The sequence below is a fragment of the Spermophilus citellus genome (genome assembly GCF_964194105.1).
Source record: "Spermophilus citellus genome assembly, chromosome: 2".
Classification (NCBI taxonomy): domain Eukaryota; kingdom Metazoa; phylum Chordata; class Mammalia; order Rodentia; family Sciuridae; genus Spermophilus; species Spermophilus citellus.
This window is the reverse complement of record NC_138183.1, coordinates 167,710,178-167,782,266: the sequence shown is the minus strand read 5'-3', so window position 1 is coordinate 167,782,266 and position 72,089 is coordinate 167,710,178. Positions and strand designations below refer to the sequence as shown.

General features: G+C 35.9%; 1 protein-coding gene across 2 annotated transcripts; it reads left to right on the top strand.

Moving 5' to 3' along the window:
• The first annotated feature begins 36,508 nt into the window (after positions 1-36,508).
• On the top strand, positions 36,509-69,046 carry CFAP300 (cilia and flagella associated protein 300). 2 transcript variants are annotated; one of them, XM_081281111.1, is made up of 7 exons: positions 36,509-36,619; positions 36,862-36,943; positions 46,583-46,658; positions 55,084-55,250; positions 59,893-60,065; positions 66,344-66,410; positions 67,230-69,046. In XM_081281111.1, the coding sequence occupies exons 1-7, from the start codon at positions 36,510-36,512 to the stop codon at positions 67,356-67,358; spliced, it is 804 nt and encodes a 267-aa protein (XP_081137237.1). In that variant the 5' UTR covers position 36,509; the 3' UTR covers positions 67,359-69,046. The 2 variants fall into 2 exon arrangements, with proteins under 2 accessions (XP_081137237.1, XP_081137238.1); XM_081281112.1 differs by lacking the exon at positions 66,344-66,410.
• The last annotated feature ends 3,043 nt before the right edge of the window (positions 69,047-72,089 follow it).

The window sequence follows — 72,089 nt, the reverse complement described above, 5'->3', positions numbered from 1 at the left end:
AAAAGGAACCAAGGATTTTAGAGCAATGATTGATTTCAGGGCTGAAAGAGGAAAAATACAATATATGTCTAAAATAAGGGGAGGAGAGGGGAGGGGGGATAGTAGAGGATAGAAAGGGCAGCAGAATACAACAGACACTAGTATGGCAGTATGTAAAAAAGTGGATGTGTAACCGATGTGAATCTGCAGTAAGTATATGGGGTAAAAATGGGAGTTCATAATCTGCTTGAATCAAATGTATGAAATATGATATGTCAAGAGCTTTGTAATGTTTTGAACAACTAATAATAAAATAAAATAAAATAAAAAGTAATGACATCCTAAATAAAAATAGAAACATTCCAAAAGAACACAAGAGCCAATGAGAACAATTTGGAACAATCTGATCAACAAAATAAATAATGATAATATTAGATTATAACCCAAAGAATAAAACAAACATGAGTTTATACTGACACAAATAGTGATTGAACAAATAGAGAAGAAACAACTAGAAGAATTTCTAGAAGAATTCCAATTAATGAATGTGAAAGAAGGGAAATATGTTAAAATTACCATTAGAAAACCACAGAACTGTTGCAAGCAAGATCCATGATTATAAAGGAGAAAGTAATTTTATAGTACAGAAACCAGGCAGCTATCACCTAAACCAAGTGACAAAGTTTAAAATGATCAAAAAGAAGATACATCATATCATTTTGTACACCCTAATACAATGCACTGAGATGACATCATTTCTGCGATATTCTCAAAACTCTATAACCTCAACTTAATGAAGAGAAAAGCATCACACATGAATTGAAAGATATTCTAAAAGCATCAAGGTTATGAAAATAAAGACCAACACAGATTAGAAGACACTAAAGTACATGAAAACAAAACATAGCCTTTTGAATTGAACCTCAAAACAGAATAAGAATAGCATGGATGGTGAAAGGAGACCCTCATCATTATACAAAATACATGTATGAAGATGTGAATTTGGTGTCAACATACCTTACATATAATCAGAGATATGATAAATTATGGTTATAATGGTGTATTAAGAATTGACAACAGAATAAAATAGACACTATTATTGCTGTATGTATATACGTGACTGCATGACCAAGGTGATTCTGCAACCTGTACATTCAGAAAAATGAGAAATTATACCCTATCTGATTCAAATGTATGATATGTCAAGATCATTGTACTGTCATGTGTAACTAATTAAAACAAATAAAAATTTTAAAAAATCGTAATGCAAAAATAAATAAATAAGTTTAAAATAAATAAATAAACAGAATAAGAATATTGGTAGGGGAGGGGTGAGCCATGTGCGGTGGCACATACCTGTAGGCTCAAAAACTTGAAAGACTAATGCAAGGGGATCACTTGATCCCAGCAGTTTTGGATCAGTCTGGGCAATATGGCAAGACCCTGTCTCTTTAAAAAGAAAACTGGTGAAATCCTAATAAAGTCCATAATTTTTAATATTATACAAATGTTTCTTAGTTTTGTTAAGTGTACCATGGTTTATAAGATATTAACATTAGGGAAAGATGGGTAATGGATATACAGAACTCTGTATCATATGGCAACACCTCTGTGGGTCTGTGTTAGCTTTTTATTACTGTGACCAAAATACCTGATAGAAACAACTTGGAGGAGAAGGTTTATTTGGGCTCATGGGTCCAGAGGTTTCAGTCCATAGTCAGCCTATTTTATTGCTCTGGGTTTGAGGTGAAGCAGAACATCATAGCAGAAAAGAAAAGAGGAGAATTGCTCCACTAATGGCAACCAGGAAGCAGAAAGAGGGAGAGAGAGAGAGGAAACAGGAACAAGATAAAGTCCCTAAGGACAAGCCCTCAGTGACTTAATTTCCTCCAACCATGCCCCACCTACCTAGAGTTTCCACCTCCTCCCAGTAGTCCATTCAAATTATTAAATCATCAAATGGATTTGAATCCACTGATGAGGGAGATCAAAGCTCTCATGACCCAATTCCTTTCCCAAAGCCCTACCTTTAGACATTGCTGCACTGGGGACCAAGTCTTCAACATATAACTTTTGGGGGACATTCCAGATTCAAACCATAACAGGGTCTAAAATTATTTTCAAGTAAAAAGTTACAAATTTTTAAAATTATCAAAATGTTTGAAATATTTCCTTATATCATATGTCCCAATTTTGGGTTCAAAACAAATGTCCCTACAATCATATAAAATATAAAATCATAACATTTAATAGTTTGTTAAAAAATGTATTAAGCACTTATGCATATCTTCCATTTGATATAGATTGAACAAAGTAATGTTCTTGCCCACAGAAGTTATCATTTAAAACCTCATTCCAAGCTAAATATCACAGACACCAAAGTCTCTCACCAAAATAGTGAAAGAGTGTAAAGGTGCTTCATAACACAGCAGCGTTTCCTACTGCATGAGCAGCAGCATCAAAAGTAAGAACATGCAGACAGGAAAACACTTTGAGAGTCTTCTGGGGGTGCCCAGAGTCCTCCCTGGACTACAGCATCCCACAAGAAAGGCCTTACTGCCAAGGTTTTCATGGTTGCAAGCCTTTATTTCCTTAGGATTTGTGTGTTATGAAATGATTAAAAAAAAAGACTCTACTGTCAGGGAGAATAAAATACTTTAAGTTCTGGATATTTGAAAGAAAAAAAATAGCCTACATGCTAAGAAAAATGAAATGCTTTTATCTTTCAATAAAGACCTTTATCTTACAATAACAGCTAACATTTTTTGAAAGCTTATAATATACCACATCTTGTGCAAAGCTCCTTATATGTAGAATGTGGTCTAATCCCCCATAGCAACCCAATGAGCTACATATTATTGCTGTTTCCATATTTAAAAAGAAGGAACTAGATTAAGTAATTTCTCCAAGGTCACTAAAGTAGGAAAAGACATATCCAAGAATCAAACCTGTATAGAGCTGAATCAACCCCTATATGTAAAACCAAATTCTCTCTACAGAGCAGAATTTTGTAGATGATTGTGAGTATTGGTATATGTATAAGTTTAGAATAAGAATAACATATTTTTTTAACTTTTTACAAATATGACTAAGGTGAACATATAACAAAAAATATAAACAAATGCACATGCCACTTGGCTGGAGAATTGTTTAATTTGCCTTATGAGTACTTAGAACATGTTGAAACTTGACTCTAAATCCTTTAAGCTTTTATGACCACAGGTGGAATGTACTAGACATCCTGTCTTCTTAATATCAAAGGTATCAGAGTCATTACCTGCTGGTCAAATGGCAAACAAAATCTCTTCACCTAAGTAAATATTGTTAGTGTGAGGAAGGGATACAACAAATGTCATTTAGTCTGAGCTGCTATATTTCAAAAATGAATGGCATCCTCCAAGGTATCATGGGAGAAATACTAGGGAAACCTAAATTATCATCCCAGATTCCCTCTCCCTTTCACATTTAGTAAAGCCTAACTCTTCCTTACCATCATCAAACCAGTCCGTCTTGGTTTGCTTTGAAGATTGAATGGTACTTTTAAGTGATATACACATAAAAATAAACAAAATAAACACATTCTGTCAACTTACAACTAAAAAAAATTTTTTTTAAAGAATTTTTTTCTTAAAAGTGGGGTCTGGGGTTGTGGCTCAGTGGTAAAGTACTTGCCTAGCATGCGTGAGGCACTGAGTTCGATCCCAGCACCACATAAAAATAAACAAACGCATTCTGTCCACTTACAACAACAAAAAATAATTTTTTTAAGAATTTAAGTGATATATACAAAATGAGAGGACAGAAAGATCAATGAAGAGACCACATAGGAAATGCCCTCATTACAGCATCTCTGTAACATTTTCATTTGTTCGTCTACTAAATACATATTTTAAGCTGTGTGCCAGGCACCAATCCACAGCTAGAGAAATAGAAGAGAAGAACATATGCCTGCCCTCCTGTAGTTCAGTTTCCTAGGGAAAAAAAGACATAAGTAACTAACTATAGTAGGATTGAATTTTACCCCAAAGGAGTGCAGCAGAGAAAGCCAATACTTGCACTTTACTCTGTCAGGATATAGGGGTTTGAGGTTTAAGTTGGGGGTCACCAGGCAGAGGGAGACAATATTCCAGAAGAGAGAACATTGAATGCAAATTAACTAAAAGTAGCTCAGCAGAACTTCAGTTCAGGTTGCAAGCTGGGGAGGGGCAAGAAGCCAGGTTGGAAAGGCAAACAAGCTGAAGGGAAAAAAGTGGCTGCCCTTTCCCTTCTAAACTATAGAACACATCTCATTCACTAATGAATCCCTAACTCCATGTGCATTATGTAGCAAGTACTCAAGTAACAATAAGTTATGGAAACCATAACAACAAGTTGTGATATTATGTCTATCATAAACAGCTATAAAACTAAGTCAACTTGCATTGAGATTTTTTTTTAAACTCATAATTTACTGCCCTCTAGTGGTTCTAACACAATAAACTCTTCTATGGACCAATTGGTAGCTTCCAAACTTTTTAATAACAAAATTTATCCAAGGAAAAGGGAGACTATTAGAAAAGAGAAAAGGAATCAGGGGAAAGAAGAGAAATCCCCTTCTTCTTCTCTAATAATAAGGTGTATATGAAAATATGGGAAGATGGCGGCGAAGGGAGTGCATCACCCCCGTGTGCCGCGTCACTGTGTGGGAGAAAGACGAGTTAAAACAGCTGAAGGCTGTCTTGTTGGGAATTTCCAGCGAAATTGAGGTGCTCCAGAATCTAGTGGAGGGATTTTCATCGTGTGAGGATCGGCTGTGGGGACTCGGTCGCGGGCGATTTCTCCGCACGGAGGGTCGCACTGCTTGTTCGGCGGATCGCCCCGCAGCTGGAGTCTGCGGCGCGCGCTGGGAAGCGGCGAGGAGGTGCAGCGCTGCGGATTCTGTGGGCTCCTGCCAGTGGTGCAATGGCTGTGCTCAGTACTTAGTTCTGGGTTTGAGACGGAGGAGGGAAGCGGTCCAGTTCGGTTCTCCACACCAGTCGGACCACGGAGGAGACCAGCGGCCGCCATCTTGGAGAGCTGATGTAATCATCCCTGTTTTCTACTGATCTCAGCTCATTCAGCTACGGAACAGGTGATTTCAGGCTGTTATTTGCCTGCGTCTCGCAGACAGATAGCTCAGGCTCAGGGCTAGAGAACCCGCGGAGACTGCTTCTTGGAGCTTGCTCCTAGCAGAGCATGCACCGAGCTCTGAGCCACCGGGTGCTGACTCCCGGAACTGTTTTGGCCCAGGGCTGGGGAACCCGCAGAGACTGCTTCTTGGAGCCTGCTCCCAGCAGAGCATGCACCAAGCTCGGAGCGGCCGGGTTCTGGATCCCGGAGCTGCTTTGGCCCAGGGCTGGGGAACCCGCGGAGACTACTTCTTGGAGCCTGCTCCTAGCGGAGCGTGTACGGAGCTCAGGGCGGCCAGGTTCTGGCTCCCGGAGCTGCTTTGGCCCAGGGCTAGGGAACCCGTGGAGACTGATTCTTGGAGCCTGCTCCTAGCAGAGCATGCACCGAGCTCGGGGCGGCCGGGTTCTGGCTCCCGGAGCTGCTTTGGCCCATGGCTGGGGAACCCACAGAGACTGATTCTTGGAGCCTGCTCCTAGCAGAGCGTGCACCGAGCTCGGAGCGGCCAGGTTCTGGCTCCTGGTGCTGCTTTGGCCCAGGGCTGGGGAACCCGCAGAGACTGCTTCTTGGAGCCTGCTCCTAGCAGAGCGTGCAATGAGCTCAGAGTGGCCGAGTTCAGGCTCCCGGACCTGCTTTGGCCCAGGGCTGGGGAACCCGCGGAAACTGCTTCTCGGTCCGGGTCCTGCTGGGTGCTGTGGGGGCCAGAGGGGCAGAGAGGAGCTGCTGCCTGCGCCCAGAACAGGCCAAGCGACCCGCCGGCGTGGTATCACGTCACCCCAACTGCAGCTGGGGCCGAAGAGAGCAGCCGCCCATGCCTGGATCAGGTCCACCGACCCGATGGCGTGGTAGTCAAGTCACCCCATTTGGAGTAGGGGCCGAGCAGAGCCGCCGCCCGAGCCTTCAAGGTAGACAGACCTGCGACCCACCGGCGGGACACATCGCACCAATTGGAGTGGGGGCTGAGCGGGGCCGCTGCCTGTGCCCGGAAAAGGCCCAGTGACCCACCGGCATGGCAGTCAAGTCGTCACCACAATTGGAGTGGGGGCAGAGCAGAGCGGCCACCCGCGCCTGCAGGGCGGGCAGACCTGCGACTGACCGGCAGAGCAGGCCTAGCGGCCCGCCAGCGTGGTAGACAGATCACCCCAATTGGAGGAGGAGCACAGCCACTACCCGCCCTGCAAGGGAGATTTTTCAACTATACAAGAGCAATATAAATAAATAGGGGGAAAATTTCAAAAACACAACAGTTTTACCAAGCAGAAAGAAACGCAAGCAGTATGAAAAGACAAGGCAAGAAAGGACCACAAGCAATGCAGGTCAACTCAACTTTAGAAGAGGTAATAGCTGCAACAGATGGAATGTCAGATAAAGAGTTCAGGATATACATGCTTCAGATGATCTGGAGTCTTAAGGAAGACATGAGACAGCAAAATCAGACAATGAAAGATCACTTTGACGAGGAATTACATAAACAAATCCAAGAAGCAAAGGATCAATTATACAGGGAGATAGAGGTAATAAAAAACAAACAAATAGAAATCCTAGAAATGCAGGAAGCAATAAATCAACTTAAAAACTCAATTAAGAATACTACCAGCAGAGTAGAACACTTAGAAGATAGAACATCAGACAATGAAGACAAAGTATTTCAACTTGAAAAGAACAAAAACAGCTCAGCAAGACAGTTAAGAAACCATGAGCAGAACATCCAAGAGATATGGGATAACATAAAGAGACAAAACTTAAGAGTCATTGGGATACAGGAAGGCATAGAGGTCCAAACCAAAGGAATGAGCAATCTATTCAATGAAATAATACGAGATAACTTCCCAGACTTGAAGAATGAGACAGAATCCCAAATCCTAGAAGCCTACAGGACGCCGAATGTGCAAAATCATAAGAGATCCACACCTAGACACATTATAATGAAGATGCCCAACATACAGAATAAGGAGAGAATTTTAAAAGCTACAAGAGAAAGGAAGCAGATTACATTTAGGGGTAAACCAATCAGGATAACAGCTCATCTCACAACACAGACTCTGAAAGCTAGAAGATCCTGGAATAACATATTTCAAACACTGAAAGAAAATGGGTTCCAACCAAGAATCGTGTATCCGGCGAAATTAAGCTTCAGGATGGAAGATGAAATTAAAACCTTCCACGATAAACAAAAGTTAAAAGAATTTGCAGCTAGAAAACCATCTCTTCAAAAAATCCTTGGCAAAACATTACAGGAAGAGGAAATGGAAAATAACAATGAAAACCAACAGTGGGAGGTAGGACAGTAAAGGGGGGAAAATAATCAAAGAAGAAAACAAATCAGGTTTAGTAACATTAATAAACAAATATGGCTGGAAGAACAAACCATATCTCAATAATAACCCTAAATGTTAATGGCTTAAACTCACCAATTAAGAGACACAGGCTACTTGAAAGGATCACAAAACAAGACCCAACAATATGCTGCCTACAGGAGACGCATTTGATAGGAAAAGATATACATAGACTGAAGGTGAAAGGTTGGGAAAAATCATATCACTCATATGGACTGTGGAAACAAGCAGGAGTGTCCATACTCATATCAAATAAAATAGATTTCAAGCCAAAGTTAATCAAAAGGGATAAAGAGGGACACTACATACTGCTCAAGGGAACCATATACCAACAAGACATAACAATCATAAATATATATGCCCCAAACAATGGAGCAGCTATGTTCATCAAGCAAACTCTTCTCAAGTTCAAGAGTCTAATAGACCACCATACAATAATCATGGGAGACTTCAACACACCTCTCTCACCACTGGACAGATCTTCCAAACAAAAGTTGAATAAGGAAACTATAGAACTCAATAACACAATTAACAACCTAGACTTAATTGACATATATAGAATATACCACCCAACATCAAGCAGTTACACTTTTTTCTCAGCAGCACATGGATCCTTCTCAAAAATAGGTCATATATTATGTCACAGGGCAACTCTTAGACAATATAAAGGAGTAGAGATAATACCATGCATCTTATCTGATCATAATGGAATGAAACTGAAAATCAACAATAAAAGAAGGAAGGAAAAATCAGGCATCACTTGGAGAATGAACAATAGGTTACTGAATGATCAATGGGTTTTAGAAGACATCAAGGAGGAAATTAAAAACTTCTTAGAGTTAAATTAAAACACAGACACAACATATCGGAATCTATGGGACACATTGAAAGCAGTTCTAAGAGGAAAATTCATTGCTTGGAGTTCATTCCTTAAAAAAAAGAAAAAAACAACAAATAAATGATCTCATACTTCATCTCAAAATCCTAGAAAAAGAAGAGCAAAACAACAGCAAAAGAAGTAGAAGGCAAGAAATAATTAAAATCAGAGCTGAAATTAATGAAATCGAAACAAAAGAAACAATTTAAAAAATTGACAAGACTAAAAGTTGGTTCTTTGAAAAAACAAATAAAATCAACAGACCCTTAGCCATGCTAACGAAGAGGAGAGAGAACTCAAATTACTAGCATATGGGATGAAAAAGGCAATATCACAACAGACACTTCAGAAATACAGAAGATAATCAGAAATCATTTTGAATCCTTATACTCCAATAAAATAGAAGATAGTGAAGGCATAGATAAATTTCTTAAGTCATATGATCTGCCCAGATTGAGTCAGGAGGATATAGACAACCTAAACAGACCAATATCAATTGAGGAAATAGAAGAAACCATCAAAAGACTACCAACTAAGAAGGACCGGATAGGTATACAGCAGAGTTTTACAAAACCTTTAAAGAGGAACTAATACCAATACTTTTCAAGCTATTTCAGGAAATAGAAAAAGAGGGAGAACTTCCAAATTCATTCTATGAGGCCAACATCACCCTGATGCCTAAACCAGACAAAGACACTTCAAAGAAAGAAAACTACAGACCAATATCTCTAATGAACCTAGATGCAAAAATCCTCAATAAAATTCTGGCGAATCGAATACAAAAACACATCAAAAAAATTGTACACCATGATCAAGTAGGATTCATCCCTGGGATGCAAGGATGGTTCAATATACGGAAATCAATAAATGTTATTCACCACATCAATAGACTTAAAAATAAGAACCATATGATCATCTCGATAGATGCAGAAAAAGCATTTGACAAAGTACAGCATCCCTTTATGTTCAAAACTCTAGAAAAATTAGGGATAACAGGATCACACCTCAACATTGTAAAAGCAATCTATGCTAAGCCACAAGCTAGCATCATTCTGAATGGAGAAAAATTGAAGGCATTCCCTCTAAAATCTGGAACAAGACAGGGATGCCCTCTCTCACCACTTCTGTTCAACATAGTCCTCGAAACACTGGCCAGAGCAATTAGACAGACGAAAGAAATTAAAGGCATAAAAATAGGAAAAGAAGAACTTAAATTATCACTATTTGCAGATGACATGATTCTATACCTAGCAGACCCAAAAGGGTCTTCAAAGAAACTATTAGAGCTAATAAATGAATTCAGCAAAGTGGCAGGATATAAAATCAACACGCATAAATCAAAGGCATTCCTGTATATCAGCGACAAATCCTCTGAAATGGAAATGAGGACAACTACTCCATTCACAATATCCTCAAAAAAAAAAAATACTTGGGAATCAACCTAACAAAAGAGGTGAAAGACTTATACAATGAAAACTACAGAACCCTAAAGAGAGATATAGAAGAAGATCTTAGAAGATGGAAAAATATACCCTGTTCATGGATAGGCAGAACTAACATCATCAAAATGGCGATATTACCAAAAGTTCTCTATAAGTTCAATGCAATGCCAATCAAAATCCCAACGGCATTTCTTGTAGAAATAGATAAAGCAATCATGAAATTCATATGGAAAAATAAAAGACCCAGAATAGCAAAAACAATGCTAAGCAGGAAGTGTGAATCAGGCGGTATAGTGATACCAGACTTCAAACTATACTACAGAGCAATAGTAACAAAAACAGCATGGTACTGGTACCAAAACAGGCGGGTGGACCAATGGTACAGAACAGAGGACACAGAAACCAATCCACAAAACTACAACTATCTTATATTTGATAAAGGGGCTAAAAGCATGCAAAGGAGGAAGGATAGCATCTTCAACAAATGGTGCTGGGAAAACTGGAAATCCATTTGCATCAAAATGAAACTGAATCCCTTTCTCTTGCCATGCACAAAAGTTAACTCAAAATGGATCAAGGAGCTTGATATCAAGTCAGAGACACAGCGTCTGATAGAAGAAAAAGTTGGCTATAATCTACATACTGTGGGGTCGGGCTCCAAATTCCTCAATAGGACACCCATAGCGCAAGAGTTAATAACTAGAATCAACAAATGGGACTTACTCAAACTAAAAAGTTTTTTCTCAGCAAAAGAAACAATAAGAGAGGTAAATAGGGAGCCAAGGACAGGGTAGGGACGAAGAGCTTGAGAAGAAGATCAACATTAAACAGGGATGAGAGGTGGGAGGGAAAGGGAGAGAGAAGGGGAAATTGCATGGAAATGGAAGGTGATCCTCAGGGTTATACAAAATTACATACAAGAGGAAGTGAGGGGAAAGGGAAGAATAATACAAGGGGGAGGAATGAATTACAGTAGAGGGGGTAGAGAGAGAAGAGGGGAGGGGAAGGGAGGGGAGGGGGGATAGTAGAGGATAGGAAAGGCAGCAGAATACAACAGACACTAGAATGGCAATGTGTAAATCAATGGAAGTGTAAATGATGCGATTCAGCAATCTGTATACGGGGTAAAAATGGGAGTTCATAACCCACTTGAATCAAACTGTGAAATATGATATATCAAGAACTATGTAATGTTTTGAACGACCAACAATAAAAAAAAATAAGGTGTATATGATCAAAATATGTAGTATGTATGTTACAAACATGCCACAATGAAGCTCATTATTCTGTCTAATTAATATACACTAATAAAAAACTTAACTAATTACCAAATATATTATCTTTCCTAAATTCACATATATTATTGCAAAGGAGTCTCTACAAAAACTTGTTTGTGTTTTTCTTCAAAGTTAAAGACCCAGTTTCCTCAAGCATAACAAAAAAGATATAAAGATATGTAATAAAGCTTATCATTATAATAGGAAAATATTTAATAAAATACTACATGACAAAAGAGAAATTGCTGAATTACAGAACCAGTATGCAACCATTAAAATCATGTTTTTGAAAAATATGTAATGAAAGAGAAGCAATGATTCTTATTAAGTGGAAAAGAGGCAGCTATAGCCTCTCAACTGTTGGAAGAAACGAATGTCAAAAAAAGGTAGGAAATTAATTTAAAAGACTATTAGCAATGGTGGTTCCTCAATAGTAGGATTTCAGGTGATTTAAATTTTTTCTTAATGAATTTTTCTGTACTTTCCACATTGTATATGTACATTTTTTTTTAAACAGAGAAGTCCAAAATACATTATGAAGAGCAAATAAGGCCACATACAGAGGCACACGCCTCTAATCCCAGTGGCTCTGGAGGCTGAGGTAGGAGGATCACAAATTCAAGGCCAGCCTCAGCAAAAGCAAGGTGCTAAGCAACTCAGTGAGACCCTGTCTCTAAATAAAATACAAAAAATAGGGTTTGGGATGTGGCTCAGTGGTCGAGTGCTCTAAGTTCTATCCCCAGTACCAAAAAAAAAAAAAAAAAAAGAGCAAATGAGATTATCTCTTTTGATAAAAGTGTGTGTATGAGAAAAGGAAGAATATCCCTCTAAGTTTGCTTTCCAAGATGTCCTATTAACCTGAATTTCAGATGCTGTAACAGATTTTCCACATTGGAGGACGAGTTTGCTTGTCACAACAGCATCTCCCAGGGTATTTCTGATCCACAGTTATTCCTGAAAGGCCCTCCTTGACCACCAGAATAATAATATGAGTAACTGAGCATAAATTTGCTTTATTTTTTCTCACACATGACTGTCAGTATAAACCAACTCTTCAAGAGCTTTCCCATAGTGCATTGGTCAGACTTTCCTTCCACTGGCTAGTACTTTTGAAAACAAGGTTATGAAAGCACTGTTAGAGTAGTGTTCTAATAGATACTACATATATATATAAATTACAATACTAAATAGCTAAGTTGATTATTATTGTTGCTTATAGTTTCAAAATTTGGATCATGGCCTACATGATATCTGTAAAACACCTAAAAAATTCTTTAAAACATCTTCCATTTTTTATATTTTATTGTTCACATAGTAACTATAGTAAAGCCTTTCTTCTATAGATTTTTATAATGCCTAAATATTTTTAAAAGTTTAAATAATAAACTTTTTAAGAGTTTTTTGTTGTTGTTTTGTTTGTTTTTTGTACTGGGGATTGAACCTAGTATTGCTTAACTACTGAGCCATATCCTCAGGTATTTATTTATATATATATAATATATATTCATTCCAAAGATGGAAGAGGAAGGGGTAATTTCCGGCATTAAAGAAAGCCTATGTCGGGGCTGGGGATGTGGCTTAAGCCATAGCACACTCGCCTGGCATGCGTGCGGCCCGGGTTCGATCCTCAGCACCACATACAAACAAAGATGTTGTGTCCGCCGAAAAACTAAAAACTAAATAAATAAATTCTCTATTTAAAAAATCATAAAAAAAAAAAGAAAGCCTATGTCAAACTCAGCTTGCTTTACCCTTCATAAATCTCTGAAGAGTACGGAGGATAGCTTCTAGGCAAACAAAACAATTGAAAATTCGCTTTACCTCTGCTGCTTCCTAAAGCCCCTTAAGTGATAATTAAGGATTAAAAAAGCCGAAAGAAGGGGAGGGAAGATGCACCAAAACTTTGAAAGCTAGAAAGCAGATGGTCAAGAGGCAACTAATTTAGATAACCAAAGAAAGCTAACACTTAGGCTGGCAGTGGGAGAAGCCTAAGGCAAGCCAGTCTGTGATGCAGAACCACAAACAGAGTCAGTTTTGTTAAGTCATCAGGTAGCACTAAAACCTGGGGATAAAGATAAGGCTAGAACAGAATTAGTTAAAAGTCTGGTTTAAGAAACAGACCTCAGATCCAAACCCCATACATTATAATGCTGGATAGGTAGAAGCTGTCAGCCAACATCCTCTTTGGCGCAGGTTATCTCTTTAAAAAAAATTTTTTTTTTTTTTTTGGTTTTTAATTAGTACATGCCCGTAGTTGCCACATCTATTGTTTGCCCTCCAACTATAAAAACAAATGGACCAAAGTCTCAGCTGATGTGCTCTGAAATCCTGTCAGCCCAGAGAATAGCTTCTTTGAAGACCCAGAACCAACAGGAAAAGACAAAAACAAACAAAAGTCAGTGTGATGATAAAGGAAAACTTCAATTGTGCAGAAAACCTAGAACATAACCAGTCAAGACACAGAGGATATGGCCCCAAAAGATAAATTGATAGAAAATGTACTATGTTTGACTGTTCTTAAAAGGATCTTTGCACTCTGGAAGAGAAATAATGATAAACCACATAGAAAACTAAACAGAGACAGGCATGGTGGTACAGGCCTATAATCCCTGTGGCTCTGGAGCCTGAGGCACAAGGATCACAAGTCCAAAAACCAGCCTCAGCAATTTAACAAGGCCCTACGCAACATAGCAAGACCCTGTCTCAAAAATTAAGAAGAAAAAAAGACAGGGGATGTGACTCAGTGATTAAGTGCCCCTGGATCAATCCCTGGTACCCAAAATAAACACTAGATAACAACAGCAAAAATCACTATTTACATAGTCATAATAATACAACTTCAAATATCTAACAAAAATTATAACATTGGTAAGTATTTTAGTATTCTAGGAGAAAAGGAAGGATGGAGAATGGTATAAGAAATACTTCATAGTAGAAGGCTATAGGACATTTATGAAATTCAAAAGTCAAGAGTGATAATGTAATCATGCTGTTTAAAAAATATGAAAGTACACACTACAGGGATACTGCCACATCCATGTTCATAGCAGCACAATTCACAATTGCTAGACTGTGGAATCAACCCAGATGCCCTTCAATAGATGAATGGATAAAAAAATGTGGCATTTATACACCATGGAGTATTACGCAGCACTAAAAAATGACAAAATCACGGAATTTGCAGGGAAATGGATGGCACTAGAGCAGATTATGCTTAGTGAAGCTAGCCAATCCCTAAAAAACAAATACCAAATGTCTTCTTTGATATAATGAGAGCAACTAAGAACAGAACAGGGAGGATGAGCAGGAAGAAAAGATTAGCATTAAACAGAGACATGAGGCGGGAGGGAAAGGGAGAAAAAAGGGAAATCACATGGAAATGGAGGGAGACCCTCATTGTTATACAAAATTACATATAAGAGTTTACGAGGGGAATGGGATAACAAACATGGAGGGAAATGAATTACAGTAGATGGGGTAGAGAGAGAAGATGAGAGGGGAGGGGAGGGGGGATAGTAGAGGATAGGAAAGGTAGCAGAATACAACAGTCACTAATATGGCAGTATGTAAAAATGTGATGTGTAACCGATGTGATTCTGCAATCTGTATTTGGGGTAAAAATGGGAGTTCATAACCCAATTGATTCTAATCTATGAAATATGATTTGTCATGAGCTTTGTAATGTTGTGAACATCCAATAAAAAAAATAAAAAAAATAAAAAATATGAAAGTAATCAAAAGACTTGGAATGGATCCACCATATGACCCAGTGATTCCACTCCTTGTTATTTATCCCAGAACTAAAATCAGCACACTATAGTGATACATGTATACCAATGTTTATAGCAACACAGTTCATAATTGCCAAGTTATGGAACCAGCCCAAGTATCCCTTAACAAATAAATGAATGGATGAAATGTGGAATACGTACACAATGAAGTTTTACTCAGTCATAAAGAAGAATGTAATTGTCAATTGCTGGTAAATGGATGGAACTGAAGAATATCATGCTAAGTGAAATAACCCTGTTAAGAGTCAAATATTTTCTCTCCTCTGTGGAAACTAGAGAGAATAAATAATTTTATTTATTTATTTATTCATTTATTTATTTATTTACTTACTTACTTATTAGTTCTAATCAGTTATACATGACAGTAGAAAGCTCTTCAATTCATTGTATACAAATGGAGCAGAATTTTTCACCTGTCTGGTTGTGCATGAAGTGGAGTTATACCATTCCTGCAATCATACGTGTACCTAGGGTAATGATGTCCATCTCATTCCACTCTCTTTCCTACCACTTTGCCCCCTCCCACTCCTCTTTGCCCCATTCAAAGTTTCTCCACTTATCCTATGCCAATAATTTTTTAAAGAGAGAAATCCCATGAAAATAGAAGGAAAAACAGTGGGAGAGAGAAAAGAAATTGAAGAGAGTGGAGAAGGGATGGAAAATAACAGGAACTATAGGATGAAATTGACCAAATTATGCTCTACGCATGTGTAAATGTATCATAATGGATTTCATTTTCATGCATATTATTAATATGCATAAAAGTGAATTAAAAATTCACCAATTAAAAAATAAATACAGGGCTGGGTTTTAGCTCAGTGGCAGAGCACTTGCCTTGAACGTGGGAGGCACTGGGTTCCATCCTCAGTACAACATAAAAATAAACAAATAAAATAAAGGCATGCTGTCCATCTACAAATACATAATAATATAAGTGGAGAAGGATGGAAAAGTGCTGGGAAGGTATATTGGCCAAATTATACTGTTTCTTGTGTGCATGCATGAATATGCAACAACAAATCCCATCATTATGTACAATGCACCAATAAAATATATAAAATGTATAATGTGCCATTAAAAAATTTTTAAAAGTAGACTAAATAAATAAATACTTTAGGAAACAAAATTTTAAAAATTAATTAATTAATAAAAGGAAGACCAAGAGAGTAGAGGAAGGGAATGAGGGATAGAACTAGGAAAGGAGGGAAGGGGTCAGTACTAGGGAATGAAATGGAACAAATTACATTATATACATTTACAAATATTTTAAAATGAACATGTATAACTATAATTTACTAATAAAAAATATGAAGGTAAATATCAAAAGTACAAGGTAAAAGAATTAAAAATTGTCTCTGGACAGAAAAAATAAGGAGAAAACTAATTATTTTATAATAAAACTTATAGATGTATTTTATTTTTAAGATATGTATAACTTTGGTAAAGTTTAAATTTAAAATAAAATTATAGAGATCCTCCTTTTGGGGGTATCATGTTAAAGTTCATGTCTCAAACTTGAACACAGCAAGCATAAGGGTTATTTTTCTTTTTTCTTTTTTTTTAATGCTTTTTTTAGTTGTGGACAGACCTTTATTTATTTATATGCAGTGCTGAGAATTGAACAGTGCCCCGTTCAACTGCTGAGCTACAACTCCATCCCCATCATTTTTCTTTTGATGAGTCATTTCTGTATATAAAATATGCTATTTTGCATACCAATTATCACCAAAAAAATGTTCAAATAATCAAGATAGGGTTTTCGAAACATATATTTTTTTAAATGATTAGTGATTTGTATAAAAAGCTATCACAGGGCTGAGGCTGTGGCTCAGTGGTAGAGCTCTTGCCTAGCACTGGGTTCTATCCTCAGCACCACATAAAAATAAAATATTGTGTCCACCTAAAACTAAAATAAATAAATAAATACTTTTAAAAATAAAAAGCTATCACAAAATCTGATCAACAGAGAAGTAGGACTGTTTTCTTCTTGGCTTGAGATAAAACACAGAATAAATGGGATATGAAAAGAAAAAGAAAAAAAGACCTGCTAAATACCCAGGCTTAGAAAGCAGATACCATATTTCAAGGAGAATCTACTTGATCTATCCTAATGCAAAATATTCCATTGCTATTTGCTTAGACCGCTTTCCAAAACATGCATATTACCTGAAGTAAGTCTTTTAAATAGCTTTTTGCCAAATGAATTCAGAAAGCAAAAACATCATCAAAGACCCACAGATGCTATCAGAGCATTACAAGAAAAGTCTTGGAAGGTGTTCATGGCTAGGAAGCCAAGAGAACCTTTAATCCAAATAAATCACAAGCCAAAAGTTTCATTTTAAATGGGAGAGAATAATTGCTTTCCAGTTTATTTCCATGGCAAACCAGATAGAATTTATAAGATTTAATTGATGATGTTAGTTTTTTTTTTAATATTTGAGTCAGTTTTATAAGTCAGATACAAACAAAAGCTACACCACTTCCTCTCTCTTTCACATCCCAGCCATGGATGGTTTTGCTGTGCTTCACTCCAACTGTGATGTGCTTCTTCTCTTCCCTGCCAGAGACCTAAAAGCAATGCTTCTGTCCAATTGTAGATAAAATCATCTAAAACTGTGAACAAAAATAAACCTTTTCTTTTCATAAGCTGATTATCTCAGTTTGTTATAGTAATGGAAAGCTGACTAACACAGAGTTTAAAATCATCACCAAACATTATCAAAGAAAGAACAAATTGCAAAAAGTTCAGGAATGTACTTCTTTAAATGCTGAATAGTTTTTACAGTAATCCTTTCTGGCGAGATTTTTATAGGATTAAACAAACCCTTGATAGACTTGAGGGCATTCAAGACATCATCTTAACTTTGGAAACTCACAAGTTAACTCATATGCAACTAACTTTCCAGGTATTAAGTCTCCATTTATTCACCCACCCACCATCAGACTGCAGTAATAGATTGTTCACAAGACCACAGGGAATGACAAATTGAAAAAACAGAAACTAGTTGGGCATGGTGGCACACACCTGTAATCCCAGCAATTTAGGAGGCTGAGGGGAGAGGATCTCAAGTTCAAGACCAGCCTCATAAATTTAGCAACACTAATAGAGATTTAGATAGCCCCTGGGTTCAATCCCCAGTACCACAAAAATAAAGAGGAAAAGAAAGGACTGAAATTAAGAAGCCAAAGTGAACTCCATATTAAATGATGTAGAAACAGATACTGAAATCAGTGTAAGTAAGCAAGACTAATGCAAAAACCAGAGCGACAAGGAATAACCAAGCCATTAATTGCAAGGAGTCATCTGAGTTGGATCTTATTCTTTTGTTTTGTTCATATAAACTGGGAGTGGTGTGGAACATTGGACTGACCAGGCAACTTTGAAAGTTCAGAGTTAAATAGATACAATTCTTTCCAAGACAGAGGGTATAATCAGTACTTTCCTGGTTAACCTCTTGGGAAGTTGTAACAAGTTCCAGGCTATTCTTGAAGTCACTGCATACTCACATGACTTCTCTCTCTTTCAACATACAGCTCTCTTCCAAAGACATTAAGTACTCAAATTGAGGACAGTGTCAGAAAGAATCTACTGCTTTTTCCACTCTGTATCCAGATCTTCATGTCACATTAACAAATCCAGATATGAATATGGGATACAGGGCATAGTTTTAGGTAGGCAGGTGAAGCAAGCGAGTGGTGTAAGATGAGGGCGATAACCATGAGAGAGTAATTACAATGGTAATATCACGGGATTAGTGAATTATGCAAAGATGAAAATCCCAATATCTAATTGTTGCTGTCTTTATTGTTGTTGGCATTGTTGTTTTATTGGAAGGCACAACATATTTGTTGGGGGAAAAATGAATAGCATCTCTTTCATTGCCCAGTAATAGTAGCTCTGTGCTTTGTTTATACTCTCCCCCAACCCAGTCCCCCAGTACTAGGCTCCTACCCAGGGCCTCATACTTGTTAAGCAGCCTTTTCTAGTTTCTTTTTTTTTCTTTTTTTTTTTTTTTTTTTTTTTGAGACTAGGTCTCTCTAAGCTGTGAAGGCTGGCCTCAAACTTTCCATCCTCCTGCCTCAGCCTCCTGAGACTCTGGGATTATAGGCGTGTACCACCATACCAGGCTCATGCTTTGTACTATTAATAGTACCTTTTTGAAATAGTATTTTTTAGAGAATTAATTGAAAAATCCACAGAAAATTTAAAACAATGCTTAAAACAGTATATGCTCAAAAATATTAGCCACTATTATCACCATCATCATCATCATCCTGGCACCTATCAATCCTCTTGAGCTGCCTCTCTTCCAGCTCAGCTCCAGGTCAGCTACTGGGGTAGTTGTATAGAGAAATCATGATATATGAAATAGGAATGTTTTAGCCCAGATCCATGAAAAGACAAAGCTAGTCTGGAGCATACATAAACATCATCTTAAAAACTGGTTGAGCCAAATAACCCAATCAATAAATGAGTTAAGGAACTAAACAGACACTTCACAGAAGATATACAATCGATCAACAAATACATGAAAAAATGTTCAATATCTCTCGCAATTAGAGAAATGCAAATCAAAACCACTCTAAGATTTCATCTCACACCAGTCAGAATGGCAAATACCAAGAATACAAGCAATAATAAGTGTTGGTGAGAATGTGGGGGAAAGGTACACTCATACATTGCTGTTGGGACTTCAAATTGGTGCAACCATTCTGGAAAAAGTTACGGATATTCCTGAGAAAACTTGGAATGGAACCACCATTTGACCCAGCTACCCCACTTCTGGGTCTATACCCAAAGGACCTAAAATCAGCATATTACAATGATACAGCTATGTCAGTATCTCTCAATAAGGTCCCCAAACTTTAAGTCAACAATTTGATCACTTTTAATGTATGTACACTGCTACATGATCAACACCACAAACATGATGTAAAATATTTTCAATGCCCCAAAAGGTTTCCTCCTGCCCCATGGCAGTCGTCTCTCTCCCATCACAACCTCTGATTTGCTGTCACTAGAATTTTTACTTTTCTAGAATATCATATCCACTGAATCATGTACTACATAATTTTCAGGCCTGGTACAAACTATGAAACCCATTGTTCAAAAAGTATTGAAAACTTTAAGGCACCAAAAATAGACCATTAAACCTGATACAGAGTCCCTCTGACCATGGGGACTTATATGACTGCACAGGCCATATGCTTGTAAATCCAGCCCTGCATGAGGATTCAACCAGGTTGTTTCATATAGCTGTAATTTGTCCCTTTCTATCTTTAAGTAGTATTTCATTGTATGAATATACCACAATTTACCTATCAGTGGATGGGCATTTATGTTGTTTCTGTAGCAATGTGGAGCTGTTGTGAATAAAATTCTTAATGAACATTCCAATACAAATCTTTGTATAATGTCTTTTGAGAAGACTTTTTAGTTTTGATTAAGTCCGATTTATCAACTTTTTTCTTTTATGGTTTACACTTTTTGTGTCTTTTCTAAGAAATGTTTACTAACCAAAGTAACAAAGATTTTGTCTCATACTGTCTTTCAAAAGTTTATAATTTTAGCTTTTCCTTTTAAGCCTATGGTCCATTTTGTGTTAGTTTAGTATATAATACAAAGTATGATTCAAACTTATTTACTCATTTACATATGGATATTTAATTGCTCCATTTGTTGAACAGGCCATTCTTTCTCCATTGAGTTGCCTATCACATTTAGGTCTATGATTCATTGAAGAACTTTAATCAGAGGAGTGACAAGATCCTTTAACAAGATCATGCAGCTGCAACGAAGAGAGCCGGTCTATAATGAAGCAAAAGCAGAAAAGATATCAATTAGAAGACTATTTATAGTTCAGGTGGAATGATGGAAGCTTAAACTAGTGTTAAGCAGAAGCATGATGAAATCTCATCCTAGTTTTAATTGGCATTTCTCTAATGACTAATTATGTTTAGCATTTTTATGTGCTTTGTTTGCCATCCATTTATCATCTCCAGTGAAGTGTCTATTCAAACCATTCGTCCCCACCTTTTTTTTTTTTACATTTAGATCTAATATCCAATGGAGAATTTTAAGCAATAGGAATGACAAGATCTCATTGTGGTTTTGTGGTTTTAATTGGCATTTCTCAAATGTCTAATGATGTTGATCTCTTTAAAGTGCTTATTTTCCATCCATTTTACATCTCTGGTGAAGTGTCTATTCAAATCAGGTGTCTTTAAAACACACACACACACACACACACACACACACACACACATACATTTACTTCTATGATCCATTTGGAGAGTTTTAAGCAGAGGAATGACAAGGTCATTCAATAAGATTATATAGTCCCTCTGAGGAAAATGGATTATAATGAGGCAAAAGTAGAATAAGATTAATTAGGAGATTATTTATAGTCCAAGTGAGAAATAATAATGGAGACTTTTACTGGAGTGGGATTTCGAGAGAAAAGAAAATGGTAGGTTTGGATTAGGTTCTAGAATTAGAGTAGATAGAAGCTGCAAGGAGATTAGAAAACAGTAACTAGAGTTCAAACTATATTTGAGCTCAAACTATGAAGAAGATGGAGGGCTAAAATGGAAAAGATGGGAAAGTAGTGGAAGCAGTAAGACTACGAGGTGGCTAGATTTGTCCATGTTAAAGTGGTTGCTGTCTAGACATCCAGGCAAAACTTCAGGGAGGCATTGGAAGATAAAAGTCTTGGGTTTAAGACAAGGTCAAAGCCAGAGAGTTTAAAAATTGGTCTAAGGATGTTATTTATATTTTTCTACTAATCTTATGGTTCTAAAATTTATATGTATGTCTTTAAACCACCTGGAAATTGTTATACAGGGTATGGTAAAATTTGATTTTTCCCATCTGGGTAGCCATTTGCTTCTGTGCAGTTCTGGTCATGTTATTACCTTAATTAAACACTAGCATTCTCTCCCTATCTTCCTACCCCTCGGCTCCAGAATAATGTGCAGATATTCTGTCTTGGCATTCGAAGCACTCAATGGCTTGTTCCATTTTCTTCTCTGTCCTATTTCATTGACTATGGTTTTCTTCCTGATTTTTAAACTGTATTCTGATAAACCGTAGTGGATTTACAAAAGCCCTCTCAGAGCCATCTTGACATGAGATACAGGAGCATATAGTCAAAGACTGTAGCACTCACCCCCATCTCAATCTCTAGAAATTCTCATTTCATCTGATTTACATTTGGATGCTTCCAAACAAAAATTTTACTGAAGAGTTTCAATTGTTTTTATTTGTTTATTTTTGAATCACACTTCTCTAGACCAATTGCTCCTTTTATACAAATTTCACAATGTCTGTTTCTCATGGATTGGATTCCTCAGGAAACAGAGATCCGTACACAAGACATTTATCAAGGCACTCTCCCCATAAGAAATGAAGGAAATAGGATTAAGTAGAGGAAAATGTTGGAGTCTGAAGCAGTTACAAGAGGGATTCCATTCAATCCTAAATGTCCCAAATTGAGATGAGGGTATCATTGTCCAGTCATGGAGACTGTTCTTTGAGATGGACTCAGCCATAAGCCATCCACAGACCATAATTCTGCCTCAGTTCTGACAGGCGTTACTGGTGGCACACTGCAACACCTACACTACTTCTTTACAGTTGCTCAGGCTCTTATTTTGTTAAAAAAAAAAAAAATTCTCACCATCTCCAAATCCTACCTATCCTTTAAGCCAAGCTCAAATGCTATAGTCTCCATTTATTTATTTATTTTTGTGCCAGGGATTACATTCAGGGGCACTCAACCACTGAGCCACATCCCCAGCCTTATTTTGTATTTTATTTAGAGACAGGGTCTCAGTGAGTTTCTTAGCACCTCGCTGTTGCTGAGACTGAGTTTGAACTCGAGATCCTCCTGCCTAGCCTCCCAAGCTGCTGGGATTATAGGCATGCACCACGGAGCCCGGCTATAGTCTCCATTTAACATTCCAATTTTTATCATTGTAAAAATATTTTTCTCTTCTAAGCTTCAAGCAGTCTCTATTTCTCTTGTGACACTATGGTATTTATCTTTTTCCACCTTCTACTACAGCTAGTTTTCACATCAATGATTCACACACTAAACTAGAACCTAAAGTTATAAAGTGAACAAAACAGATATGATCCTCTCCATACTTTAAACAAATAATAGAAAATTAAAGGTTTCTAGTGGTAAAAGAGCATAAAAGAGGGCAATTTCATTCAAACAAGGTGTTCAGGGAATAGTTCTCTAAAAAAGTGATAAATTCAGACCAAAAGATTAAGTAGAGAGTAGCTGAGTAAAGGGAAACTGTGAGGATAAAGAGATCTATTCAAGTAAGGGAGAACAGGAAATACTGAAGTTGACATTTATTCAACAAGTATACATACTGATTCCTTCCTGTATGTCAGACATCATCTTAAGTGCTAGACTCCATCACTAAACAAATACAGAAGAAGAGTCCTTTCTCCATGGAGCTTTAATTCTAAGAAATTTAAAAATTCAATAGAATGAGAGAGTACAAAAAGGAGAGTGGTGCAAGATGGAGTTGAAGAGGTAGAGGCCTAATCACTAATGAGCTGGTAAGGATTCGAGGATTTTCATACCATAGGACATGATCAGATTGTATTTCTGTTGTTGCTTATTTGTTGATTGGTTTTGAATATTTGTGTATGTATAAGTGTGGTGCCAAGATTAACCCAGGGCCTTGAGCATGCTAAGCACACATTCCACCACTGAACTACACCCCTAACCCCCAGATTATGTTTTTAAACATTCATTCTGTCTATAGTGTACATTTCCTGTCTATTTTGTAAATTTTTAGAAGTCTGCTTTGTAACTAATTTACTTTCCAATACATAAGAACCCTTTGCAAATAATGTGTACCCAATAAATAATTATATGGCTAACATTTGAAGGCTTTTGTGTTCTATGTATCAACTCATGAATCCTCAAAACTCATCTCAATTGGCTAGCTGAATGAGAGGAGTTATGGTTTTTTGGAGCATAGGAACCTGGACACACCTGAGAGAGATAGACATTTATGTGTACGGTAGAGAAAGGGAGGGAACTGTGGATAAGAAAAAATTAAAATACAAATGACACAAGTAGAACTTCATATGCTTTGCATTTTATTCAAACCAAATTATTTTAAAACATTTCACAGTGAGCTGCATGAAACACAGACATGGACATGAAAACTCTGTAATCCTATAAGCCAAAAAAGATATAAACATTTGCACATTTCTAGGACCATCATTCTGTCCTCCAAGTGTATGTCTACAGAACATAAAGAGTTGGTTAGTAAAATCATTGCACTTTCTGAGAAGCTGTTTGTTACAAATCATAATAATCTCTTTAAAAATCAGCAAAAGCCCATCATTCCTCTCTGGAAAAAAAAAAAATCTCAAGAATTTGTTATCTGGGATCTGCAAAGACGTCTGTCTGATGGAGAGAGCTGCCCCCACCCTCCTCCCTGCAGCTCTCTGATGTTGCAACACCCAAGACTCACCTATGGCCTGAATGTGGCTGTGCCTCCTCAACTGAGAAGCTAGAAAAATATTACACCCAGAAGAGGCACCAGGGGACAGGCATGGCCACACATACCTGTAATCCCAGCCACTTGGAAGGTAATGACAAGTTTGAAGCCAGCCTGAGAAACTTAGCAAGACTCTGTCTCAAAATAAAATTTAAAAGGGGCTGGGCATGTTAGAAACTATGCAACTTCTAGAAGAAAATGTGGGGTCAGCCCTCCAACATATAGGAACAGGCAATGACTTTCTCAATAGGACCCCGGAAGCTCAGGAAATAATGGCCAGAGTTAATAAATGGGATGGCATCAAATTTAAAAACTTCTGTACAGCAAAGGAAACAAGAATGTGAAGAGAGAACCCACAGAATTTATCCTAAAGAATTAAAAGTCCGCATACTATCATGATAGAAGTATATTCATGATAAGTGCAGCACAATTCCTAATAGTCAAACTATGGAACCAGACTAGGTGTCTGTCAACAGACAAATGGATAAAGAAAATGTGCTATATATACACATGGATTTTTATTCAGGCATAAAGAAAAATGAAATTATGTCATTTATGGGAAAATGGATGGAACTTGAGATCCTTATGTTAAGTAAAATATGTCACACTTAGAAAATCAAGGGGCATATGTTTTCTCTCATATGTTGAAGCTAGAGTGGAAAAGGAAGGTGGGGGGGGGCAGGGATCTCATAAAAAGCAAATGCAAATCAGTAGAGGAAAGGGACTGAGAGGTAGAAGAAGGAGAGTGAGGGGGGAAGTGCCAGAGAGTGATATTGGCCAAATTATATTGTTATATTTTGTGCATATATAAACATGTAACAACAAATGCCATCATTACATACAACTATAATGCATCAATTAAAAAAAATGTGGGAAGAGCAAAAAAGGAGGAGTTAGGCATGTAACTCAAGTGGAAGTGCTTGCCTAGCATGCATGAGGTTCAATCTTAATTCCACAAAAAAATAAAAGGCACTAAGAAACAGTCCCCAGCTGATCATTACAAGTATGGTCATGGTTCCAAATGAGAAAGAAAATATGGCTTCTTAGAAGATGAGGAAATGCAGACAAAGATGTGAGAACACAGTTGTGTGTCGAAGTGCTAGTCACTGTTAACTTGACGGGTCTTTAACCAAATTCAACTTTAATACACAACAGTATGAAACAGCTCAACCATCCTTGATGTAGTTTGGATAAATACCCCTCAAAGGTTCATGTGTTAAAGTCTGGGTCTCAGGGTGGCACTAATGGGAGATGGTAGAACCTTTAGGAGGCCAGGCCTAGGGGGAAGTCCATAGGTCATTGGAGAACTATCCTTTCAAAGGGTATTGTGGGATGCCAGTCTTTTTCTCTTCCTGATTCTTCTCTTTGCCTTCTGGCTGATGAGATGAATGGTTTTGCTCCCCGACGTGGTCCCATTATAATGTGTTTCCTCATCAGAGGCCCAAAGCAATGGGGATACTTGAATGGAACCTCCAAAACCTAAGCCAAAATAAACCTTTTCTTTATTAGTTAATTATCTCAGTTCTTTCTTTATAGTAAGGAAGAGCTGACTAATACAGTTCTTTTCTTCAAGCACTCCCAATCAATTAATTCTTGGATTAAGTACAGATTTACCCATAATGAAAAACATAAAAATAATATTCAAGAGCTACCCTCTCCCCCATTAGAGGCTTAGTTCTATATACTAATTTCCCTAACACTAGGGCCTCTGCTTTGTTTCCTTAGCATTTCCCTCTATGTTAGGTGATAGTTCCTTGCACACCCCACCCCACCCCTACTCTGAAGTGTTTGGAGGCATGGCAGATTGAGTTGAGTAGGAAATTGGGGTACCTTGCTTTATAACATTTCATAAACTTTGTTTAAACAAATGTAAACCAAAAACAGAATTCTGCAATAAAAAGTATTCTTAGAGAAACCAAACAAAGACTAACATGAATTGTACTCAGCCATTAGGTAGGCAAAGAAACCGCTTTTCTTGACAGCCCTAAAAAGCTTTAAATTAACGTCAAAGACAAGATTCCTGTCACAGAACAGAGAGACAGGTTCCAGCCCCTACTTGTTTACATCTTCCTGGGGCCATAACTCCACCCACACCCCATTCCCCCTTGCCTCACTCCCATACTATTTGTCTTCCAGAAACAAAACTGGTTAGGTTTAACCCTTTCCTTTACCAACAGACATATTCCACCATGAACCAGAGGCTGCTGCTATACTAAACAGAATCAAAGTTCATAAGCAAAGACTAATGATGCTCGTTTAGCAGCACATACCAGGCACTGTAATAAGCACATACGTATGTTTCCACTATTAATTCTTACAACAACCCAGATGAGGAAACAGAATCAAAGAAGGTAACTGATAAGTTACCTTCACACAATTAGTAAATGGTACAGTAAAAGGCAGATCTGGCTGACCATAAGTTCTACGCTTTCACTACAGTGAAAGCCTATAAAGTAAATTCATACATAAATTACCTATAAATATATAAAGTAAATATATAAAGTAAATTCATACATAAATTACCTATAAATTTAATTTATTAAAATTAATTTATAAATGTATTTGCTTATAGATTACCTATAGGTTATACTTATAAAATGTTTTCTATTTAAAAATAACCCCTAAGAGCTCAATTTGTTTTAAATTAAATATATCCAGGGAGCAAGTGTGCTATGGCTAACTTCAATGCTTACAACAAAAATATAACTATCAAATTCATCAAATCATTTCTATTTTTCACACATATAGTGTAATATAGGTCAGAAATATTGGAATTATTGATTCATTTTCTAAAGAAATTTTAGGATCCCCTTCCAGGTGTTAGCCACAAAGAATGCTAAGCATAATGTTCAGTCTTTGACCTTTTAAATTACTGGCTAGTAAGGGAGAGACATTAAATATAGAAGCAACAAATATTTAAATAATTGGGTTTTGTTGATGTTGTTTTTGGTGTGTGTGTGTGTGTGTGTGTGTGTGTGTGTGTGTTGGTTTTGATACTGGGGATTAAACCCAGGGACAACCCACTGAGCTACCTCCCCAGACCTTTTTATTACTAGGGTGCTAAAGCTGGCTTCAAACTTGTGATCCTCCTGCCTCAACCTATGTACTTGCAGGGATTACAGGCATGTGCCACCATACCCAGCTTGCAATTTGTTATAAGCACTATAAAGGACAATACATTGTTATGAGAGAAAAAATAGAAAAGCTAATGCTGATTGCTAGTCAGAAAAGACCTCCAGAGAGTAAGTTGCAACCTGAAATTTGAAGGATGCACTCGTAGACATTAGACTAACAGTGGAGAGGTAGGAAGGTATGTTGGGCAGGGAAAATACCCTTTGCCAGGGCCCAGAGCAAGAAGGACTCATTCTTTGCAGACTAGTGATCCTTGAGAAGCAAACCTGGGAAGGAGACAGGAAATGAAGTTGGGAAGGATAACAGTACAGGCCATAAGGATTTTGTCTTTTATGTGTAATGGAAACCAATTGAGTAATTTACAATAGTCTAATTTTATAGTCAAATTTATCATATTATAAAACAGTCTGGGTCTTGTGTTCACAATGGACGATGGAAGAACAAGAACACAACAAAGAGACCAGATTCACTTACAGTCAGCCAAGCAAAAAGATGTCATTGGCTTGGACTATCATAGCAACAGTGGAACCAAGAGAGACTTGAACAGATTGTATTTTTTAGGAGATTATAAAATATAATGATGTCTTTGGTTTGTATATAGTTTAGGTGTCTTCCAAAGTTTCACATGCTGGAAGCTGGGTATTCAGTACAGAAATAGGAGACAGTATAGAATCTTCAAGAGGTGAGTTCTAGTGGTAGGTTCTTGGATCATTGTGGGTGCTTCCCTTGTCTCCTAGAGTGAATTCTAGTGAGATTGTTATTACAAAAGTCTGAACCTAACTCCCAAATATCTCTCTGGCTACCTGTTTGAGAAATGATCTCCTGCAAGTCATGGAGTCTTTGCCAGAGTCTGCACCAGGTGTTTGGACTTTCAGTCTCCAAAACTGTGAGCTAAATCAACCTCTTTTTCTTCATAAGTAACCTGCCAGTAGTGAAGAAGAGCTGACTAATACAGTGATGGGTTTGATATGGAAACAGAGAGAAAAAAATGAGACAAGGTGTTGTAGGTGTTGTCAAAGAAAAGCTCCAGCTTTCTAAATTGAGCATCTAGGTAGATGGAGAGGTAGAACAGCTTGAAATAAGAATAAAAGGGGCTGATATGTTTAGTGGATGTATATCGTCAAGTGCTTCTCATTTAAAGAGTCTTGATAAACTCTTAATTCTGACTTATGAGGTCAGTGGGGTGTGTTCCAACCTGACTTCCATCTTAGTTAATTGAAAGTCTGAGGCAGAAGGAGAGGATAGCTTGAGTCCAGAAGTTTAAGATCAGCCTGGACAATAAAGCAAAACCATGACTTTAAAAAAAAAAATCATGATTCAAAAGGACTGAGACTAGAGAATCTGCAGTTTTACAAGTTCTCAAATAATGTCACTGTTGCTGGGTCTCATTCTGCAGTTTTACAAGTACCCAAATGATGTCAATGTTGCTGGCCTAAAAATGACCACATTTTTAGTAGCAAGTTTCTACTATAGCAACCCTACACAAAAGTGACAAACTTTTTGCCAAGTAAGAATAATGTTTTAAATATTTTAATTTAATTATGATTTAATAAAAGAATGCTATTTTAATTAGAGAGAGAGAGCACACACAGGGCTTGGTATAGCTCAGTGGTAGAGAACCTGCCTAGCATGTGTCAGTCCCTGGTTCAATCCCTACCACTGCAAAAAAAGAAAAGAAAAAAAATTATGCCACTAAATATCCCACAAGCCATAAAAAGTTTTTTTAAAAAGTAGAAAATGCTTAGGAATACTTTTATGCTAATGAGATTAAAACTAGGTGAGGTGTCCAATTTCTTTAAAAAATATAGTGTATCAAATATGATACAAGAAGAAAACTTCCCTGTGTTAATCAATTTTCCATTACAATAACAAAACACCTGAGATCATCAACTTATAAAGAGAAAAGGTTTATTTTAGATCCCAGTTTGGAGCTTCCTATCCATAATTGGTTGGCCCATTGCTTTGGACCTGTGGTGAGGTAGCACATCATGGTGGGGATGCATGGGAAATCAAAATCACTAAAAAGAGGAGGAAAGGACCACGGTCTCATTATTCCCATAATGACATAACCCCAAAGACCTAGTGTCCTCCCATTAGGCCATTACCTCCCAAGAGTGCCATTCTTGAAAACAATCCCTTACCACATGGACATTTGGGAAACATTCAAAATTCAAACCCTCTATCTATGAGGGGAAACTGACTCTATTTTAAATTGTCCCATAAAAAAATATCCAGCTACACTGGAACTTTCTTTCAAACATTTAGGAAATACATTGTTATGGTTTAGACATAAGGTGTCCCTCAAAAGCTTATGTGTGAGAAAAATGCAAGATTTTTCACAAGTGTAGTGATTAGATTTTGAGAGGTATAACCTAACCATTAACAACTGATATGGATTAATTGGGCAGTCATTATAAGGCAGGTAAGATGTGGCTGGAGGAGGTAGGTCTCTGGAGACTTGCCTTTGATGTTTATATTTTGTCCCTGGTGAGTGGAAGTCTCTCTCTCTGCTTCCTGTCCGCTGGGTTCTGAGCTGCCTTCATGCCCTTTCTCTCCTGATGTTCTACCTCACCTTGGGCCCAGAGCAATGGAGTCAGTAATCTATGGACTGAGATCTCAGAAACTGAGCTAAAAGAAACTCTTCCTCTTCAACATTGTTCTTGTCATGTCAGGTCCTTTGGTCACAGAGACAAAAAAGGTGACCAAAACATACATATTATTAATGTCACACAGAGTCTAGCAATAGAAAAACATAAAAACTTTCCAACTCATTTAGAAGGCCAACAAAAGAGTAATATCAAAATCTAACAAGGATATAATAGCAAGAAAAATCACAAACCAAACTCTCATGAACATAGTTGCAAACTTTTTTTTTTCCACCATACTGGTGATTGAACTCAAGGCCTTGTATATTCCAGGAAGGTGCTCTACCATTGAGTTAAATCCTCAGCCTTTTTTCTGATTTTATTTTGAGACATGGTTTTCCTAAGTTGTCCAGGAGGGCCTCAAACTTACCATTCTCCTGCCCCAGACTCCCAAGTAGCTTGGATTACAGGTATATGCCACCCTACTCAACAGATTTGAACATTTTAAATTTGATAATATTATGTTTATAAGAAGGAGAGTATAGGGTCTGGATTGTAGCTCAGTGGTAGAGCACTTGCTTACACATCTGAGTCACTGGGTTCAATCCTTAGCATCCATACACACACATCCATACATACACACATAAATAAATAAATGTATTGTGTCCATCTACAACTAAATTTTTTTTTAAAAGGAGACTATATCATAACAAAGTGGAGCATATCCCACAATTGTAAAATTGGTTTAATAGTCAAAAACCCAATCAAAGTAATTTCCCACCTCAAGAGAATAATGAAGAAAAATCATATAACAAATTTGGTAGATGCAGAAATAAACTTCAATGCCTATTCATAATTTCTTAAATCTCAAAAAAATGAAGGCAATTTTCTCAATATTGGTATCAATTAAAATACCTACAGTTTTGGCCCTATTTGATGGCTAAAACATGTACACACACATAGAAACACAATTTTTGTTGTTGTTGTTGTTGTTATGAAGTTATAAATAAGGCAAGAAAGTCCCCTACTACCACTTCTATTTAACACCCTGGAAGTCATAGCCTGTACTCAAAAACAAAGGAGGTGGAGGTAGAGGAGGCACAAATATTGAAAAGAAAGAAGTAAAATGTGTTTTTATTTTTTTTTAAGAGAGAGTGAGAGAGGAGAGAGAGAGAATTCTTAATATTTATTTTTTAGTTCTCGGCAGACACAACATCTTTGTTGGTATGTGGTGCTGAGGATCGAACCCGGGCCGCACGCATGCCAGGCGAGCGCGCTACCGCTTGAGCCACATCCCCAGCCCCTAAAATGTGTTTTTATGATCAGATACCATAATTACGTATATAGAAATTCTAAAAGTATCTATCTACCCATAAGAAATAAGATGACTTAGTAAGCTCTATAGATAAAGATCAGCATATAAAATAAATTTTATAAATTTCTAAATTTTATATATAAATATGTATATATATATATATATATATATATATATATATATATATATATATAAGAATGAAGAAGTAGAAAATAAAAAGTGTAAAAGTATCATTTACACTAGCACCCCCAAAATTCAACAAATACATAGGAATATATCTTCAACCTTGTTACTATTAACATTCTAAACCAGATTTATTTTCTTTTCTATTTTGAAATAAGTCCTTGTTATGTTGTCCAGGCTTCCTCAAACTGCTGAGGGTCACCCTCCAAAATAGCTGGGACTATAGACATAACCCAAGATGTGGGCCAAATCTTGTCATGGAGGCCTGTCCCATGCATTGTAGAATGTTTATTTAACAGGATCTCTGGTCTCTACCCCCTAGATGCCCATAGCATTTCCCCACACCATTTTGGAGAGTTAAACATATTGCCAGACATTGCTTCATGTCCTCTAGGAAAGCAAACTCAAACATGGTTGAGAACCATTGATCTAATGGAAGTTGTTGTTATGGTTTGCATATGGTTTGTCCCCCAGTGATTCATGTGCTGAAAGCTAGATCCACAGTGTGGTGGTGCTGAAGTGGTAGGACCTTTAAGACACAGTGCCTAGTGAAAAGTAATTATATAATAGGGGCTCCACCTACATGAATGAATTGATGCTGGGAGAGTAGCTTGGGTCTCATATGAGTTAATTATTTCTCACAAGAGTGGGCTTTATAAAACAAGTTCACCCCACATGGTCTTCTGCTTATGGTCACTTCCCATGCTGCTTCTCCACTATGTTATGATGCAGTCAAAGGAGGTAGCCATCTGGTGTCATATAGGACTCTGGTATCGTATGGTTTGAATCTTCCAGCACCAGAATCATGAGCCAAATAGGCCTCTTTACTTATAACATACCCAGTTTCAGCTATTTTGTTAAAGTAACACAAAATAAAATCAGAAAGATGCTGAGACTCTTCTACTGAATACTCCTAAGTTATGGTTGATAGAAATTAAAGAGCTAAATGAAGAAATATCTTATTAATAATAGATTGGAAGATTCAATATTGTTACAATGTTGAGTACTCCCCAAAATTTACTTATATAATATGTCAATGCAATTCCTATCAAAATTCTTTCCAATTTCTTTCATGGAAAATGATAAAATCTGTTTAAGACTTATATGAAAATGCAAAGGTAATAACATATGGTTATGAGTGTGCTATGTCATTAACATACACTAAACATGTTTCTGTCTCTCCACAATATCAGAATTTATTGAATAACAATAAAGTCACAGGTTATCCTCTTTTTATCAGTGGTAGTCCACTGAATACTTGTTGGTCATTTGGTAGTCATAAGCAAAGCAATCATGGCAATCATATTCCAATCTTTTTTTAAAAAAATATTTATTTAACTGTAAATTAACACAAAGTATCTTTATTCGTTTTTATGTGGTGTTGAAGATTGAACCCAGTGCCTCATACACGTGAGGCAAGCACTTACCACTGAGCTACAGCCTCAGCCCCTTCAATCTTAATTTCTAATATCTGTAACACTCAAATCACACATCCACAAATCACACTTTATACACAATTATATATAGGTTTCAGAAAGATTAAGAAAGGGTTAAGCTGGCCAGGTCACAGGAGTTCAGGAGATTGAACTAAGAGCAAAGGCAGAGAGCAGATATGAATGCAAAGAATCACTATAGGTGGTCAGATAAGATTATGAACCAGTAAAACAACTTTTTCAGGGCACAGAGATGTCAAAGCACAAGAACTCATTCTAGACCAAGATCCAAACAAGATGGCAGTTTCACAGCCAGCTTGAAATGTCAGCTTGGATTGGGATTTGAATGGTCATCATGAGCAGAAGAAACTGCACTCTGCTAAAACCCAAGGACAGAGATTTGAAGGTTCATTGCTATGGTGATTTTCCTGAGCAAGGCTCATGACAAGTGACCAGGTGACAGGGTCAAGGTACTGCCATGTCCATCTCAGGGTGCCCCTTCTTTTATGGGTCTCAAGTGAGAGGGTTCCATCATTTGATGGTCTGGTATGTTCAATAAGCTTGTGGGCCTGGTTTTTACAATTTGACTTTGATACACCCGCTCATCCATGTCCTTCTGATTAATTTGATAAATTCACAGAAGGGCATTCTGATTAGCACAGTTCATTTATCAGTTTGTGCCTGCTCTCCACAATATGCGATTTTTAAAAAAATTTTTTTAGTTGTTGATTAACTTTTATTTATTTATATGTGGTGCTGAGAATCGAACCCAGTGCCTCACACGTGCTAGGCAAGTGCTCTACCACTGAGCTACAATCTCAGCCCCTCCAAAATATGCAATTTTGAAGAAAAAATAACAAAGCTAGATGCTTCACATCCTCAGATATTAGGTCTTTTTATAAAGCTACAGTACTTAAAACAATGCAATATTGATGCAAGGACAGTCCAATGGACAAACTGCCCAGAAAAAGTCACTTGATTTATTTAAAAATAATTAATCTGTGCCTAGTGTCCTACACCTGAAATCCTAGCTACTTGGGAGGCTGAGGCAAAAAGATCACAAGTTTGAGGCCAGCCTCAGCAATTTAATGATACCCTATTTCAAAATAAAAATAAAAAGGGCTGGGTATGTAGCTCAGAGGTAAAGTGCCCCTGGGTTCAACCTCCAGTACCAGAAAAAATAAACTAAAATATAAATGGAAAACCCATGCAATTCAGTGGGTTATAAATGGTTTTACCAATATATAGGCTGGGCCAACTGGAAACCAATATGGAAAATAACCTTGAGTTTAAAGAAAATTATTTTTAGATGGATTGTGGACATAAATATGAAACTATACTCATGACTTTGTTTAAGCAGAAATTAAACTTGACACACAAAAGAAAAAGGTAATAAATTATACTTCATTAAAATTAAGAATTTCTGAGCACCAAAGCTATGAACTAAGCTATACACAAATTACAGGCAGAGAAAATATTTGCAATATAGATATATATATCTGGCAATGAACTCACACCCAGACTATTAAAAACTTCATAAAAATTAATAAGAGAAAGACTGACAGCCTGGACAAAACACTTGAAGAAGTACTTCACCAGAGAAGATATCCAAATGGCCAATAAGTCTATAAAAAGTTGCTCAAAACATTACAAATCACAATGGGAAATTAATACAACCTCTCCAGAATAGATTAAATTTTAAGACTGACTTTCGCAAGAATGTTGAACCACTGGAAATCTCATGTACTGCCATTTGGAGTGTAAACTGATTATTTGGGGGGGGAAAAATTGTCAGTGTCTAGTAAAACATGTTTATATTGTATAACTGAGCAATTCCAATCCTGGATATATTTGTAAAAGAAATAAGTATGCAAGTCATTAAAGGACATACTGAGGAGTGGGGAGGGGACACACAAAAAAAGAGAGATATACATACGAAAGTTCATAGCAGCTTTCCTAATAATCTCGAATTGGAAATAAACCAAAAGGCTAAACTGTGGTATGGAAATGGGTTGGAATGCTAAAGAACAAAACAGAATGATTCTCTGTATTTCTTTACCCTCCCCCAACCACTGTCTCCTATTGCTGCTGCTGCTGCTGCTGCTAAGAAATACCTCAGGGTCATACACAATTACATATAAGAGGAAAGGAGGGGTAAGAGAAAAATTATACAAGTGAAGAAATGATTTACAGTAGAGGGGGTAGAGAGAGAAAAGGGGAGGGGAGGAGAGGGGAGGGGAAGGGGGATAGTAGAGAATAGGATAAACAGCAGAATACATCAGACACTAGAATGGCAATATGTAAATCAGTGGAAGTGTAACTGATGTGATACAGCAATCGGTATACGGGGTAAAAATGGGAGTTCATAACCCACTTGAATCAAATTGTGAAATATGATATATTAAGAACTTTGTAATGTTTGAACGACCAACAATAAATAAATAAAAAAGAAGAAAAAAAAAAAGAAATAATCAAGATAAAGTTGTTTTCCTCTAGGTGCTTGGGATCAAATCCAGGGCCTTGTGCATGCTAGTTCTAACACTGAGCTATGGCTCCCGCCCCTCAAGATCAGTTCTAAAGAAACAGGGAAGAAAGGAGAGGAAGTAAAGAGGTAAAAAAAGAGCTCCCCAATGAACCACTACTAGACCAAAACAAACAAGCAACAAAACAAAACAAAACCAAAAAAACCCACAAAACTATACAAAAGGCAATTTTCAGTAGAAAACAAATACTGTGACTCTTATTAATCAGAATGTTGTAGTGCAGCGTATATACGGAAACATATTTTAGCCTTTCAGATATAAGAGAGATAGGCAGATAGTATCAGTAGTACTAGACACAGTAGTCACATAGACATTTATCTTACAAAATAGTAAATCTAATGAATACGGAATTTTTTCATTAACTTTTGAGTCATCAAACTTAGATAATTGTAAATCTGAGATTGTAGTGTTTGAGAGTAGGACATTAACCTGTGCTGAGTAATTATTAAGAGGTAGTCATCCAGGCCGGGTAGCACATGCCTGTAACCCCAGCGGCTTGGGAAGCTAAGACAGAAGGATCGCAAGTTCAAAGCCAGCCTCAGCAAAAACGAGGCGCTAAGCAACTCAGTGAGACCGTTTCTAAATAAAATACACAATAGGGCTGGACATGTGGCTCAAGGTCTAGCGTCCCTCTGAATTTGATCCCCAGTATAAAAAAAAAAAAATGAAGTAATGTCAACAAGCATCTATCGAGAGTGTTGCTCTATCCTGGACTCCCAGTTCCCATAACCGATAAGCCTGGGGCTCAAGAAGGGTGCGGGTCGCAATCCTGGAGCAAACTGCTTGGAAAACCAAGCTGCTTTTCCTCCTCTTTTGGCCCCGCCCGGCGGACCTGCCTGCGCTCTCGGTAGACGCGTAGCCCCGCCCCTGCGCCGTGGCCCCGCCCCGACGGCCGCCGCGTCTCTATGGAAACGGCTCCTTTCACGCAGGCATTAGCACGATGGCGGCTGGGGAACCCGGGGACTTGGGTGGCTACTACTTCAGGTTCCTGCCTCAGAAAACCTTCCCATCTCTGAGCGCCCCAGACACCACCAGCCGGCTCCGCCAGTGGTGAGGGACCGAGGAACGGGGAGACAAGAGCTCCTCGGCCTTCGCTGCTGTGGAGGAAGCGCAGGCCAGATGCTGGCCGGGCGTCGAGGGCGTCTAAGCCGAGTCGGCCTCATACTGAGTGAAAGAAACTCTGAAGCAGCTGTAACACTAGGGCAGGGTGGATACTGTGGGTAGGACCCGTGTATTTTGCGCCCTGAGAGTTTGCCAGTCCCAAGCTGACTCTTTTATCCTCTCTGCTCCAGGTCCATGCTGGGCAGAATCAAGGCCCAGGCGTTCGGGTTTGACCAGACCTTTCAAGCCTATCGGAAGGATGATTTCGTTATGGTTGGTATGGGGTTCGGAGAGTTCTTGGGTCACTGCTGATTTTTAACTTTCCCGCACGTCAGCACGGATTCTTAAGAACACCGCCATTCCTTAGTGACGTCATTTTCTTGGAGATGGGGAGTAATAAAAGGTGTCAATGACATTTTTTAGAGGAATTTTTACATTTCCCACTACCATAAATTTATTCTTAATTTAACTTATTCTTTTTCTACCTTCATGATCCTGCCTTAAAGAACCTTTCCAATTTGGGGAATTTTGTTTTTTTAGTAGGCACACCTCGTTTCTTAATGTTACTACTTAGCTTTATCATTGACTTTATTTACTAGGCTTAGCTCCTAATTATTTTTGCTCGTTTCTCAAAATCGCAGCCACCCTGAGAACTGGGTTTCAGGCCCTAACACCAGTTCCAAATAAGGAATTTACCAAAAAAGTTTTGAGCAATGACACGGTGACTCGAATAAGACTTTACCTAGGGGTAACTACTTTGATTATACATCTGTTTTTACCTTATTTTTCATTTTTTGTGATGCTGCAGATCCAACCCAGGGCATGACATGCCAGGCAAATGCTGTACCACAGAGCCATATCCCCAGCCCTTTAACATAATAGGTGGGGTTGGCTATGAAGCCTAGGCTGGCCTCCCACCTCAGCCTCTCAATTAGCTGGGATTACAGACACAAGCCACAATAAGGGCTGGGAATGGGGTTTAATAGTAAAGCACTCCTGGGGTCAATCCTCAGTATCAAACAAAAAGAACAAACAGTAAGTTTTGATGTGCTTATTAAAATTTAGTCCCATTATTTTCCATCTTTTTTTCCACTCCTCAATCAATTGGAAAATATTGGTAGGGTTTGTGAAATTACCCTTATTCTTTGCTGTTCATGTCCTTTGAACAGCTATAAACTAAAGTCTTTTATAGTTGGCATAGTTCATTTACTTGCTCTTACACTTTCTGAGGACCTGGAGTGTAGTAGGAATTTCCTCAAGTGCTAGGGATACAAGGAGGACCAAGGCAAGAGCCCAGCTTTTGAGGATCTTATGAACCCTTGGAAAGACTGCCAATAAACAAAATTAGATCATTTCCTACAGTGATAAGTGTAGTGGACAAGAGGAAACACTAGGTCAGATGGTCTCAGAGTTCTGGAGGCTAGAAGTCGGAGATCAAGGTAGAATTATGGTTCTTCTGAAACCTATACAGGAGTACTTCCTTGCCTCTTTCTACTTTCTGATAGTTACCAGTAATCCTTGGCATTCTCTGCTTTACGACATGGCACTTTAAACTCCACTTCTATCAAAGTCACATGTCTCTCTCCCCTCTTGTGTCTGTGTCTCCTCTCTTCTAAGGACACCATTCATACTGAGTTAAGAACCCACCTACTCTAATATAATCTTCACTAATAACATCTACAGCAACCCTATTTTCAACTAAGGTCACTTTCTAAAGTTTCAGGAAGGACAAAAAATTTGAGGGGATATTGTTGAACCCCTAACAGGGTAAACTGGTTGTCTATTTCCCTTTCTCTAAAATAGTGTTATAATGATGTTATACTACAATGCTACTATTAATGACATTTATGAATAGTCATGATTAGGTTTTTATAACTTTTTATAGTTTTTAATTAAACCACTATTGTCATTCAACTTTTTTTTAGAAAAAGGTAAAAAATTTTAATCTGAATTTTAGAGTGCTATAAAAATTTTTATTTAACTCATTTATTCAAGGAATATTTGTTGAAATTCCACCACTATATACAGCTTCAGTACACCAATAAAAAATATGGAAAAAAATATTTGTTGAGCCTGGGGTAGCGGTGCCCATCTGTGATTTGGTAGGCTGAGGCAGGAGGATCACAGGTTTAAGGCTGGGCTCAACAATTTAGCAAGACCTTATCTCAAAAATAACAAAAAATTTAAAAGTTTGGGGATGCAACTCAGTGGTAAAGCTACCCTGGAGTTAATCCCCAGTACAAATATATATATATATATATATATATATATATATATATATATATATATATATATATATATTGTGTGTGTGTAACACATTTGTTTAATACTTACTGTGTGATAAAAAGGTAAAGAGACCTGACCCCAGATTAGAAGGTATATACAGTTTGGGAAACTAGAAATTAACAACAACACAAAAAATCTCTATACAATCAAATAATTATATTGATGGAGGACATAGAAGATGTCCTAGACACAGAGAAAAAGATCACCCCAACAAAAGGGCTTTGACTTGGGGGAAAATTTTATTGAGGAGGTTATAGAATTTTTTTTTTGGTTGTTTAATAGATTGAGATTTTCAACAGATTCATCCATAAAATACAACATATTTCCATAATTCCAAACAATTTTTTTCTAATTTTGAAATTCTTCATGTTTGTTTATCCTTATTTTTATTCCCATGAGGCAGAACAGTGTTATGCCTAGATTTTAGTTCAAACTAATATACACTCATTTGTATTCAAATAACTAATTTGGATGTAAATAAAACATGTGGCTAAGAGTATGACCCAGAGGGGATTTACCCAGAAGCTAATACATCTCCCCCCCTCCCTCACCCCCAGACAGGGTCTTACTATTTTGCCCAGGCTAGTCTCAAATTCCAGGGCTGTCTTGCTTCTCCTGTCTCAGCTTCTCTTGTACCTAGGACTGTAGGCTTGCACAATCTTGTGTGGCTTGAAACAAATGAGCCTTTAGTACTTCTCATTGACCAACTTCTTCACTTGCAAAATACTGAGAGACTCGAGCAGTATGTTCATGGTCATATGTTTTTTTAAAATATTTCAAAAATAAGATGTTTTTGTATTCTTAGAGCTCATAAAACTGTTTAAAGCCCCAAGCTCTATAAAACTTGGGTTCTCCCTTGATTTGGTCTTTTAATTAGCTGTGGGTTCAAATTCCAACTCTGCCACTCATAAGCTCTGTGACATTGGGCAAGTTACTTAATAACCTTCCTTGAAAAACCTCCATTTACCTTTCTGCAAAATAATCACAGTGCTTCATGTATAATACGTGTTTAATAAGTATTTTGAATATAGAAATAATATTGACTGTTCTGAAGATTAAATGAGGCAGCATATGACATGTTTAGCAAAAACGCTTGGCATATATAATGTTATTATTGTTACTAACATTTGTCCCTCATAAATTATAAGGAATTCTTCTAGAGCAGTAGTGATTCCTGTGTGCTAGATTTAGCTTCCAGCATTTTTAACACATTATCACTAATCTTTACAACAATGTGGTAAGATTGGTGGGTTTTTTAATAATTTTTTCTATATCTTTATTTTATTTTATGTGGTACTGAGGGTTGAACCCGGTGCCTCACATGTGTGAGGCAACCACTCTGCCACTGAGCCACCACCCAGCCCTGTTTTTTTTTTTTTTTCCTTTAATGTGATGCTGAGGTTTGAACCCGGGGCCTCCCGTATGCTAGGCAAGCACTCTACCAATGAGCTACAACTTCAACCCCAAGATTGCTGTTTTGACCCCCATTTTATAGCTGAGAAAACTACAAGTCAGAAAAGTTAAGTAATTTGTCTTGAGAATGCCCAGCAAAGAGATTTTTATTTTAAATGCCATACTCTGTACTGCACAGACTTGTTAAATGAACAAAAGTTATTGCTTAAACAAGAATTCCAGATTTTGAATTTCCCCTTTCAACTTAAAAACAAGTTATGTTTTAAAAGTTCATTTGTAAGGTAGTAAATGGGTTCAAGGAAGGAAATATATATCTAGCAAACTTCTTTAGTTCCTACATCTGTACAAAAGAATAGACAAAGAGGGAAACAAAATGAACCATTGTCCTCTAAACAATATATGGTAATGTCCTGAATTAAGACTAACATTTGAATGGTGAGGAGAGCTGTTCAGGAGAAATGTTGAAGGACTAATAAGTTCTTGAGAATAAGGGAAAGAGGGACATACAGGATGAATCAATCCCATGTTTCGGTCTTGGTTGGCTGGAGAAGCTGATTGATGCTATTAAATCATAGGAAATATAGATTAAACAAGGAAACTTAAGTTTAGTGTTAGGGATGTTCAACAAGAGGTGCACCCAAGTGGCAGTATTCTAGGTAGTAGAGTACAATGTCTAATTTGGCGTCAAGCAAGCTATAGCCTCAATATATAGTATTGGCATCCTCACTATTGTACTAGATATTATGAGGGAAATTTTGCACAGCAACTGGCAAAGAAGGCTTTTAATTTGCAGAGCTTTCCAAAATGGCTGCACAACCCTTGTGCTTTCATCTCATGACCAGAACTTAAGTATATGACCAAATCCCAGGGAGGCAAAGAAATAGATTTAACTGAATACATAGCTATCCCCAATAAAATCAGGATTATTTAAGGAAGAGAGGATTGATATTGAATTAGAAACCAGCCAGATAGGTAATATAGTCAATATCTTACATTACATTATGAAACAAATTTATTTAAAATGAATATTTGACATTGATATCTTTGTTATTAATTTCTTTATTCCTTTATTAAATATCTTTATTTTTACTCAATTATGAATCATCTAATATTTTTCCAGATCTCATCAGTTCTCTGAAAGTTGTGACACAGAAAATCCTTTCTAATGCCTCACTGGAAATTCTGTAACAAATCAAAAATTTACACATATAAGAACAATATTTTTTAAAAACCATTTTAGATGTATAATTATAATTTCAGTAATACAACTTGCACTGCTTTATTTAAGGGGACTTTATAAAAATTTATTTACATTGGCTGTAGGTTAACTTGTTGCAGAGCAGTTGGTCTAATTCAATTTATGACATCTAAAATGTGATCTGAAGTTAATAACTCCCAGGAATAATGACTGAATCTGAATTAGATTTCTCTCTTTTAAAATAGTTCTTTGGGGCTGGGGATGTGGCTCAAGCGGTAGCGCGCTAGCCTGGCATGCGTGCGACCCGGGTTCGATCCTCAGCACCACATACCAACAAAGATGTTGTGTCCGCCGAGAACTAAAAAATAAAAAAATTCTCTCTCTCTCCCCTCTCTCACTCTCTCTTTAAAAAAAATAAAATAAATTAAAAAAATAAAATAGTTCTTTAAGAAGGCCTATAAGGTATTCAAAAACCAATGTTGGGCTGGGGATGTGGCTCAAGCGGTAGCGCACTCGGTAGCGCACTCGCCTGGCATGCGTGCGGCCCGGGTTCGATCTTCAGCACCGCATACAAACAAAGATGTTGTGTCCGCCGAAAACTAAAAAATAAATATTAAAATTCTCTTTAAAAAAAAAAAATGTTAAGGGCGGGGGATGTAGCTCAGTAGTAGAGTTCTTGCCTAGCATGTGTGAGGCCCTGAGTTCAAATCCCAGAACTATAAAAAAACTTTTTTTTAAATGCTCCTCCAAAACCAATGTTAATTGAAGTTAATTTCAGCCATGTGTCCTCTGCAAAATGTACTATTATGTAAATTAAAATAGTTGCACAAATAACTTTCAATTTGAAAGTCTTCAAAAAGCAATAAGGATAGAATTTTTAAGGAATAATTTTAAGGATTTAAAAAAAACATAAATCAGGCAAATATAATACCTTCTTTTTTTTAATTAAAAAAAAGGTACTGAGGATTGAACCCAGGGGTGCTTTACCACTGAGCTATATCCCCAGACCTTTTTATTTTTATTATTTTTATTTTGAGTAGGATCTTACTAAGTTGCTGGCCTTGAACTTGCGGTCCTCCTGCCTCAACCTCTTGGGTTGCTGGGATTATAGGTGTGCAGGCCTTTTTTTTTTTTTTTTTTTAATGTGTTTACTCTTTACTTCCCACCAATAGAATGTAAATTCCATGAGAATAGAAACTTCCTCTTGCTTAGCTTCATGTAGACATAAATAATTCACACCTCTCACACCTCATTCTCTTTATTTTCTCCTTTTCCCTTTCCCTTTTCCTCTCCCCCTCTCCTTCTCTATCCTCCAACCCCTGCCCCCACTTTCTCCCTAATGGTACTAGAGATTAAACCCAGGTCCCCACATATGCTAGACCAGCACTCTACCCCTGAACTATACCCACACCCTTTTTATTATTTTTAGATAGGTTCTCCTTAAATTCCCTAGGCTGGCCTCAAACTTGTGATCTTTCTGCCTCAGCCTCCCAAGTAGGAAATTACAGGTCTGCAACACAGTGCCTGGCTTCTCATCATTGTCTTTCTGATGGCATGGCATTCATTCTAATTATTTCACAAAATAATCTCAAGAATCACCTTTGATTTCTCTCCCCCCCAACTCCTTCCCCCTAAATAACAAATCCATCCATTTCCCACTAGCTAGCACCTTGACTGCTATGAACATCAATGCTTCTGCCAACAGGATCTCACTCCTGAATAGTCTCTTTATAGCCCTTCAATTCATTGTCCAAACTGAAACTAGAATGAACTTTTAAAAATATGATTTAATCACTCTGTCCTCTGATAACAATTTTTTTGTATCTTCCCACTGCCTTTAGATCAAAATTCTGACCAAGATTTAGATAGTTTTTAGGTCAAGATTAAAATTCTTCACTTGACTACAAGGTTCAGTTTAACTCCTACACTCATCTGACCATTGCAGCTCCTATTATGGTTACACTAAACCTCTTTGTTTTCCTCCATTGGAATGTCCCATCCTTTCTTATTTTAGAGCCTTTAAACTTGCCGTTTTCCCCACCTAGTCTTTCTAGTAGCATGCTGGAACCAGTTCAGGAGAGCTAGATTGCTAAATTTTCAATAATCTTTGTTTGCTGATTGTTAAACTGCTGGCAGCTTGAAATACACAATGAAAACTGGTAAATGTTACAAATCAGGGCTTTAGGGAGAGGAAGGGAGGTCAGTTGTTAAACATTTACCAGAATACCTCTTGCCCAGCTAACTCCTACTCACCTTTTAGTTCTAAACCTAATTATTTTTTCCACCAACCTTTCTTTCCAACACCATTAGATTAGGACTACCTATTATATAAATACATGGATAGCACTCCTTTGCAAGCATGGATAGCTTGCATTCCTTTGTAATAATACTCACAGCACATTACTATCTTCCTTTTTTGTCTATAAACTCCATGAGGGCAGGCATATTATGTCTATTGAATTTTAGAATTAGGAAGTAAAGAATATTTTAGTTAAATGAAGGAAATGAGGAGCAAGATAAGAGGAATGAGTGGTTGATAAAGAAGTAAGACAGATTGCTTCTTCAATAAGCTATTTAGGAAAAAGGGTTGCTTCAAGGGGATATTAAAAACAGGAAAATATTTATTATAACAGTTTTTATTGTAACAATTTAAACAATAAAGAACAATTCATAGGAAAAAATGATATTTCTCTATCCCAATCTAAAATTACCTTCCATCCCCTTAACCATCTTCTTCCTACACATTACTCTTAACTACCTTTTATTATTGGGGAGATTTTAAATATTTATGATTTTTTCCCTCAAAGTCATAATACCCATTTAGGAAAAATTTATTGAGGCCATTCTAAGCACTACAGATATAGCAATGAATGAGAAAAGCAAGTTCCACTACTTAGGAAGCTTACAATTTGTTTTAGTGCCTTTTTCTAGTAGCTGAATTCTGTCTGGTATATTTTATTCAACCATGCTTCTATTGATGGACATTGAAGTGGTTTCCAGATTTTGACCCCACAAACAATTCTACAAAAAAGAAGATTTATACATAAATATGCCTGCTAGTGGTTTCAAAACCCAAAAGTAGAGTTTACAGGATCATAATTAACTCACGTTTTTATTATTCAAGATAATAACGTTACTTTCCTAAAAGGTTGTAAAGATTTACACTTACAGCAGCTTGTAAGAATGCATATTTTCTACTACTCTTGCCAAAAGTTACCAGTCTCAGGACTTAGGGTTATGACTCAGAGGGTGAGAACTTGCCTAGCATGCACAAGGCCCAGGGCATTACTGAAAAAACAAAACAAAGGGGAAAAAAATAATCTTACCACTCTTTTTTTTTTTGGGGGGGGGGGCAATGTAGTGGGGTTAACATGTTATCATGTGATTTCTGATTTCATTTCTTTCACTGCTCTTGAAGTTGAGCATCTTTTCATAATTATTGGCTATTTGCATTTTTTACACACCTGTTTTTATTCTTTGAACAGCTTTAAATCAGGTTGTCAGTTTTTCTTACAAATTTTGAGCTTTTTAAAAAAATATTGAGGGCTGGGGATGTGGCTCAAGCGGTAGCGCGCTCGCCTGGCATGCGTGCGGCCCGGGTTCAATTCTCCAGCACCACATACAAACAAAGATGTTGTGTCCGCTAATAAATAAATAATTATTTAAAAAAATATTGAGAATTAGCTCCCCCTCTTTGTTATCATATTTGTTGGAAATATTTTCTCTCAGTCTGTTATTTTTCTTTGATTAAATTGCTTATCACTGATATATTTTCTGGCTGCCCAGCACTTTTGAACAGCCTTGTGATTTGGGGGTAATTTCTACCCTTTGCTTTTTGGAAGTCCAAGTGGAACTCTCTCCTGCCCTCCTCCCCCCCCCCCAAAATTGCAAGGATCTTCTCCCTTACATTTAGAACACAAGATCTAGGGCTAGTTACATAAGCGATAGAATGAGTAATTGGCATGTGTGAAACCTTGAGTTCAATCTCCAACACAGGGAAGGAGGGTAGGGGAGATGAACATTAAGCGCAAGGTACCTAGGTTACCAACCAGAGTGATCATTTCAAGACTGTGATTTTGAAATGAACAACTTAAGATGCACACAGAATCCATTTCACTGACAAAAGTGGTGGCAGAGGCATCACAGCAGTGGCTTGGTTAGAAACAAGTAGTAATAGTGTCTATGGCTGATATAAATACACTTGATTTATAAACACACCAAGCAGAGTTAGGAAATAGAAGTGGTAATAGCTTTCTCTAGTGCTTTATGGGGCTGCTGCAACAAAGGTGACAGTTTCCTCATCAGAGCAATTCTTCATGTGATTTTATATCATTCCAAATGTGTAAACTGAAGCCTGAAGTTTTGTAGATTGCCTGAGATGCTTTTAATTTGTCTTCTACCTTTCAGCCAGAGTCAGCTGCTAGTACTTGATAATAAAATTCTTGATTGACTACTATGTTGCCTTTTAAATTTTATTTATTTATTTATTTATTTATTTATTTATTTATTTATTTTTGTGGTGCTGGGGATTGAACTCAGGGCCTTACACATGCTAGGCAAGTGCTCTACTACTGAGCTAAATCTCCAGCCCATTATGTTGCCTTTTGTCAGATAGAAAATTTGTTTATAGCAAGTCAAACCTGTCACTTTGCTATGTGCTCCCTTGGATAGACTTAGATTGGTGGGTGGTTAGTTTTAGATTTAGATCCAGTGTATTAATGGTTATTAAGAAGATTAATTCAGAAAATAAGATAGGAGGAAAATAAAGTTTTCAGTTAATATATACTCTCCTAATTTTTACTATAAACCATTTTCCATTTATTAATTCCCCAAATTTATCTGTACTTAGAGACACATTGCTGTTTACGCTGTTCCAATTTGAATGTAATAAAACTTCTTTACCAATATGAAAGGGTCCTTCCTAGTTTAGATTTTACTAAAGTAATTTTAGAAGTTGATTTTATTATTATTTATAATAAAATATCTAACATGTTCTTCTCTAACTTGTATTTTAGGCTTTTTTCAAAGACCCAAATGTTATTCCAAATTTGCAGTTACTTTCAGATTCTTCTGGACAGTGGATTACATTAGGTAAATAAAATTTCATCTTTCCAGGTGACTATTTTGCTATTATAACAAAATTTTGCCCCAAAAATTTTCATTATTAAAATACAAATTTTGAGCCAGGTGTGGTGATGCACTCCTGTAATCCCAGCTACTTGGGAGGCTGAGACAGGAGGATTACAAGTAGTGGATTCAGAAGTGCATTTCTGTAATCCCAGCAATTTGTGAGGCTGAGGCAGGAGGATCTCAGGTTCAAAGCCAGCCTCAGCAACTTAGTGAGGTTCTAAGCAACTTAGCAAGACCTTGTCACAAAGTAAAAAATAGTGTTGGGATATAGCTCAGTATTAAAGCACCCGTGGGTTCAATCCCTAGTACAGGAAAAAAAAAATTAAGTTTAACCAGTCATACCAGGCCTGCTCTGCATCTCTCCCAGTAGTCTATTGATATTGTCCTGGTTCAGAACCTAAGAGTAATTTTCCTTTTTATTGATTTTAAAAAGTATGTATTTTTAAAAAGTATTTATTGTGCACTTCCTATGTACTCTGCTAGATGCAGGGAGCGTAAAGTGGATGAAAGAAAACCTGTATTCAAGGAACTTGTTGAAGTGTGTGTGTGTGTGTGTGTGTGTGTGTGTGTGTGTGTGTGTATGTGTGTGTGTGTGTGTGAGAGAGAGAGAGAGAGAGAGAGAGAGAGAGAGAGAGAGAGAGAGAGGTGTGTGTGTAATAATATATTATATGTTCTACCATAAAAATGGGAGCATGAGGTGAGGAGTGGTCAGTTCTACCCAGAGGGAAAGGATCAGGAAAGATAGACTAATATGAGGATGCTTAGGCAAAAATTTCCATTCTGATGGGTGCATGGATTTCTGAAGAGGAATCAGCTACCATAGAATGTTTTTTTAAAATAATATATTAAGTTGTGGAGAAGTGTCTTAAAATCTCAAAATAAATTTATATAAATAATATTGTCATAATACATTGAAATACAGCTAAAAATAAAGGTAAACTAAATATATATATATATATATATATATTTAGTATAAATATATATATATATAAAGGTAAACTATATATATATATATATAGTTTACCTTTATTTTTATGTGGTGCTGAGAATTGAACCCAGTGCCTCATGCATGCTAGGCAAGCACTCTACCACTAAGCCATAACCCAACCCCCAGGTAGGAATTTTTAAAGAAAGTTACCCAAATGTTTAATTACTTAACAACACTCATTTAAATCTCTTAAATAGGTCAAGAGAGAAATCAGTGTTAATAAGACTGTTTTGGAAGCAAAACATGAACACTAGATTTTCTTGATTTTTATGTTTTTAGAAGACTTTTATTTTTATTTTTTATTTTTAAATACTTTTTTTAGTTGTAAGTAGACACAATACCTTTATTTTATTTATATGTGGTGCTGAGGAATGAACCCAGTGCCTCATGTGTGATAGCCATTATTCTACTACTGAGCTGCAAACCCAGCACAAGTTTTTTTATTTTTAATTGACACAATTATACATATTTATAGGATAAATCATGATGTTTCAATATATGTGTACATTATATGATGATCAAATCAAGGTAATTAGCATATGCATCACCTCAAATACTTATCATTTCTTTGTGACAAAGACATTTAAAATCTGTTCTATTTTGTTTTTTTAATTTATTTTTTTCATATTTTATTGGTGCATTATAGTTGCACATAATGGTAGGATTTATTATTACATATTTGTACATGCACACAATATAAGAGTATAATTTTGCCAATCTTATTCCCCAATATTTCCCTTTTCCCTTCCCTCCTCTCTTGCCCCGTTCCCTTTCTTCTACTCCATCAGTCTCCCTTCAGTTTTCATGAGATCCCCATCCCCACCTTTCTTTCCCCTTTTCCTCTCTAGCATCCAATATGAGAGAAAACATCCAATCCTTGACTTTCTAAATTTGGCTTACTTTGAATACTATATTTTAAATTTAAGTTTGAGGTTTCAACACTAGAACAAGTAAAAGCATCATTACATTTAGGAGAATCTGGCAATGTGATTGTACTCAATATGCAAATTGATTTTAAATTAGTTATTTTGTTTGGGCATGGGGGACTTTTGGTAAACTATCCTACAACTGTATTTTCATGGAATTCTAGTAGTGGTCACACAAAAGTAATTTTTCTTAAAGTATTATTTTAAGAAGAAGACTACAAATTGTTCATGATATTAGACTTAACAGGTCAAACTTTATTGCTTTGGCTAAAGACTACTGCAAAATTTATAGAGCAGAAAACTGGTACGAATGATCTTTAGATTACTTACAAAATTGAACTGAATATCTGAGCAAATATATTTAATGCTTCAAATTTTTCAAAAAGGAATAATCAGAGCCATGTATTACAGTAGTTTCAGTCAATCCATTTGAAAAAAAATAAGGTTTACTGAAGGTAAGTGTTCAACCTTCCCTATATTGGTACACACTTCACAAAATAGCACCAACTTTTTCTGATTTTTTAATAAGGCATTGCAAAAAGATAAGCTCTAGGGGCTGGGGATGTGGCTCAAGCGGTAGTGCGCTCGCCTGGCATGCATGCGGCCTGAGTTCGATCCTCAGCACCACATACAAAGAAAGATGTTGTGTCCGCCAAAAAACTAAAAAATAAATAAATATTTTTTTAAAAAAAGATCTAAAATTCCACATGTGCCTAACAGGATCAATTAGAAGTACTCTGAAAAATAGGACAAAAGAGTAGTATTCCATTTTAGAAGCAATTCTGGTAGATTGCTAGTCCTCTTCCATCAGCTTTTTTTTTTTTTTTTTTTTAGAATCTTTAACTTTTCTTGTTCTTTTCCTTGTGTATTGGACATCTTCCCGTGAATGTTCCTCTGGAGGCCTTTATATGCAAAAAAAAAAAAAATTATTTTGAAATAAGAGGTATTATTCTAGCAGGTGAACCAATTCCAGAGAAAATGATGATGGACCCTCCTTTACTACCAGCTGCACTGCCCACGTTGCCTGTTATTTGTGCTCCATCATCTCAGAAGCATAGTCCCATGGTTTAGACATACTTTGCTTTTTTTAGATAACATTTAATGGATACTAAAGGCATACACATTACTTCTTTTAACACAGAGATCTTTATACATCTGTAATTTATGAACGAGTGAGAGCCAAAGCTAAATTATCTGTGCAGTTTTATATGCTGGCTGGATATAGTTGAGATTCAAATCCAGGCTCCTGAATTTAAGACCTTGACTCCCTACACTCTTTCACATCTGTCACTTCCATGTTTATAGGGCTGCCAGAAAAGTATTAACTTAAGACATCAAATAAAAAGGAAGCATCTAGCATCTTATAATGCTACTATTAGTGGAAAAAAATGCATTTTAATTTTATGTGGTCATAGCGATACATATCTTATAAATGTTGAAGATAAAATTTTATAAAATTACTACATAACAAGTTAGCATGTGCTATAGACTGAGTTATGCCCCCACTCCAAATTCATATGTGTAAACTCTAAACTCTCATTTTGATAGTATTTAGAAATGGGACCTTTAGGAGGAATTTAGGTTTAGATGAAGGCATGAGTATGGGACCTTTTTTATGGAATTAGTTCCCTTATAATAAGAAAAAACACTAGAATGCTCTCTATGCTGTGTGAAATCAACCATCTGCAAGTCAGGAACCAAATCATTTGCACCTTGATCTTGGATTTCCCAGATTATAGAATAGATTAATATATTAATCTATAATATAATTAATATATCATTAAGAAATATGGCGCTACCATAACAAATAGCTAAAAGTATAGAGTGGCTTGGGAAGCCTCTTGGTAGAGGCTCGAAAAATTTTTAAGTACATGCTAGAAATGTGAATGTTAAAGTCAATTCTAGTGACAGCTCTGAAGGAAATGAGGAACACTATATTGGAAACTGGAAGAAAGGTGCTCTTTGTTATAATGTGACAAATAGTTTGGCTGAACTGTGTTCAAGTGCTTTATGGACGGTAGAACTTTCAAGTGATAAAATCAGAAATTTACCTGAGGAGATTTCAGAAACCAGGAATAGAGATGGAATTGTACCAGTGAAGACAGTGCTAGTTTGAGCTAAAGGGGTCAAAAAAAAGCAAGCTGAAATGAATGAAGGGTGTTGGACCTCTTAGATCTTATAGGACTCCACTATTTGACTGCAAATATGAACAAGTCTTAAAGAAAAGGGAAGACTCCAAAAGCAATTCAGAGATCATTAGGGCCACCACCTCCATTTCAACAGACCCGACAGCCTCCAACCAAAGCCTCAAATTCAGTGCCACCCTGCAGAGCCAAGCTGACCCAGTAAAACCTTAGGGATTGGGCCACCTGGTGCCTGAGGGCTTTGCCTCCATCCAGGCAGAGTTGAGACCATCACATCTGTGGGTTCAGAAGGCAGAGTATAGAGCAAAAAAGGATTATTTTTGAGCCTTAAGATCTAAAGGAATTTGCCTTGCTAAATTATGGGCTTGCTTGGCACCTATCACCCATTCCTTAATTTCCCATTTCTCCCTCTCCCACTGCCAAAATGAAGTGACTATCCCATGTCCATCCAATCAATGTATTTTAGAAGCACATAATGTGTTTGATTTCACAAGTTTATAGCTAGAGAGAAATTTTGCCTCAGGGTGAATGATACCTCAATCTCACCCATATCCAATTTAAATGACACTTTGAACTTTAGACTTCAGAATTGATGATTGAGTAAATTAAATTCTGGGGAGCTATTGGAATGGAATGAATATACTTTGCATGTGAGAACAGTAATTAATGGCTTTGGGTAACTAAGAGTGAAATGCTATTGACTGAATTGAGTTGCATAAATTCATATTTAGAAGCCCCTTGACCTCCCATGGCATCATCTGTCCTTAATTACTTCCCAAATGCCCCATCTCCAAATGTTATCACATTGGGAATTAGGGTTTCAACATGCAAATTCATTATTTTTATTTTTTTAATGTCTTCTTTTTATTGGTTCTTGTTATACATAACATTTGAATTCATTTTGACAGAATTATAAAAGCATAGAATTGATTCTAATTTAGTACCCCTTACTTCACTTTCTCCCCTCCTCTCACTTCCTGTTCCCTTCCCTCTACTGATCTTTTTGCGCTTTTGTTATATATATTTTTTTAAATTAGTGTCTTGTGGATATACACAATAGTGAGATTCACTGTGGTATATTCATGTATGTACATAGGAAAATTGGGTCAGATTAATTCCACTGTTTTTTCCTTATCCTTCTTCCACCCTCCCCTTCAATCCCTTTCATCTACTCCATTGATCTTTTTTCTGTTTTTTTATCCCCCCTTCCCCTTATTTTGGATTAGTATCCACATATCAGGGTAAACATTCAACCTTTGACTTTTGAGGGCTGGCTTATTTCACGTAGCATAATCTCTAGTTCTGTCTATTTACCAGCAAATGCCATAATGTCATTCTTCTTTATGGCTGAGTAATACTCCATTGTGTGTAGGGAGTGTAGGGAGTCCATATGTATGCATATGTATGTATATGTACATATATATGTGTGTGTGTATATATAGAATATATATCTTTATTATATATATCTTTATATATATATATATATATTTATTTATTTATTTATTTATCCATTTTATATGTGTGTGTGTGTGTGTTTTCACATTTTCTATATCTGTTCAAAGGGCACCTAAGTTTGTCCCATAATTTGACTATTGTGAATTGTGCTGCTACAAACATGGATTTGGCTGTGTCACCATATAATGCTGATTTTAGATCTTTTGGTTATATACTGAGAAGTGGGATATGGGGGTTCCATTCTTAGTTTTTTAAGGAATCATCATACTGCTTTCCAGAGTGCTTGCAACTAATTTGCAGTCCTACTGACATTGTATGAGTGTACCTTTTTCCTCACACAGCCTCACCAACATTTATTATCATTTGTCATTCTGACTAGAGATGAAATCTCAATGTCATTTTAATTTGCATTTCCCTAATTGCTAGAGATGTTAAACATTTTTTCATATATTTTTTGACCATTATATTTCTTCTTTTGAGAAGTGTCTGTTTGGGGTTTTTTTTGCCCATTTATTGTTTAGGTTATTTGATTTTGGTGTTAAATTTTTTGAGTCCTTTGTATGTTCTGAATACTAATGTATCTGAGGAGCAACATGTAAATTTTTAAGGCATATAATCCAGTCAATAGCAAATGCTATTTTCATGCCTCAGTTTAAGTGATTTGAATTTAATTACCATTTCTTACTAACCAAACCTTCCTGCCACTCCCCAAGTCAGAGCTGAGGTAGATTTATTAAAATGGCATGTGTCCCAGTGTCATAGGTCCCTCATCCTGTGGCCACCAACCAATCTTTTGAAACTGACCTGCTGTATACTGCTCTTGTCTTTAATCTTTCAACAATACTCAGAACTAATTTATCATTCTCTATGTTCTTTTAAATTTATCTATCCCCAAGAGGATTTTGCCTCTGAAACAAAAGGAGCTTCTCTTGGCATCATAGCTTTTGCAATTACTGAGGCATACATAGTTCCTGGCTCCAGGCATCCTTCTTGTCTCCACACTAGCCTAGTTAACGTTCATAACCTACAGCAACAGGTCCTAGCATGATTTTAGGTGGACAGCCGAAATAGGAAGTGCAAACAACTGCCAGTTTTAATTACTCTTAGCACACGCTACTTTTCAGGTCAGAGGTTTAGCAAAAGTATCCAGGAAGAGGATACGCCAAGGGCCACCACACCTAGGTCTATAAGCTCCTTAAAACTTTGAGCAAATGAATACCATCCTCTTATATCTGAGTAAATGTGTGTGTATGTGTGTACATAAAAGAGAGGGGGAATAATTATTTGATATAATCATAAAAACATTCATTTTAATCTGTGCCTTTCTGTAATTTAATGGAAACTTTAGTAATTGAAAATCCATTCCTGAAAGTACCTTCAGGAAATACGTGTGGGATTGGGGAAGAGGTAGAAAGGAGAAAAACTAAATAAACTAAATAAAAAAACTAAATAAAAGAAAAATAGACAAAATGCCATTTTTTCAAATTTCTATAATTCTGAACTTGTGATAATTTAACTAAACCTGCTTTGAAATTTACTTTGGCTTGGAAACTTTTTTGTAATAAACACTATAAATGAGATCACAAAGGAGAAAATTTTAAATGAGAAAATGTTTTCAAGATCCATTAACTAAAATTTTGTGGTACAGATTATAAAACATTGAGCATGATGTAAATCCAAAGATCACATAAAGAAGTTTCTTTGTTTTTGTTTTGTTTTGTTTTGTTTTGTTTTTTTAGAGAGAGAGAGAGAGGAGAGAAAGAGAGAGAGAGAATTTTTAATATTTATTTTTTTTTAGTTCTCGGCGGACACAACATCTTTGTTAGTATGTGGTGCTGAGGATCGAACCGGGCTGCACTCATGCCAGGCGAGCGTGCTACTGCTTGAGCCACATCCCCAGCCCCAGTTTCTTTGTTTTTTGTTTTTGTTTTTTTTGTAAGACTGGCCTTGAACTTGTGATCCTCCTGTCTCAGAATCCCAAGCCTCTAGGATTACAGGTGTGCGCCACCATGCTCAGCAGTTCCTCCACTTTTATAGGCAATTCTGATATTGAAAGTAATGTAAGAACCCTGTGTCACATAAAAAAAAAAGTGTGCTTAGTTTTCAAGTATTCTCCAATTTAGCTCCTCTAGTCCTGAAATGGTAAGATTTTGTTACAATGTTTGAATGATTAATTAAAAACAAATAAGCTGCAAAATAAGAATTTAATAAAATCCCCAAACTAATATGTCTTTTAAGTACAGCTATATGTTGTTAGACAATGGAATATATTCTGAGAAATTCATCTTTAGTAATATGAACATTATAAAAGTGTATTTACACAAATCTAGATGGTATGGGTCAATTTTTTCAATATGACCTCTTGCTATAATCAAGAGATGCAATAAAAATGAGATGTATGAAGCTACTTCTAGCTTAAGACAGCACATTTTATGTTCACCTTTTTTTTAAATAGAAGGCATACACTCTAAAATAATGATAGAAAGTATAATACTGTAAATATGTAAACCAGAACGTAGTCATGTATTGACATTATCAAGTATTATGTATTGTACATAATTGTATGTTATTCTGTTATATGACTGGCAGTGTAGTAGGTTTGCTTGCACCAGCATCACCACAAATGTGAGTTATGCGTTGCACTATGATGTTAAAGACATCTACAACATCACAATGCAGTAGGAATTTTTTAGCTCCATTAGAATCTTATGAAGCACCATATTGTATATAGCCATCATTGACCAAAACATTTTCATGCAACGTATATCAAAATGTCATATTTGGTTATTTCTTAGGTCTCTGCATTGTGATTTATTTTAGAACTGAAAATATTAAATTAACTTATCTATCTCTTTTTAAAATATTTTTTCCAGGAACTGAAGTGAAAAAAATTGAAGCTATAAATGTTCCTTGCACACAGCTTTCAATGTCATTTTTTAATCGGTTATATGATGAAGATATTGTACGAGACAATGGTCATATTGCTAAGTGTTTAGATTCTTTTTGTGATCCATTTCTCATTTCTGATGAGTTACGAAAAGTAAGTATAGAATTTTTAAATTTCACATTGAAATCTTATTTCAAGAAATGCAAAATGTCAAAAACTATTGCCTGCTTAAAGCCCATAAAGTACTTCTTATTAATAAAAATGATCAGTAATAATCATTAGATTGATACATTTATTCTTGGATAGCACTTTTACGTCAATGTACTTATTTTTATATTTTTCAGTAGCTCTCTACAGGATGCTATTGATATCTGATGAGTAGGGATGCTGCTAAATATAACTCACAGCACAGTTCCTCAAAATTCCACACACAAAAAAAGTTATCTGGCCCAACATGTCAACAATGAAGAGATAGAGAAACTTGCCTATTTAATTAATAGCTATTTTTCTGATATTAAAGTAATGTAAGAACCCTGTGTCACATAAAAAAAAGTGTGCTTAGTTTGAGGCTCTTGGCCTATCAAACAAATATCAAATATGTGCCTGTAGTGCTGGATGCAGTGGTATACACCTGTAATCCCAGAGACTCAGAAGGCTAGGGCAGGAGAATTGTAGGTTTGAAGCCAACATTGATAATTTATCAAGACCCTGTCTCAAAAAAAAAAAAAATAGAAAAGGGTAGGGCTATAGCTCAGAGAAAGAATTCCCCCTGAGTTCTACCCCCAATACTGACAAAAAATAAAATAAAAAATAAAAATAAATCTTTGAGTAAAAACTTCTTTCTCTCTTATTGCTAAAATCAACTCAATGTGGTTGGGTTGAGTATCAAAATGAGTATCAAACTCATTTGATAAACTAAATTAAATTTTGTTTTAGTGAGAGGTACACTGAACTTGGAATCAAATACATGTATTATTTATCTAATTCCTGATTTATTATTTACAATATAATAACCTCAGGCAAATCATTCAATCTATAACCCAGAAATACTTTCTTCTTAAAAGCATTGAAAAATGAATTGAGGAAATACTTAAATGTACTTTTTTAGAAAGTATGAAATGCTGTTAAAGTAAAATGTATTAACATTATAAAATATATGTAATATGTGTAATATTGTAATAATTGAACCTAGACATCAGTGCATACCAGGCTCTGCCACTTAATTATCATGATATTTAGTCTAAGATTTCTTTTCCTCTGTAAAATAAGCATAATGTCAGAATTATGTGAGATAATACACATAAAGTGCTTAGCACTATGCCTGGCACTTAGTAAACTTGTTATATTAACAACAACTACTGCTATTCTCCATTAAGAGGAAAGGGAGGGGGCTGGAGATGTAGCTCAGTGGTAGAACACTTGCATAGCATGTGTGAGGCTGGGTTCAATTCTCAGCACTACATATAAATAAACAAAAAATAAAGGTCCATTGACAACTAAAAAAAAAATTTAGAAACAGAGAAAAGGGAGATTATACAAATCTAATATATTACAAATCCAGATTGGAATGAACTAGGGCAGCTGCTAATTTACAATTCTGAACACAGAAATCTTTGCTGTAGGGGAAAGAGAGGTATCCAGCCCAACTATACATTAATCTACACTAGAATGCACCTAAAAGAACCTTTTAACTTAGCTTAAGAAGGAAATGAAATTAACTTATTGAAATGAAGTATGCTTATATCTAATATGAAATAAATACAATGGGGATTGACATTAATTTCTACTTTACTAAGAACTGGAAATTACCATTTAGGAAATGTTTGGTTTGAGTTTCCTCCTTTTGAATACTGATAATCTCAGCTCTCTTTCTCCCTTCTTCCCTCTTCCATCATTCCATTCTGGCATAAAATCCTTACCTCTAATTTCAGAGAATTTACCATCACTTCTATAGAAAGGACCTCATCAATGAATGAACTTTTAAAGGAGGATTTGTTTTTCCAATGTAATAATCTGCAAAACTGCCTGCTATCTGTCATATTTATTGCCAGGAATGTCAAGCACCCTTATTCTTAAAGTGCTAGAACTCAGTATTTTCTTGCAAATTCCCTATGTATTTTGCTTTTATGTTCTTTGCCACTCCATGGCAATAGAGAAATTGTTTTTGTTTTTTTTGTTTTTTTTTTGGTAGTGCTGGGGCCTTGTGCATGTGAGGCAAGCACTCTACCAACTGAGCTATATCCCCAGCTCAAGGGAAGGTCTTTTAATTGGTTACTTTCTGGCTGAAAATAATGATAATTATAATAATAGTGTATTAATAATTATTAGTAATAATATAATAATTATCATTTCCAGTTTTAGCTTGAATTAAAAAGTTCCTCCACACACATTGTGCGACTATACATATTCTATTGGCACACTGTAATGTAAGCACTAATAATAGCCTCTTTCCTGACTATGACTCAGATATGCAATGTTAACCATTGCATATCTGCCATCTCAGGGCTGTACAGCCAGAAAACTGTATATAAATGGAAGAGAGAACAGTCATATAATGTTTTTAATATTCATTCCAAAATTTTTTAGTTGTCATATTTTAAAATTATGCAGTCTAATCAGTACAGTGTATGACAGTGCTCATTATAAACATTTATTAATTACTAGGTGCAGTGGCACATACTTGTAATGTCAACAACTTGGAAGGTCAAAACAGGAGGATTGCAAGTTCCAAACCAGTCTGGACAACTTAGTGGGAACTTGTCTCAAAATGAAATAAAAAGGGGTTGGAATATAGCTCAGTGGCAGAGTACTCCTAGATTCAATCACCAGAAATGTAGTGGAGGGGGAATGTGTTAACTCCTCATTGCTTTGTTCACCCTAGTACTCAGATCTTCAAGTAACTATAAACAAAAGCTTTAATATTACATCATTTATTTATAGGGAAGGAAGAAAGGAGTAAGTTAGGAAGTGGAAAAGTATAAGTGTTACATGTAGCATGCCCAGAGACAATAAACCATGAATTACTTCCCCTTCCCTTTTATTATACATAACCTTGGCTTTCATCAGTCATTATAAATAAACTGTATATGGACAACACCATAGAGTTTATTATTATTTAAATAGCTCTTATACCATGACCTTGTGTTTTCCTTAGAGGTTGTGAATAAGCTTAATTAATTATCTTAATTAAATGTAATTCTTGCTACTAGACAGTTATTCTTATATAACTCATCATATTTTGTTATAGTGTTAAATATTATACATGATTTTTAAAGCTTTATCCACTAGAGTTCTTTATATATAAAAGAGTTTTTGTCCCACTTTTTTGAGGTTTTTTTTAAACAAATTTTTGTCTTTCATTATTTTGGTCTTATTGTATTTATGTTTAAATTTTTTTGTTTTGTTTATTTTGATGCAATACTGGGGATTGAGCCTAGGGCCCCTTGCATGCTAGGAAAGTAATCTACCTCTGAGCATTATCTCCAGCCTCTTTCTTTTATTTTATTTTAAACCAGGGTCTTGCTAAGTTGCCCAGGTTAACCTCAAACTTGTGATCCTCTGGCTTCAGTCTCCTAAGTAACTGGGATTATAGACATGTGCCACCACACCCAGCTGTATCGATGTTTTATTGTTAGGTATTTCACATTCTTCTTAAAAGTAGGTTGGATATTGGGGCTGGGGATGTGGCTCAAGCGGTAGTGCGCTCGCCTGGCATGCGTGCGGCCCGGGTTCGATCCTCAGCACCACATACCAACAAAGATGTTGTGTCCGCCGAGAACTAAAAAATAAATATTAAAAATTCTAAAAAAAAAAAAAAGTAGGTTGGATATAAACAATTCTTTAAAATGTGTTATTTACTTACAATTTTCACCTTCTTTTATAGCTTACATTCATCACCTATAGTCAGTAAATGCATGTTTTCTGTAATGCTCAATGATATAAAAAAAAATCCTTGATATCAGACCTAGTCAAATTGTTTTCTGAAAGTGGTAGCAAGGTCTCAGGAGATTAAGAGTCAATGTACAGGTATGATGTGTAAAAAGTAATCTTATTAGAGGGACCAGGAAAAGGAAAGGTGGATATGAAGCTCCAACACCTGACAGGCTCAAAATTGGAGTACCTGCTGAGGATATAAAGAAAGTAGTGATGAAGTAGTGATCCAGACACTAATCCCAGCTACTCAAGAGGCTAAGGCCAAAGAATCACATGAACCCTTGAGTTAAAAATCAGCCTGGGTACCATAGCAAGAACCCATCTCTAAAAGCAAACAAATAATGTGAGAATGCTTAGAAAATGACCATTAATGTTTAGCCTCTGGATAGAAACAAAGGTGAAACACTTTATGGAATGGAGCAGTTTTCTCATTTATACTTTAGTTTATTTCCTAATAAGATTTGAAGTGACTTAACACCAAAAATACTATAGCACTAAAATAATTACTAAAAATAAAAATTAGAATAAAGGAAGACTTGGCTGCTATATTTTAAAATTTCATTTATTCCTTTAATCCAATATTAGGACCTAATGAAAAAATGGAGGCAAAATAAGTGCAGATCACAAATATATTCTCTCCAATTGCCTCAGGATTGGTTCTTAAAGTTAAGTTTAATGTTGGACCAGAGTTGTGTAGCTCAGTAGTCAGAGAGTGCTTGCCTAGCATGAGTGAAGCCCTGGGTTTGAGCCCCAGCACCAAAAAATAAATAAGATTATCTTTAAATATGTAAATTGATATGTTTAAAAACTTAAAAATTAAGATCCTGGGTTATATTACATTAGTATTAATTTATCATCTTAGGTTTTGCTAGTGGAAGACTCTGAAAAATATGAAGTATTCAGGCAACCAGACAGAGAAGAGTTCCTGTTTTGTCTTTTTAAACATCTTTGCCTTGGTGGATCCCTTTGTCAGTATGAAGATGTGCTTAATCCATACCTGGAAACAACAAAACTTATCTATAAGGATCTGGTGAGGTAAAGTTGCTAGATCACAATACATAAATCTCTAGTTAATACAGCAAATGGTTTGTTTACCATGGTAGGAGCCAGACTTGGTGGTACATTACTATAGTCCCAGCTACTTAGGAGGCTGAGGTGGGAGGATCACTTGAATCCAGGAATTGAGGACAGTCTGAACAACAAAGTAAGACCCCTGTCTCGAAAAAAGAAAGAAAAGTAATTATGATGGGATTACCTCCTTGTCATCCTATTAATCACCAGAGTGTGTAGAAATAGCACTACCTCACCCACTCTTGTAACCACCTCCCCTTTTTCCAAGTTAGAGAGATTTCTAGAATTCTCTTAATTCTAAGTCCTCTCATTCTTCATCTATCTCTTTTGTTTGTTTCCTCAGTTAGACCAATCACCCATTCTATCCCTTATTATGGACTGCCATCTTCCAGGCTTCCCCCACTGACTCACCTCCTTTTAAATCACAAAGGCACAGGAAAGATCCCTCAGGATTTTGAGTTTACTTGACTAATAGGTAATAATTATTTCCTTTGTTCTAAAGAAATAGAAGAATTTTCATTTAGGTGTCATCTTTACCTTTTCAAATTCATCCCAAAGCTGTATAGTTGGTTTTAGGAATTCTAATAGACTTTCTTTGTTTCCCTCTCTTTTACTGCAGATCAAATGAGGATTAAAACTTTATAAATTTCTTATTCTTATTTTAACTAAGTAAATGTTCTTTGTTAGGGTTTTCTCAATTATGAAGGTATTAGATCATCTTTATAGACAAGTTGGATACAAATGAGAAGCAGAGAGTTCCAGAGTTTAGGTACATAATTTTACTTCACTAGGAAAATAACAGAATTAACTTTTATCAGATTCTTAATTGTTCCTTTACTCAACAAGTTAATTCCTATATTTAGTCCCTGTGTCATATATATAACTACATGATTTATTTTACTTTTTTATTTCTAATATGGTGTTAAAAACAAAAATATTTCTATAATCTGTATCTGATTTTAATGAAAAGGTGTCATTACATAGATTTTTGAAACAGATTCATTAGAAATACAATTTCAGAAAAAGTATATACATGCCTACATCAAACATTTTCTGTCCTAATAATTTACAGTTTGTATAAAACTTGTAGACCACTTCTGGTACTATTAAAGACCAGAAGTCTTTACCTAGTGTACCCTCAACATGCTCACACAAAAAGTACCCCATTACCATTGCAGTGCCTTGGTGGATCCCTTTGTCAGTATGAAGTTTGTAGAATTCCTCACTACCTGTGCTGTGGAGACCAAAGGTCTGTTGGAGATACTTGAAACAGATATAATTTTAGGTCCTCAACACTGCAGAAACTGCTTTTTTCCCAACATTCCCATTCCTGAATTCTTACTTGTGATTCTTGTCTACATTTTGGGGGTGCTAAGAAAAAGTATTACTAGAAAAGAGTAATGACCACTCATAAACTGAGCAGTCAAAATTCATGACATCTTACAAGAAAAGTAAGTGTAGAATCATTTAATCAGGTAATCAGCAAGAATCAGTATTATTCACAGAACTCTACTAGGCTCTAAACAGGCTACAAGAGGAACAACAAAATAGTCCTTGACCTTAAGAAATTGCAATAAACTACATATAATAGTAAAGGAATTGTTTAAAATCTTTAAAGTAAAATTATTTATGTAATCAAGTGTTCAGTTATTTATTTATTTTTATTATTTTTTTAAAGAGAGAGAGAGAATTTTTTAATATTTATTTTTCGGCAGACACAACATTTTTGTTTGTATATGGTACTGAGGATCGAACCTGGGCCGCACGCATGCCAGGCAAACGTGCTACCGCTTGAGCCACATCCCCAGCCCCAAGTGTTCAGTTATTTATAGGCAAATGTTTGCTACTTTTTATACTGTAAGTAATAGCCCAGAAGTTCAAGTTGTATGGGTATGAGCCATCAGGGAAGTCTTGATGGAATGAAGTCTATGAGGACCATTCTTTTGCCAGTTTAAAGGTGATACATAACAAGTCTGTCATTCTAGAGGAGATTAGGAAAGAGACTGGCCCAAGTGGAGCAGTGCTTTTGAGAACCATTAAATATTTCTCCTAATGGTGCAAGTTTAAACATACTTATGAATTTCTTTGCTGAACAAGGAGAAAAGAAATGGTCTTCTCAAAGCACTTCAGTAGAAAATTATGTTTAAATATTTACTTATTTAAGATGATTTAGGGGCTGGGTTTGTAGCTCATTGGTAGGACACTTGCCTACCACTGAGGCACTGGGTTCAATTCTCAGCACCACACAAAAATAAATAAATAAAGATATTGCATCCATCTACATATAAAAATATTTTTTAAAAAGATGATTTAGGTACCGGTACAAAGCAGTTGACTAGATAATTGATCTGAGTCCCTTAAAAGTTTGTTTTTCACATGCACTATATGTACTATAAAATACTATATGTACTATAAAATACATCTTTCCTCATATTGGTCAAGCTGATTTTGGTCAAATGCTGTGTTATTTTATTAAGGCCTGTCATCTATTGGTAGTGATAAAGTGGGTGGATATAGTAGTTATGAAGGAATATGTAAGGTGGGACTTCAAGTATCTTTAGTACTTTTTCAGAATTCTGAGCCATATATCCAACCAAGTCATCTGACCAAGCTAATTTAACAAAGAAGTATTTTTCCCCATTTATTTACTAGAATTTTGGGTGTTTTGCATACATTAGAAAGACCTCTGCTAGCTTTCTAATGAAACATGCAGCAGCTGCTTTACAGGATCTAATCTGCCCTTGCAGATAAACATTATAAATAACGTATTCCAGCAAAATCCATTCTTTGTTTATGGAAGTCAAGGGCACACTATGAAGTGTGATTTTTAGGAATTCTGAGTCAAACAAAAGAAAAAAATCTTTTTTTTAGTTGTATATGGACACAATCCTTGTATTTATTTATTTATTTATTTTTTATGTGGTGCTGAGGATCAGACCCTGTGCTTCATATGCAAGGCAAGCGCTCTGTCACTGAGCCACAATCCCAGCCTGAATAAAATATTTTTTAAATACTTTTTTCCTCATCTATTATCACAGATCCTATAAAATACGTCTTTTAAGTGTTTTGAAAAATGCTTTCTTTTTGAAGGTTATTGTTTCTTTAAATCAAGTAGGTAATACTTAAGAACCATTTTATTTAATAAGCAAGTAATTATTTCAAATATATACATGTTTGTTGTTGTCGTTATTGCTTTAGTTTTTTAGATGGACACAATGCCTTTATTTTACTTGTTATTTTTTATGTGAACCTGAGGATTGAACCCAGTGCCTCATGAATGCTAGGCAAGTACTCTACCACTGAGCCACAATTCCAGCCCCTAAATACATGTTTTTACCAAAGTTTTGAGAGAGTTCTCCCAAGTCAATTATTCTTCCCAGATAAAATTTTATTATTTGAACTGAGATTATGGCTTTCAGATGCTAGTTAAGCAGTGGGCTTCCTGTTTTTTAAAATGAGCAGTGTTGCTTACAATATAGTCTTTTTACCCTAAAGTTTAGAGTCAGTATGAGACAAATTCTCAGAAATTATCACAAATGATGTTCCAAACCATTAATATGATCAATATATCTATATCTACATATACATATATAGATATAGCTATAGATGTTGAATATAATTTTAAGCTTGGCTAGTATGCAAAAGGCCCTGGGTTTGATTGTTAGCATCACAAAAAAAAAAAGGAACTTATGATTATCTAACGAGGGAGTTAGTGAAGCCCAAAGATGTGATATAATGTTAATTATTAGTAAAACAGTTAAGACACTAATGATTATTATTTTACATTTCCTTTTTTTTTCCCTTAGAGATATATAACAGGTAATACTGAATTTACTTTTTAAAAATTAATTTAGAAATTCTTAGATATTATTAGCATAAGAAATAAAATAGAATAATATGATTTATTTCTGTTAGGAATCAACTTCTAGTAATGTGCAAGTGGTAGTTTATTTTTTAAATAATATATTTATGGAGACAATTTACATATAGTAATAATATGTATAATAATAATATGTATAAAAATAAATCGTAAGTATACATATAACTCAATAAATTTTACACATGATTATACCATATACCACCCCCATATTGTTTTGATTTAGATATAACTATGCATATGTTCTTTATTTTGAGCTAGCCACCTAGCTATGGGTATATATGAATATTTATATATGGTGGTTATGGTCATCCTTGGATAAGCACAGATTTTTAAATGCCATCTTCATCTTGTAGTATAGCTTAGGCATTAGAAAAATAAAATTACCTTGACCCAATTTATAGAAATATTTGGAAATTAGTTTAATCATATGACTCCTGGGTTTAACTATGAAAGAAATATCTCGTAGAGATGAAAACTACCTAGGAATCAGGAACCCTAAAATGGCTGGGGCTGGTCATCTATAGGCCTTTGCAGATTCACACATACACACACCCCTTCCACACAGTCTACATTCTTCCTGCTTGTCCCCTCTCTGTTCCCATTATTTTTACATATGTAGTAGACAGTTAGCAATATTTTCACCTGGTAAAGTAGGCAAAGGAGGATCTTCCTTTAAATTTTACCTACTCATATTACATATGAATAATACCTTTGATTCATATGTATTTAGAGGGTATATAAGTATGGAATAAACAGCAGATGTATAGAAGAGAGGGAATGGATCTCCCAGTCATCTGGATTTTGTTCCCAGAAATGTCGCTTATAGTTGGATTTTCTTAAACATTTCATTTAACTTTTCTACTTCTGCTGTCTGTAAAATTGGCAAAATAATCCCTAAAGTATGTGACCTTTAAATAATATTTTGCAAACTTTAAGGCATTTTAAATAGTATGAATACTGTATGTAGACAACATAAAATGTATGTCTGTTGTTTATTTCCTCAATCCCTAGTTTGTTTCCTCTCTTCATATTGCCACAGGTAATCTTCAGGGAGAGTAACTGAGAGCTACCAAGAGAAAATTATTTTTATATGATATAATGTAGCAATAGATTTAACAAAGTTTTCATAATATAGTTTTCATATATATTATTTTATACATATTATATTCATATATTTCATGAAGACAAACATTCATATAAAGTTTTCATATATATTATTTTATATTCATTATCTTCATGTATATCATTTAATTCTTTTATCCTAAAAGAAACCATAATATGTCCAGCTTACGTCTGAGAAAATTGAGTTTCAGAGAGGTTAATCTTGTCCAAAGTGAAATAACAGCTCAGTGGTACCACTGGCATTTGTATTTAGGTTGTTTAATTCTTTCGCATGTTTTTATCTATCCCTTACAGCTATCTATACTTCAATCTGACTTTTACAAATCCCTGTTTATCCAATAATTGTTTATGTGACCTGGTGTAGTCATTTCACCATCTGAATCTCAGACTGACCACGCACCTAATTGTAAAATTTGGTTTTCTATTATTTCAATTTAGTTGACCTTGTTCATTCTTGGATGAAGCCTCAGATGCCAACCTTTTTGAACCACTTTAGTTGGATATTTTATATTTTCATGTTCTATTTGAAAACAAAATAATACCTAAATAACAAGGGATCATTAAAGTGCAATATAAAAATCCTTATTTTATACATAATACATATAATTTTAATGGCTTTAAGATGTCTTTATTAGATCTATTGTCAAATAGTCAAAGCCAAGTTTTCTTTTCGGTCTATTTACCTGCATAATCAGAACACCTTATCTATTTCCTAAGTATCAAGTTTCTGTGTAAACTCATAGTTGCAGTCTGGAATCCAAGACAATTGATTCTGTTAGGTCCTTTCAATTGGAGATAATGCCATATAATCTGATTTTAAAAATCACTCTTTTAACATGAAATCAAGATGCATCTAGTATATATCCAAATATGTATTTGCATGAAGTTTTTGTTTTTTCTTCATTTACCTAGAAGAGATTTAAATTAGTGGTTTGACTTTAATCACTGATGTCTCAAATTCAAAGTTCAAGGCTATTTCTTGATCTGAGTATGCTTCCCAAAACTTTATACTGCCTACTTGGCATCCAGAGCCCTGCAAGTCCATTCACAATTTCCTGTACTCCTAGAAGCCATTATATCCCACCTACCCCACGATTTGGCCTTTTACTTTGGCCCACATCCTTATGATGCTCTTTGTCACTGTAGGCTATCTATGTGTGTTTTTTTTTTTAATTTTAATTAAATTTTATTTTTAAGTAAGCTTGTTATATATTTTAAATGTATCTTTTTTCTTTTCTAGTGTTCGAAAGCATCCTCAAACCAAGAAAATACAAATTACTTCTTCTATCTTTAAAGTCACAGCCTATGTAAGTATTGAGCAAAAATTTACAACCAAATAATTTAGTTACTTCTTGTTAATAGACTTGCTACAAATGGTGTGTTAGTTAGGACATTTATGACTAGGTGAAAAAAGGGTGATATTTAGTGTTTTGTCAAAAGTTGATATAAGGTATGATTTTGTTTGGAGAATACTTTGAACTTATTTCTATGCTTCCTATTATCTGTATCTAATTTTCTCTACTAATTATAGAGCTAAATCTGTGACTTCATGGAGATGAACACAGATAAATAAGAGTACCGCAAATAAATGAGTACCATAAATGTCTTTATATTACAGAATCTAATACTTGAATTTTAGTATCATACAAAAGATATTACACATAAAGCAGTTTCTAAGTATCTTCATTCAATCACTTAGCTAATATTTATTAAAATATTTACTGTATTTACTGTATATTGAATGCTGGGCTAGGGCACAACATAAAAGAAATATGTGGCACATAGAGATCAAGTTTGAAAAATATATATACAGATAGGAGAAAACTGCTAAATAGAAAATTTTGTATATTAGCATATTAAAAGCACTTTTTAAAATATGATGGAATTCCCCTTTGAACTATAGATTCCTTAAGAACAAGAATTAGGCATGTATGTTTAATACAGACATACATCTAGCATAATAGATTATGTGGTCAGCATTTTAAAATATGAGTTAACTGCCAGTTTATTGTCAAGGATGTATGTATGTTTCATGTTGCTTTAACAAAAAATATATAATATTCAAATATGTTGATTATCATTTAAATGTAATTGTATACTAAATAATTTAGGTTTATCTTTTTTAGGATTCTACTGGTGTGTGCTACCCTTCAACAAAGAACCATGAACAGACATTTTCTTATTTTATTGTGGATCCTATCAAGCGTCATGTTAATGTTTTATACCATTGTTATGGTGTAGGGGAAATGTCTTAAATAGGTTTTCAGATTGCCTTTCTACTATTTTTAACTTAATATTTTTCTATTTCAATACTAATTTATAGATATTTACTTTGCATAATAATTCAAGTAAAATGTTGAATTTGCTTAGAACAGAAGAAAGCAAACACCAAGATGCCTTTCTCTGAATTTGTCTGGCACACTCACACAGGAATCCCTAATATAATCTATGCAAAACAGTTGTGGAACTTTTATAGAAAGTTACAAGAAACTAAATATCTAGTTCATATTTGTTGCATTTAGATTCAAGTGAGAAGATTTTCCATGCATTTTATTTTAGAAACTAATTCTGGATTGGAATTGTAGCAGGAAACTAAACATCTCTACCACCAATTATTTATATGAAGTGTTCTCCTTTCCAACTTGCATTTAATTTGGTTACATTTTTTTCATTGCATTTATGTATCTAGAATTAGGAAAAGCATAGTAATATTTTTACTTCATTTGTTCTACTTTAAAATCCTCAATTCAAAAAATAATGTTCTGGGCTGGGGATGTGGCTCAAGCGGTAGCGCACTCGCCTGGCATGCGTGCGGCCCGGGTTTGATCCTCAGCACCACGTACAAACAAAGATGTTGTGTCCGCCAAAAAACCGAAAAATAAATATTGAAATTCTCTCTCTCTCTCTCTCTCTTTAAAAAAAATAATGTTCTGAAAATTATTGTAAACTCTTTTTATCACACAATAAATTAAAACTGCAGCGACCCATAGCTAATAAAAAAAGCTACATGTAAACATAGAAAATTGCCCTGATGGTATTATTAAGCTGGCAAAAGAAATGAGAAGCAAATTGTCTTGGTACTCTCTCTCATTACATTCATCAGGTGAATGTAAAACTTAGATTTCTATTTTTAAACATATGATTAACATATGTTCCATTGATGATGGGAAGCTTTCAAGAAATGTTGAAGCCAGGATGCAGTAGCACACGCCTGTAATCCCCGCAGCTGAAGAGGCTGAGGCAGAAGGATTTCTAAGCCAGCCTCAGCAAAAGAGAGGCACTAAGCATCTCAGTGAGAGCCTGTCTCTAAATAAAATACAAAATAGGTCTGGGAGGGGCTGGGCTGTAGCTCAGTGGTAGATCACTTGCCTTGCTATTCGTGAGGCTCTGGGTTCAATCCTCAGCACCATATAAAATAAAGGTATTGTGTCTAAAATAGGGCTGGGCATGTGGCTAAGTGGCTGAGTGCCCCTGAGTTCAATCCCCAGTACCAAAAAGAAAAAAGAAAGAAATGTTGAGACTTTGAAGAGGAGCAAGTTTATAATATGTGTTTCTGTGTTTTAGGAACAAGGATGATAATCTTGGATTTGAATCTAGAAGGAAGCATGGCAACTTGGGTATAGAGTTAAGGAGAGAAAGTTTGTTCTGTCTTAATATCTAGAAGAATGAGAAAAATGACTTGGCACATTTAACGTTTATTGAATGATATTTTGATATAGATTGTATATGCCTAATCTGATATGGCACTGAAACTATTTCAGATTTCAGAGTTTTTTGTGTTTTGGAATATTTGCTAATTGAACATTTAATCCAAAAAACCAAAATCCTAAATGTTCCAAAATGTAAAACTTTTTGAGTGCTGACTTTGCACAGAATTTCAAATTTCATAGCATTTCAGATTTCAGATTTGTACACTAGGGATATTTAACCTCTAATATCCACAGATTTTTTCCCTGAATTTCTTTTTTTAAATAAGTTTCTTAAAGTTTTTAATCAATATATAGTAATTGTACATAATTGTACTGTTCAAGGAACAGTATGACATTTCAATGCATGTTTACACTTCGTAATGTTAAATTATATAAAAACAAAACCAAGAACTAAATTTGTCTTTGCTACCAATCTTGCTGCAAAATACATAATCTCCTAGAACCTGAGAACCCTCTCAATCAATTGAACAATTAGTAATTCTTTTTTAATACCAAGTCTATGCAAGACATTGTGCGATTTACTTTAGGGATCCATGCATGTGCATTCCTTATAAATCAAGTAGGGAAGGTAATGACTAAGAGTGTTACTATAGACAGTTATTGTTACATGAATACAGAGAGGGCAGAAATCAATGGGAGTAGAACTTTTGGGCTCAGTCTGGCTTCTGTGAAAGGACTGGTAGGTTTTCTACAGCTGAAAAAGAGAAGTTCAGGGTAGCGTGAGATGAGGCAGGATGTGCTAAGCCTGACTATGGGATGAAATTCCAGAGGTAAAAGATGGGAAACTGAGAAATTGTCAATAGTTTCCTCTCAGCTCCAAAGCAGGAAGTAGAATGCATCTTTGAGGAAACATTGCTCCATTGTTTGGGGGAAATCAGTTTAATGAACCTTCTGTGATTATGCAAATTATCTAAATGGAGAGGAATAATGGGAGGGTGATAAAAAGTTTGGGATAGGCTATCAGATTGCCTGAATTCTTACTTAATTCTGCTATTACTATGTGACCTTGAGCTGATTACTTAACCTTTCTGTGCTTTATTTGCCTTTACTATAAAATGGAGAAAATAGTAAAGCTCCCTCTGAGTTAATTTTGAAAATTACGTAAATTAGTGCATATATATTGGGCTTATAGTGGTGCTAAGCAGTTTTAAGTTTTCATGAATTTTGGCTGTATTCATTCTCTACTGAGGAAATATGAAAAAATAAGAAACCAAACTGTATAATAATGTAAAAAGCTGTCATTCTTGGGGTCAAAATGCTTTTCTACAGATTGCAATCACCTTAACTAGATAGAAGGGAAATTTGGTTTATCCTCCGTGCTTGGATCCCAGAAAATATGAAGACCCTGAGTGTGGACACCAGAATGGGGGGGACATTGTTTTCATTTGTTTGTTGTTTTATTTTCTTACCTGAGAAATGTTTTACTAATTTGTTTAATATTTATTTCTCATGAAAACAGGGCTTTTGTCTGTTTTCTTATCCCTTGTATCCCCAAGGCCTAGCATAGTAACTGGCACTTGAAAGATACTCAATAAATATCCATTTTCCAGCTGACACGAGTTCATTGGAGGAAGAGAAGCTGGCCCTTGAAGTATGAATGTTGCTAGATGGGGAGTGAGGAAAGGGGAAAGACTGGCAATGGAAATCAGGGAGCATCAGTATGGAACCCTCTTTGCAGGTGGCTGGCCAGTGAACTCTAGCAACCCTTATATCTAGATTCTCAACTTAAGTTTTCTGTACAGTAGCCCCTCTAGTTATTCTAAACTTGTTAAATTTTGTGAACTATTATAGCCTAGATTTAGCTGTACAGCGTGGGATTAGATGTGCAGCCTGGGAATATGCCTGGGTCAACATTGTCCCTAGAGAACAGCAGCAGCAGCCTGTAGAAGCTGGCTTTGTAAAAGCAAGCTCTCAACAACTGAGAGTAAAAGTTTGTCTGGAATGAGACAACTGACTATGTGACAATTGACATCACAAGTGTCATGTAAGTGGTTTTCTGGGACTTGAGAACATTCTTCAGAAATTCCAAATATTACTTAACAAGAAATGTCTCCCAGAACTCTAATTTGGATATTAAAAAGATTTAGGCTGAAGGCTAGAAAATCTGGACACATAGATCCCATAAGCAAAAACAAAAACACACATTGTGGTTTGGGGACATAAGCACATGTCAGTAGATGATTAAACTGAGTAATCCTCTTCAGGAGTTCTGGATACTGCCAGGAAAAGAGACGAACCTGTTTACTGAAGCACAAAACTAAGAAATTTAAATCCTTTTAAATATATAATATTTACCAGTAATCAGAGCTTTTTGAGCAGGGGTAGTAATCATGTAAGTGATATTCTGGAAAAATTAGACTGGCAGTGATGACTTGGGGTTAAGAAAGTCCAGTGACCAAATAGAAGATTATAGTAGTAGTTAAAACACCAAATAACTTATCTGAGTTAATGACAATGGAATGTTCTCTGGGTATCATGAATTATGAGAGGATGAAATGCTCATTAGAAAAAGAAAAAAACAACGCAAGAAAGGGTTCGTTAGAAAAAAATACAACTCAACAAAGGTTTCACCAGCAGGGTGGATTTTGAAATGAAAGGTTATCTGAAGTACTAAGGATAGGGAAGTGGGAACTATAGTAGGAAGTTGTGGTGAGATAGGGGAAATCCCTCCTCCTGAGTCTTCCCCAACTGTTCTGATTCACAGACTTGTCATTCTTGTTTCAAATTATTCTCAACAAGTTTTGTGCCTTAGAACTTTGAAAATAGGTCTGAAAGTTCTAAAACCTGAATGGTACCTTGTTAAGCCAGCCTCAGAGGAGCATACCTATAATCCCAGCTGCTCAGGAGGCTGAGGCAAGAAGATCACAAGTTTGAGGCCAGCCTGAACAATTTAGCAAGACCCTCAGTAATTTAGTGAGAGTCCATCTCAAAAAAATAAAAAAGATTGGGGATTTTTCTCAGTGGTAAAAATGCCCCTGAGTTCAGTCCTCAGTGCCATAGTATGAAAAGAGAGAGAGACAAACAGAGAGAGAGTCCAAAAAACTTGAAGTCTTGTTGGAGAGATATGCTACTCATAGTCGGGCCTGTAATCCCAGCAACTCAGAGGGCTGAGGCAGGAGAAATGCAATATAAACTCCAGCCTGGGCAAGATGTGGTAGCCTATATTCAGGAAGCCGGCAGAAGGATCCCAAGTTTAAGACCAGCCTCAGCAACTTAGCAACACCCTGTCTCAAAAATTTAAAAGGCATATGGATATAACTTAGTGGTAAAGCACCC

What these genes read in the sequence shown, in the direction of transcription:
- CFAP300 (XM_081281111.1), top strand. Translation starts at nt 36,510, where the DNA reads ATGGCGGCTGGGGAACCCGGGGACTTGGGTGGCTACTACTTCAGGTTC. An exon ending in ATCTATAAGGATCTGGTGAG is followed by an intron (nt 60,066 to 66,343) that starts GTAAAGTTGCTA and finishes TTTCTTTTCTAG; the next exon opens with TGTTCGAAAGCATCCTCAAA. An exon ending in TCTTTAAAGTCACAGCCTAT is followed by an intron (nt 66,411 to 67,229) that starts GTAAGTATTGAG and finishes TATCTTTTTTAG; the next exon opens with GATTCTACTGGTGTGTGCTA.